The sequence below is a fragment of the Fulmarus glacialis genome, unplaced genomic scaffold, assembly GCF_000690835.1.
Source record: "Fulmarus glacialis isolate BGI_N327 unplaced genomic scaffold, ASM69083v1 scaffold8579, whole genome shotgun sequence".
Taxonomy (NCBI): domain Eukaryota; kingdom Metazoa; phylum Chordata; class Aves; order Procellariiformes; family Procellariidae; genus Fulmarus; species Fulmarus glacialis.
The window spans coordinates 1-58,624 of record NW_009235179.1 but is presented as its reverse complement, the minus strand read 5'-3'; the positions used below and the strand labels follow the sequence as shown (position 1 = coordinate 58,624).

The following is a 58,624-nucleotide window of genomic DNA, read 5'->3' as shown; positions in this document are numbered from 1 at the left end:
TGGCCAGGCCTCGCTGCAGCCGCCCTGGCCGTGGCCTCCACCGGGGACCCCTCAGAGACACCGGCTCCGAGACACACACAAGAAAACCAGTGGACAGGGCAGGCCAAAAAACCACCAGGCTTTTGGGGTTTTTTTTTTAGGCAAGAGTCTGTAGACAATGCTTACACCAAATAAATAATAGCTGCTAAAGTGCAATTACCTGTTTTGTGTGTGCTTGTAATTAGCTGCTGGTTACGAGCAGAATTAATGGGTGGACTGTTTAATACCGGAAATCACATTGTTCTACTCGGGCTGCGCGTTGTAAGAGTCAGCACAGGGCAGTTTTGCCACGAGTTATCTATAAAAACCTTCTTGAAATGCAGGGGAGTTAAACATCTGGACAGCTTCCAGAGAAGAACAATTGAGCTCAGATATACTTTCATGGGAGATAATTTGCTTTCAGGTTATGAAAACCCGCGGCGCCCAACCTGCTGCGAAGCTGCTCGCTTCGCCGTGCTTCGCCGGCGAGCTTGGCTTGCTGAGGGCTCGCCCTGCAGACAGCGGGGCACCTGCGGCAGAGCCCTGACCTCGCCCAGGAACGTGCTCTTTGGCGGAGCGGGGGGAATAAACATCTGTCCGTTGGAGGGAAGCGTTTCTTACACAAGAAGTAGCAATTTTAATCCATTCCTTGGGAGTTTTATATTTATGAGATTGCATTAGCGTCTTAAAATTCTTCAGAAATACCTATGTGAAACACACCTTAAGATCCTTGAAGCAGTCTGATCTGCTTCAGTTCCCCTTAAAAGATCCTACGCATAAAACCAGAGCTTATTTGTTGACAACAGAGTCTAAATGCAATGTATTGCTTTGGCTGCTCTTTTCCTTTGTCTTGGATTGCAGCCTCTTCCAAAGCTTTGATTTCCAAATGACTTGTTAAGCTTTACCGGCCTGAACATAAAAGCTGTACTTTTATGTTTCTTATACAGCATGTGGAATGCGGAAGCTCAACTTAACTGTGGATGCATCTCCTAAGACCTTTCTTCCTCTTGGGGCTCCATGTGTTGCTGCTTTACGAGAAGGCTGACTCGCTTCTTCAAAGCTTGTGTTGTTCCTGTTATCAGAGAGGAATCAAACAAAACGGGGAGTTTCTATGTGGGAGGCAGTGCCAACACTTAACCGTTATTTCATCTGCAATAATAGCTCTGTGGCATAAGGGGCATCCACAGCCAAGCTTACTGTTTTTCTTGCTTTTCTGCCAAGAGGATTTCCCGATTCCTGAAATTAGCCCCATTGCCAAGTGATACGGTCAAATCACATGGTCAGCAGTCCTAATTGCCTCGGGAATGCAGAATTCAATCAACGCAGGCCTGCTCCTAAAGCATGGACTAAGGAAGAGTTGTTCCCTTCCACGGAAGGCCTGATCTATCCATAATATAATATTAATATCTACACTGTCTATAATATAATAATATATAGATACAGTCTATAATATAATTAATTAGCCAGAGCATATTTTTATTTGAAAATTGCTTAAATACTATTCTAATACAGAAGCAATTACAGCAGTATGAAGTCACCAAATAGCATGATAGCTTATTCCTCTTTTCTGGTAACACTCACTATGCTGACATGTGGCACTTTCATACCAGCATGTAACCATGGTGGTTGTCTCACTGTATGTAGCTTTATATGCATTGACTTAATTAAAGCTGTATACTCTTGTAGTGTAGGCAAAGCCTAAGACTTTTTTGTGGAGCAAAGCTGGATATAACAAGCCCAATTCTTCTCTCATTCTACCATAAATAGGGATGCACAGGAGTCACCTGTCCTACACAGATGTAGAAGTAGGTCATTGTGAATCAGGTTTGAAATCTGTTAGAAGTCACTCTTGATTGATATCACTTTATATGGCATCAAAGGCCCATTGTGCTAGGGAGGAGAACAGAAGGTACTATTATAACTGAAGGACCTTTTGTCTGTGCTCTCTGTGCATACAACCACCGGCAAGTTTTGGTCATCTGCCGCAAGTCTACAGGTTTGCAGAGGCCAGTGCAAAGATACCACCTACCTACAATGGCTCGTATGGAGAAACAAGGCTCTTTTACCTCTGTCTTCTATGACTAGTTACAAATGTAATTCTGCAGATTTTACAGAATTCTCACTTGATTTCCAGTTGTAATCTTTACTCAAATAAAGAATGACAGCTATTAACTTCACAGGCAGGGTTTTTATGTGTTGATTTATGCCTTAATGTCACATCAATCACCAGAAAACAGGGATGTAAATAACAAATTTTCTCTTAAGATTAAAGCAGCAAATGATTTTTTTGAAAGGGTAAGTATTCATGTATTTAATCATAAGGAGGTCAAAATATACAGTACTGTATCATTCAGATGCTAACGTGGATTAAAACGTCAGGCCCGCGGTTCCCTGTCCAGGTTAGTCCAGGGCTGAATAAACCACAGAAATCTTAATTTTCTGTAAAATTTATTAACTACAGTTATTACAGGAATCTTGTGAAGCAGGGAGGTGCCTGGATTTTGGTTTTTATTAGGATTAATTACAAGCATGGATATAAACAAATATCTGATGAAACAACTAAGTTTTCTATCATCTGAAAAACATTAATAAGGATTGTAGGTACAGCCTTGGAGTTAAGACTACAGTGGGGACGCGGGTGCCCCCTTGTGTTCCTATTAGAACCTTAAATAGTTTTTAATTTGTTATCCCACTTCACCAAGACAAGAGAGAAGTTGTCTCAATCATATAAAGCCTTTGCATTTTAGCGTTTTAATTTACATTAATAACCAATATGAAGCATAACTTTAAAACCACTGATTCTATTATACTGCAGACTTTTTGCTAATTTCAGCTCTATTGAAAACCACAAAAGGTGACTTGGTTGTTTTTACATTTAAGTATAACATTTATCAAAGGAGATTTTTTTTTTTCCTGGCTGCTTTAAAGCTCTCTAAAGCTGAGGATTTGTTGCTCATGCCTTGCTGCACAAACTGCATTCCTTTGTCACGTGCATTTTTTCTGCCATTTATTTAATTCACTGCCACTTTCTTACCTTACGTACTCTACCTTCTATAGACTTAAAATCATCCACATGACCTTTCTTTAAATATACTACACATTGCTTGATGATCTTTAGAGTTGCTTTCTAACATCTAATGAACAAACCCTGTAAATGATATACCTTAAATGATACACCAATGTTTGCTTTAGCCTCAGGCATTTGATGACAGCCAGGTAAAGGAAAATAATGCGTCATCTCTACTGCAAGGGAGCTTACAGAGAGCTGCTGATCCTTCAGCAGCCCCGTGTATTCATTACTTGGATTTCCCAGCAGGTAGGATAGACACTGGATCTGTTTGCACCTCCGCATCAGACATCCTTTTGGAGCCCTGTGGAATAAGATATAGAAATTTATAAAAATTTTCAAATATTTCAGAACAGTTAAGATTGGGATTATGTGTTAGAGTTTTGCTAGCAGATATTTTCCACTCATTTCACCTCTCTGCTTTTCTTAATTTGCCTTTTATCTAATAAGTGCATGAGCGCCATCTGCATCATGACAACCCCCGAAAGCTACTGCCTGTGACTTTGCCTAAATGTGGTGGTTATTTTAATATAATTTTCCCACTCAGCATGGAAAGCAATTGTCTTTAGAAACTGGACTAACGTATCAGAGACGTGTTGCTGTGTACTTGTAGTATTGGAGTTTTGGCGTAACTTTCTCTAAAATTTCCCTGGCCTAAACGGTTCACTGGAACCATTCTAGAGTCCTTCAAGCATGATTAATAGTGTATTACAGCCAGCCTTGGTCTGCCCTAAGTTAAAGGAACATTAAATACTTTCATGCATGACAGGTATTTGACAATGTTAGGGTGATAAAGCTTTTTTACACTACAAATATAATTCTGGTTTTGGAACCAGTTCAAGACACTAATCCAGCTTAGATGAAGGAAATGCATAGATCTAGCTATACCAACTACCTTTTCGACCAGTAATTGATAAAAACTTGGCTTTAGTTGAAGATGCATTGACCTAATTTTACTGGCTTTGAAGCCATCAGAACTTCAGAACATGACAGCAAAATGGATCTACAAACACTGTTTCAGAGGTCACTGTTAACATTGTGTAGGATGCCAACCCTGTTTGTAGCCAGATGCCTAAACCATTAGATGCTAAATAGAAAAACAGCATGACAAAGCGAAAGGTGACTGCTATGTGCCTTCCCTACAATAGGAACTGTGCAAAATCATTGCGAATTATCCTTTCACACAGTACGTTGCACGCTGGAAACCTGACTCATCACTTCAGGTCACCATAGGACTGTTCTGTGTCAGACCAGGAGAGTGAAAGATCTCAACTTCCTCATCCCTTTCAGGGAAGTAAGAAGAGTGGGGTTTTTATACTGATCAGACTCCACCTCACTAATATACTTTTAACTTTTCACCTTTAAAAATGTAAGTATAAAAAGAGCAGCCAAAAATCACAATGGACTAAAAGAATCCCCTGTCTTAAACTAACGGTAATCTTGTGCAGCTCAGCTGGCTGCAATGGGTTTGCTTCTGCTCACACCGAGGTTGAGTTTCGAAGACCCTCTAGAACAGAATAAATTTTTTTGGCCCCTTATATGTAGCAGCAAATGGAAGACACATAAAAAAATGTAATAGATTCTAATACCCATCAAACAACACCAAATGAGCTAGTCATTCCAAATTTATCCAGCAACCCTAAAAACCCACACATTAGTTAAAAGATTTCCCACATTATAAGAGTAATGGGGTCTGTCAACTGTAGCTGTTCCACCCTGATGCATGAAGATATTAAGCCATTTCCAGACTGATCTAGGAAACAAGATGATACTATTTGCCATTCTTCCTATAAATGGGTGGAGGGAGGAGTAGAGGAGGGGGAGCTCGTTTGAGATAATCCCCATTTGGACTCATTTAGCACATTTGCAGAAGTGTCACTTTCTTACACTACAGTCTCCCTGCTGCACCCATTTTCAAGGTGATTGCTGATTAAAGCAGGAAGCTTTGAGGGAGACTGGCTGATGATTCTTGTTAAACTGGAATTTCCAAGCCCAGTCTGAAATAAAGAACTTTGTTCCTGCCCTTTTAACGGACAAATTCCAGCTCTGCCCTCAGATTCAGAAGCACAGGTACCACCGGCTCACTGTCTTGCTCTCAGTCACTTTACATACTCCCTTCCAGTGCAGTGGAAGTTGCCTGCATTTGTGACAGCTAAGCTGGCGTATATTATTTTGGGCAGAGCACTTTAAAGTGCGCACGCAGGAATGTCATGGTATTAGAGTATATTTTTTTTCCAGCTTGTGCTCGGGAGAAGTTTGTGTCAGTGTACCAGATACTCTGATCAGAATAGGTCAGAATAGGTTCCGCATGCTAAGCACTCCCAGCTTCTGACAACTTCAGTATGAGTTATTCCAGCTCAGAAACAGTGTCATTAATCTTTTGGGTTTTTTTTTTTCCCCTCTCTAATCTAATCTTTCTAAGACTCACTAAATACCTTTGCATTTTACATTGTAAATTAATCTCTTTTACCATAGGAACAGCCACTGGACCTTATCGTCTGTGCTAAAACCACGCAGCCGGGCTGTAACACTATTTGCTTGCATAAGTGGCTCCATTTCTATCAAAAGTTTCAGTGTTTGTTAGCCCAACTGGGAGCAGATGCTTGAACTGAAGTGTTCTCAATTCCTGCACTATGACATCCTCTTACTCTGTGCCCTTCCCCAGAGGAATCGATGGATTCAGGAGAGAGTGGTGTTAAAATAGCTGCTATTGAAATGGCTCACCAGAATTTAGGAGGAGCTTGGTGGGCACAGATTACATGAGCAAGTAAGGCCTGCTGGATCCCCTCTTAAATATCTCCTGCTTCCATTTTATCAGCAGAAAGCTTAATATTTCTGCTGAGTTGTTACCAGATATTTGAGCTGGTATCTTGAAAGGGAAATTCTGGCATTGGTTTGTGTGTGATCTAATACTTTTAGATTAATGATTACACCCTCCCGGGACTTAGTAAGATCACCTAGGAGATGTGTAGATTATTTTTTAGAAGCATTGCAGAACTAGGTTTCTTAGGTGCGGGTAATCTTCTTGGGGATATTCAAAAAGAAGTAGTCATTCTCTGTGAGATGTTTTCCATACCCAGACCTCATTGCTGTGGGTTTGTTTCCCCCCACCCCTGCCCAGTTCAAAAGCACAATAAACTGACCAAATCAGCTATACTGTTATCAAAAACTTCACTTTCTTTAAGTGCCGTCTTTCGTTAATGGGAGAGGGAAGCTGTAGGAATACTATTGGCCTCTATAATTGCGACAGAAGATAAGGAACTATACAGCCAAACTGTCTGGCATACTACTTCAGCAAGCAAAAATATCTCACAGAACATCTCTACTTCCTCTACCTTTACTCTGCATTTTTTTCCCCAAGTGGTCTTTTTACCTCTTCACAATCTCCTTTCCTGATCAAAAAGCTTTTTTTTGCCTTTTGAATCAGAGACATCTTTCCTGCCTCTCTGTGTCTTTCATGAACTTGCATTTGAAAGCGTGTTTCCTTGATAGCTTGCACTTCCTCATATCTCCCTTTCTGGAATAATTCTAAATTTGTATCTATTGTTAAACTCTATGAAAGATTTTTGGATACAGCTTGGATGAATGACACCATTCAAAATAAAGTGCAATTGTCAACAGACAAACCCTTTCTCCCACAGTGGCTACAGTGAGAATTTTGACAAAGGAGGGCTGTCAGTGCTTAATTTCAACAAGTCTCCAGACCAGAAAAACAAATCTCAATTATCTCCAGAAATAATAGAGGTAGTTAACATTTGCCCCATTTCTAGGTAACCTATGCCAGAAAAACGTGGGTGTCTTCCTCCCCTCCAGTTGACGTAAGAGATCTGTTACCATCATCTAAGTGGTTTAAGTAACAGAACTCCTGATTTCACTGCTGGGGGGAGGTTGCCAACACCCAGAAGCAGGATGCGACACCTACATACCATGCTTGTGAGCATGGAACAGATGTTACACACATGCACCGATGTTGGGCACAATGGAAATTTCATACAGGATTTGGAGGCAAAGGGGGTGAGGAAAGAAAAGTGCACATGGGCATACATGTATTTGGTAACTTCAATCAGCTAGTATAATTCACAGATACACATAAAACAATGCCCTGGCTTTTTCACATTGTGCTAAGCAAAAAGATTTCTCCTCTAGACTTCACTGGGAGCCAAGATGAGGGGAAGCCAATGCAAGTTGGTATTTACTCCAGGCGAGCTCCAGGACTTCCTTGCTCCATTAAAACTACAGGAAAATCCCACTGATTCATGGTTGACCAGGATTTTACCCCAGAACAATGGAGTGAAACAGAAAGCAGAAGTGGCTGAACTGTTGCTAATCAATACTGCGGAAAGTTATTTTTCTTTTTTTCTTAATTCCCCTTCTAATATGTAATGCAAATCGCCCTGTGTAGGATACATAGTAATTCTGTGAAATGTGTGCAAATTAAACACTCCTTATGATGTGGAAAAACATCTGCCTCTTAATGAGTCATACTGGTCTGCATGGCAGCCTAACATTATAACCCAGTGTCCTAACAGGGTTAATTTTCAAGTCTGTGTTACTATTTCAATCTATATTGCTTGACTTTTCTTCTTTCAGACCTGGAGATTGCCTAGCTCTTTTTCTTTCCTGACAGCCTTAGAAGTAAGGTAGGGAGGAGCAAAAAAAAAGCTGTATGTCTCTCAGGGGAGCCAGATTCACTAGGAAGCATTGCAGGTAACAGTCAAATCTGTCTAGGTTCTTTGCATCACTTGAAATTTGTGATGAAGCTCAGTTTACACACAAGGTTTCCAAAAGATGTTAAAAATGACCCCATAGCTCTGTGGATTCATTGCTGTTGTGGCAATGTGAGGAAAGAGGAGCAAACTGCATCCTTCCAATTTAGTTATAAAAAGCAATGGAAATCTGTTCTCTTGTCAAGGCTTAAGAGGCAGTCCCAGGTCTAACCTGTGCTTTTGTTTCTACATTGGCCCCTGAATACGGACAAGGGGGAAAAAAAAAGTTTCCATCTATTTAGTGCCCTGAGGAACCACTAGTTGCATCGGTAACACCAAGCATTATGGAAACTCAGAGTTTTAGTATGCTGAATTCTTTCATTTCTACATTTCACATTTCAGTGAAGGGGGCATAGCAAATTTAGGGTAAGATTTAACAAAAAATGCAGGAAGAAAAAAATACCACGTGTATTTTTGCGTGTGCTTTAACTAGTCTGTAAGTGATTGCTAACATGAGGCACTTATGACCACTATGCTGCCTGCCACCCACCCAGTGGTCTACCTTGATTTTTCCCTTGCAGGGATGTCCCAGCTGCTCTGAAGCAGCAGCTGAACCACCATCATAGCAGGCAGGTTACTCTGGAAAACCGGCACCGCCTCCACTTTTCCTTAATAAACAGACTGTAATTTGTAGGTGGTTCAGTACCTGCTACAGGAACAGTTGAGTCATCCCTGTAGCCAAGGCATGAACCTCTAAAACAGGGGTGTGGGAACAATTATAGCTCTCCCATAGTAAACCGTACCTGCCTGTGAATCAGTACCCTGAGGCCCAGGTTTTCTTGCCTTTGCCCAAAAACTTGCTGCTGTTTGGCCTTAGTCCTGCAAGCTGCTTGTGAAGTTGCAAGAGCAACAGTCTCAAAAGCAGCACAACTCTCACATGGCTAACAGCTTGCAGGCTGGGTGCTTAAATCAGCTGGAAAATGACTAAAAAGATAAGACCAAGTTAACGTACAAGGCCCTTAAAAAATCCTCCAAGTGACTGCCTCTTCTCTGTCTTCTTGAAGGAGGGTTCCTTTGAAGCGTCTCCTCCGTTCTGGATGGAGTCGGTCTCGGCCGCTGGCTGCTCCCCGGAGTCTGGCTGCTCCCTGGTTTCCTGTTTGCTGCCTTTCTGCTTGCTCAGCTCCACTGTAGACTTCTTGTCTTTTGAACTCTCTTTGCTCTTTTGGCCCACAGGTTCACTTTCAGCTGGGGCAACTGGCCTCTCTGTGGAGTTTAATGTCTAAAGCAGTTTCAAACAATGGTTATTTTTAGTGTGAAATGTAAACATTTTAGAAGGAGATCTATAAATATATTAAAAAATGAAAGGCCACCTGGCAGGGAAAAATCCTGCTGTCCAACAGGTTTTCATTTACAGAGTTGGGATGAACTCCTGCAGCCTTAAAGACTCCCAGGGAGCCGGTAGAATTACTTACACGAGCAAAGACTGCAAGATCAAACCATCCCTGCATAGACTTGCTTTATTTACATATATGTCTACGCTGAAGCTGTTTTAGGAGGCAGAGAACATGCATGGAAAGATGCAGAGAGTCACAAGCATGCACTGCCGACTGAGACTCCCCCAGCTCTTGCATCCCAGGCTGTGAAAGCACCCAAAAAGTGCAAGGGAAAGGTTTGGGAGAGAAAAGAAGTAAAAGATACCATAAAACAAAGGATAAAAAAACCTCCGCTATAAAACTGCAACACTATGAAAAAATTAACAACATAGGGTTTGGCTATGGAAGGCCACAGTATCATAGAAAATTTCACATACAAGTGCAAAAGAAGAGATAGCAAATATTCCAAAGACAAATGCAACGACAGAGCACCGATTTATAGTAAAGGAAAAGATTCTGAAACTCAGAGCTCTAAGTACGGGATATGTTTGAAGTTCACAGGAGAAAAATCAGATCTTGCAAACAAAGGATAAGACAATGAAACTGTCACTCTTTGTAGAGTAGCAAATATGTTTTTGCTAGGAGATCTGTTTGCAAATGGGATTTTCTTTTTTCTTATGAAAAAAAAAGTTGCCTTATTTATTAACATAATAATTAAAATAGCACAGACATTTGCCATGTTGAAAAGCTGGAAATCTTACATCTGCCCTCAGGGCACAGCCCAGAGCTTAATGCTGTGTAGTTTTTCCAACTTTGGGGATTTTACCATTAGTCTTGAAATATTTGGTGTTCTTCTAAAGGCTTAGGGTTATACACTTACATGACAAGCTTAGCTTTCATTAAAAACAAATACATTTTTAGACATCATGATTTCAGAGAAAAACCTGAAAGCAGAAACTCTAGAGAAACAGAATGCAAATACACCTCTCACATCTATTAAAAAAAAAAACCTCAAGCCACTCTAATTTTGGGGAAACAAGAATGAGAAGAGGTAGCAATACTACCACTGGCCTTTTTCACTTGATTCACCTTTCTTCCCCACCTAATCTTAAAAAAACCCCACATTTAAATTATAGAACCTGCAACCATTTAATACATTCAGTCTTGACCAGTTAGCTTAAGTCCTCAACAAAATATGTGCTTTAATTTAACTATTTCCTTTTCCAAAGGACAGACATATGTTGGGTATATATTTGCTTACATCTGGATTTGTCTGCTTTTAGATTTAAATACAATCACGAAGCTAGTCTTTGCTCTAGTTCTGCAGGAGATGGATGAAGACAGCACATGAAACCTAGAGATGCAGGTGATCAGCAGCCCCGTACACCACAGGCAGGCACCATCTGAGTGTCAATAGTTTATCAGAGCAAACTGAATAACCTCAGAGTACAGGAGAACTGTTGTTTGGGGCTGCACAGACACCACACGCTACCTGCACCTTGTTCATCTCACTTGAGGAGAGAGACCTGCTTGGATGCACTTCTGAGTGCCCAAGTGATGCAGGAGCTCTCCCAGCACAAGCACAAACAGAACTTCATAACCCCAAATTTAATTCTGTCTGTCTTTCTGACTCATTTTAACTACCAGACGGGAAGCTCTCCGTTGCTGAACCCATCGGTTAGTTTGATAAGATCCTTCTTACTCTTGTTTGCCTTAGCTCGCTTTTGAAATGTTTCTCTCTGGTACAGTTGCAAATGTGCACATTCAATTCAAAAATAACCACAGCACCCCAAATACAGTTATGAGACTGGATACGTCTGAGTTCAAAGGTGCTAGAACGACTTCTAACCTTTATTAACACTCTGTGAAATCTGTGGGTTTGTTCTGTGGGTGTAAAATTAGAGTCAAGTCTTCCTCACCACACGTGTTTGATTGTGTAGGTGCCTCATAGTTACAGTATTGCAGCCAAATCCAAACTGGATGCAACAGGACTATTTCTGTGAGCAGGTTTGGGCCTTTGATGTTAGTCAAACAAAACACTTTAAAAAAATATTCATAATACATTTTCCAGGCAAAATAAGAAAAAAAAATCCAATCAGATAATCTCTTTGAGGTGTTTCATATTACCCTTGAAAGGCCGGAAATTGGCATATTTTATATTGATGGGAGCAGCTCAGGAAATACAAAGTGAAGCCTATGAATAATGAAACATGTTAACGTTTCTTATTCTAAAGGGTGATCTGCACCTGACAGATTGCTTTTACTCTCTCAACAGTGCCACTGGAAAAAAAAAAAAAGATTAACAGGATAGTATTTTTCCCCATCATGTTACAGGAGACCTTAATCCAAGGCTGCTTTTTAAGCGCAAAAGGCAGACCCCCAAATTTCCGCAGATTTTGGATCAGTGTCTTAATGCATTTCTGTAGCATACAGAATGGCAGTGATGAAAAGCAAAGAAGAATCACAGCATTCCAGAGATGTGATAGCATAATTTAAGGAGATCATTTCACAGAAATTCTAAAAAAGGAAAAAGTCAACAGCAGATACAGTCTTCCTTGAGCTCTTCTGTGTAATAAAACTGTGCTAATTTACACCCGTGCAAGTGAGAGAAGAATGAAGACTACTAAGTTGATTAAAAAAAAAAACCTGGCTACTAATTAAAATAATAAAATAATAAAAATTAGATCCAGACTTTTACTCACCCAGATCATTTAATAAAACTGCCATATAGAATAAGGAATAAATGTCACAAGACAAGACCTTCTATATTTGGGATGCTTTTAGAGAAATAATTCATAAAGATTAACATTAGTATCATAGGACATCATGAAAATAGCAAGAGTGAGAAAATAATTTTAGTATTAATTAAAAAAGGAAATAAAAAAGGAAATTCTGAAAGGTCAGTTTTCAATACAACTTCAGTTTTGCTCTCAGGTTCGAGGAAACCCTACGTCTATACACAGAACCTGTGTTTTCTCTCTCATTACTGAATGTAATTATTCTGGATGTCTTGACTTGCAACAGATGATGGTTTGACTCTCAGAAAAAGTAACAGTATCTGTATTTCTAACGAAAACGTAATTTTTCTGAAACATTTTTAAAGCCATAAAGAATGTAATGTAAAAGTCACATACAAAGTTTTGGTTTAGCTTTTATGAACATAGAATGAAAGAAACAAAAACAGAACAAGAAAAAATATTTTCACAGCTTTTGTTAAATTGCAATGAACAGTTTTCATTCTCACTTTAATTTCTTTTCTATAGAGTTTCCACCTAAATGATCCTTTCCCTCAGCAGAAAAGTAAATCAACAAAGTAAAAATTATTCTAGCTGTGTGTATTTAGTTTTACTGCCTAAGCCAAGGTACATGCAGAAAGTAAAATAGCAGCAAGAGAGAGAGGAATAAAATTGAACATAAAACACTAATTATTTTAAGAAAAGGAACACACCTGGAAAAAAGCATTTTTTAAAAATCTGATAGTGACCCTTTAAAATCTTGTTTAATAGTATGAATAGGTAAAATAAATAGACAAGTAAAGAAATACGTAAATATATGAAGCCCAGTGAGCATGTAGCACTTTTCTTTCAGTGATTTTTACATTTCAACAGCTAGAGTTGTATGGAAGTAGGTGACAACAACCCATCACCAAAAGATGGAAAAATCCAGGCACTTACTTGGTGACTGGGGCTTGGGCCATTTACCTCTTCTGAACTGGTTGTCCCTCCATCACCCTTGACTGACTAAAATAACAAAGGATTATAGGACTTCTAGCTGGGTTCCTGTTTGAGGCATTAATTCAATATGAAAACACACATGAATCAAAAAATGCAAGGTTTAATTTAAGGATACTCTTTAGAACACTAAAACAAGACCAGACATTTCAGAAACTCTACCAACATTTTGAAATACCCCCACCTCCAAGGCAGATTTTTGCTAGTTCTTTTCTATGTGAAGTGATTTTCTCTTGCAAGTTAATTTTCCCATTAAGGCCTGAAAAATATGAATGAGGTCACAGCGGACCAGAGGTCGTATCGGCCAGTAAATGAGACAGTGCTATCAGCCCTGCCACTGTAGTTTTCTAGGGAAGAGCTTTTGCTTGCTTTTCAGAGACGAATCTGCCTCATAAGATTTAGTGGGACTTGCTTTCTATTTAACGATCATACTAAGTGCATATCCTGTGAATAATTAAAACCCACTCAGCTTTATATGGATATATTTTTATATTTTACCATCAGCATCCATTTTTTGCAATTTTTGCTTTCCAGTTTATGCCTTCTCTCTATATACATCTAAGTAATGGCCCTTCTTGGTGCCCACTCTTCCCAGCCAGGAATCAGAGCAGACCCTGAGGCTGTAGCACAGGCAGGTCATTCAGAGCAAACCTTGACTCTGAAATATGTTTTTAAGGTACAATCTCCTGTTTCTATCCAGATCTAAAAATGAGAAAAACGTGTTTGACAAAACTAGCTTAATGGGTAAATATTACAAGATTTGTATCAATTAGATTAAGGTTAAGTTACAATTAGTAGTATAAAAGAAACAAAAGGAATGGTATGTACATGTTTAATTAAAAAGCATGTTAGAGGGTTCAACATGGTATTCTCTTGGGTACTATATAAGCCACAGAGCTTAGCAGTAAAGCATAAAATAAACTCCAGAATTTCAATGCACCCAAATTTAAATGTCATTTTTCATTGCATAAGTTCAATGAAAACAATGAAAGGATGTGACTTTTGTTCTAAAGATAGATCAGGCGGATTTGTGGTTTTCTGCAGCTTGTAGATTTGTTACTTGAAGCACAACAGTATCAGCTTGATCCTATGTATGGTGTTATTGCAAGGACCTATTTCAGTCTCTGATTTTCCTATAAACCCACAAAAAATCAATATGTAGCAGCAGCATGATAGAAAACTAAACCACTCCGTGACAATTCATTACTTGTCACAAACTGTGGGAAAAAGTCTTTCTGGAACATGCCACGGCTCAGTCTCTTGCATGTTTATGCTCGTGACTCTTTATCTATGTAAGAGGTTGCAGAAATGGAGGGGAGGAAGCACAGTGCGGTCTGTCTTAACATTACAGGATAGAAACTCAGTCCAGAGTGTATGAAGATGTATTGTGATAAGATCTAGTTTGCATTTCTATTTCAGTAAGTCTTTAAATGCCTTCAGGAAAAAAAAGTTTATGCTATAACAGCAACCACTTCATTACCTTTTTGTCCAAAAAAAAAAAACCAAACCACGCAACAGAAAAAACCTCCAACCCTGGTTAAGCCAACCTTTAGTAATCCATCTCTTTTTTTTTTTTTTTTACCAGAACATAAATAACAGAATAAAAACCTTGAGGTCTTTGCCTAGACAAAGTTCCTTCTTGCCTTCAGTGAAACATATACGTAATGATCACAAGGGTTTCTCTCTAGAGCACTGCTGACCTCTTATCCTTGCCTTCGGTCATTTAGGATTGCTGCTGCTGCAAGCTTCCTGAAAGGGTTTTTGGCTTTCTGCGGCAATAAGGGTGGATCAGCATATCTTTAAATGGAGGAGGGTGGGGACAGGCAATAGACTTGCTACATTTTCATGAATAACGAAGGAAAGTTAAGGTGGGACAACATAAAATAGTTAGTTATTCTTGATTCCAAATGCTACTTATTATGTAAAAGTTTATTTACGTGGGGAAGTAGGCCAGCACAGACACTGCAGACAATTTGGAAAGAATCTTTTTTGTTATTCCAGAAAGATATATTCTTTTTGGGAGCATCTTCATTAATCCAGAAATAGGATGTTTTATTTGCAGAGACCATACTCAACGCTATCTCAGACCAACCGTGCTGCCAGTCAACTTCCCAGCTGTGGACAAAGGCTACAGCCTCAGTTTACAGTTGGTAATTCTGCTCATTCTGATTAAAAAATGCCATTTTACACCCTTATCTCCACAACCATTTTGAAAGGATTTATCTTACCTAGCTTTGCATCTGTTTATATTCTGTGGAGAAAAGCAGGAACTTTCAGGGCTCACATCATCTGACATGTCCTAGATCCTAAGGGGCCCTCAGACCCGCTCGCCCCTACTCAGTGCCTTTAAAGGGAACCTGGGGTGACTAGCTCAGGTGTAGCCATTTCTGTCTAGACACCTGCATTGGGTCTGCTGTATCCCACCCTGTAAATAATAAGATAGCTATTTGATTTTGATTAGTGAGGCATGAGTGACTTTCAATTGGAAGCACAAGATTTCACATTCATGTAGGTGTGGCTTATTTAGATAGAAGAGCAGTGGTATTTCTTCATCTCTCATTGAATCTAAATACTTCAAACTAATACTTTATCTTTCTCTAATTTCCCAATAGCTTTTATAGCTTTAGTTAACCCTCTCCCATTTTAACCACAGCAATGACTGTTGTGACCTTTGCAATTGCAAACAATTCATCACAAACAAGAAGGGACATCTGTACTGAGCAAGTCAGCAGGCAGTCTTCGAGACACACACCACCTTTTCCAGAACAATTACTCCTAGTTCTCGCAATGGCTATCCCTGTGTCAACAGTGGTAATTATAATGCTATGGATCTAAGTGTCTACTTGCTATCGGCCTGAGCTTGTGCTCTGTGAGCAGAATATGTCAAAACTGAGGCACATGGAGAATAACTGACTTGCATCTCTGAGACTCAAGATAGACTGAAGTAGAATTAAGCTTAATTTCTGAGTCCCAGTCTTGACTCCTAAGAAGAAGATAAGCTACCTTTTCTTAGACACCTGGGTGATTGACCTGTGTGACATAACTGTGGATGTTATCAGAATACCTTGGGATCATCAGCAGAAGAGAAACCCAGTAGACAATCATATTAATGTAAAATTGAAAGTCAATCTCTTTCAGCAGCCAGGGCAATAATCCATCTATTGCCAGCATGGAGACTAAACAATAAAGCATATCAGTAAACAGAAGCCTGGGTTTTAATCGAGGAAGTCCTGCCACATTCTTTCCCACTGACAAGCACAGTTTGTTTCAGAGACCGTAAGTACCTGCGCTTGTTAAGATCCTATCTTATGAGAACTCATGGCTCACTCCATCTGCAGCCAGGCAGGAGGAGTGCTCCAAGAGGACCTGCTGGGTGAGTCAGTGACCTGCATCACCTGGATAGCACGGTTTGTACAGGCTCTGATGCTACTTCAAGGCATTTCCCACACCTCCAGGAGCCTCCTGCCCCAGTGTCACCTGTGGGAGGTGGAACACCACAAGGTACATTTAAGCATTGGCTGAGGTTTGTCCAGATTTGCAAGTGAAAGGGGTTGAACAGATGCAGCCGCGTGAAGACATCATTTTATCCCCAGTGCTTCAGGTAAGAGGTGTTAAGGATTGAGTTCCTCACACAGGTAGAAAGCACAAGGGGATGGTCTGATGTCAGGCCCTTTGCTGTGCTCCTCAAATGTACGTTCATGCTGTGGCCAGAGCTGCAGTATAAAATCTCATATATCTGAGTTAGTTTTAAATTAACTACCATTAGTATGAACAGCAGACTAATGACATTAGCATGAGGACTGCGGAGGCTGCAAATGGCAGCCCCCCAAAATGCGCAAATTACTCTGCTCTGAGCTCCACATTGCCAGAATTACGCTGCTACCAGGACGTGAGCTAGCTATTGCAAAGCTGGCTCGGGAATTCCTCCACTTTATGGCTGTTACTGTAGGGTAGCCAGTCTTCAAGAGAAAAATACAGTAGAAATAGACCTTTTCTGAATGGAAATTATACCTTCCAGTACACAGTCTGCCAGTGTAGCTATTCTGAGCAAAAGGGCGCTATTAGATGTTTCTACAGTACTCATCTCAGCCCCACAGTACTGGAGCTTCTCCCACTTTTCCTTGTGAGAAAATCAAGCCTGTGTTGGAGTCTTAAGCATTTTATGCATTTTCAGCACTCACCACTAGTTCAAAAGCTTTACAGAAGCTAGTTGTTTAGCAGCGGCTTAAAATCCTTCTGTCAGCCTTAGGAATCAGAACTACTGACTGACCAGTTGGCACGAAGCTGTAGGGCAGCTATATAGCTCCGATTGTACGCAACAGCACGGCAGTGATCCAGTAATCCAAAAGTTATACAGAGGAAACAGCCTGTGACATACTTCAAGGACAATAAATATATTAAAATAATCCACGATCTGTTTGGAAATCGATAGCCAAAAGTAGAGCAGATGAATACTAAAAGGTTTCAAAAGCTGCAAAACCAGTTACACAGTTAATACAATTCTGTTTCCCATGGGTAGATGTTTGCCTACATACTAGTTCTGTCTTTCTAGGCCAAAATCTGGATTAAACCCCTGCTCTGACTAGAGCAGTGTTACATCTGCTGCTTTTAACACAGCTCTGTTTTCTTCCATGGTGACTAAGATGGGTGTGGAACAGCTTTATTTTTTAATCGGTGCTTTTTTTTTTGCTAGGGTAACATGATTTGAAGCCATGGTTGCCACAGACATCAGTGTTTGATATGCATTGATCCTGAGTCACCTTCTGCATGCCTAGCATGTGCAACGGTGATGAGCCTCTATGCAGGATGACCACAAGTCCCCTTGGATTTAGGAATAAGGCTGAGATTTTTCTGAACTGACTAATTTTGTAAAGTGTTGTTTGGAATTAAAGGCCCGTTGGGTGCACAATTCTTGGCTGATAGTAAGAATTTTAGCTTAGAACCTCAAATACACCAGAGTAGCTATGTAGTAAAGTAACTCTGAAGAAGAAAAAGTAAATGCAGCCATCGTGGTTTGGGCTGGGGGTAATAAACAACTGAAAATAAAAGAAACACTGTAATCTTTTGGAAATAAAAAAAAATAAATCAGTATTTGGGGTGTTGCTTGTACCTTCTAGGTTCTGCCTCATGAATTTTAACTGTTGACAACGTGACTGTTCACAGCTGTATGTACCAGGATGTAACTGAGAGCAGACAGTTCGGCCAACCTGGGCTATTTATTACATTGTGTTACAAGAAACTATGTTTATCACATTTTAATGTATAAGCTACTCTGACACCCACACCATGTAGCTGCCTGAAAATAAAACAGCATTGATTAAAAATAGAAATCTTCCATACACATTTGCAAACCTTGCCAAGATAGATCAACTGCTATATAAACCCTCAAGGCCTGCTACGATTTTAATCAGAGAAGTGTTAGTTCTAGACTTGGATTATTTTCCTGGCCACTTTTCTGGACTTTTTTGAGGAATACTGTCTGGCTGTTGTTTGTACACAAATCCATCAGGATAGCTCTTCATACCTATAACCACAAGATGATACCAGCCACATCATCACCTCTGTGGTTTCCTTCTTCCCTCCAGTCTTCTTCTGGGGAGGAGGATTAGATTCTACTTTGTGCCTTTCTTTTCCCCATCTAATGTATAACATCTGTGAAGCAGCAACTTTATCCTTTTACATGACAGTTTAGCAAACCTACAAAAGCTGCCAAAAAAAGTTTCACTGCTAAAAATATGACTCCCTGAAGCAAGCACAGGCCTTAACAATGGTGCAGTGCAGGGACGTTTGATGCTGCCGTGGCAGATAGTGGATGGTTTCCCCTAGGAGCATCTGCCCGGGTCTCACATCATCCACTGGAAGCCGTTTGTGAAGCTGAAGGCTTCCTCGGTGGCAATCACGACCGCTGGATCAAGCCCCTCGAACTGCCCCGTGCCACCTCGGCGGGGCAAAAAAAGGGCCAAGGCGTAGCCCACGGAGCCGGGAGTGCGTGGGGCTGTGGCAGCCCCGGGGCTGTTCCTGGAGGAGCCACGAGAGGGAGATGCAGAACGCGAAATGCGCGGGGGGACGCGCGGCGCGGGGCAGGAGGCCCCCAGCCGCACACCTGCGGGGGTGCGCATCCCTCCACCCCGCGCTCTTACAGACCGTTATTTTCAACAGATTTTTCAAGAATTATCACCCCAGCCTTGCAATGAACACATCACTCTCAACTCTTGAAATTCAGCATTTTGCTTACCAGCTTAAAAAACTTCCTCAGGTTTGCTTTGGGGGTTTTACTTTCCTCTCTTCTGGGTTTCACTTCTGCAGCTCCTGGGCTCTTGCCCTCATCTCTGTCGGGAGCCACAGCTTCTAAAGACGCGTCTGCTTTTTCGTTGCTTACGACCTCTGCTTCTTCCAATGCGTTCTGGGGTTATTTTTGGCAAATATTAAGAAAGTGGAAAAAACATTCAGACTTAATTAGGTTTTTTAAAAGATGTTACAAAGTGCTTCAGCAGTACAGTAAGTTGGTACATCATGAACAAACGTGGCATGAAAGCATTCTCAGCATCACTGTATCTGTACAGATTTCTTCAGGAATTTGATTAATCCCAATTCAAAAAAGTATTTAAACTGGTGGGGTTTTAAGGGTTTGTTTAAACTGAAGAAAAGTCTTTCTTAAATTGCAGTACCAGTTCCCAAACACAATAATTTATCTTTGATTATGAGTTAAAAAGAGAACTTAAACAAAATCACTTACAGTAGTACACGCCATGAGTAGATGGCACTCAGGTAAAACCAGTAAAAATGAGAAAGATCATACCCAGGAGTTTGCACACAAAAGAAAGAATAGGATTAAGTAATTAAAACACACCATGGACTTTACCAATTGTTAAAACTCTGTTTAACACCCTTCTTAGAGAGTGAAATACAGAAGTGCAATGTCCCAGCCACAGCGTTCTCAGGCTGGTCACATTTGCAGCACTAGCTCCTCCTCCCAGTTGCAAAGACATAAATGACTTCTTGAGGTACAAGGTAGTTAAGTAGCTCATCTATTACTTCACTTAATCCCATGGGTCACAATCACCCTCTTTGATAGTGATGACCCTCATTTGAATTCAAGAAAAGCTGCTGGGTACTCAGCAACATTGCCTTTATAGAAGGATTTTGGGTCCCACTGAGCTTTTGTGAATTACTGGAAAGTTCCTTTATTATAATAGTACTCCAACCAGAGGCATGTGGTTTGTAAATTCCTCTGAAATATGGATCCCCACAAGATTTATTGATTAATCTCCTGCATGTCTCATTCCACAGCCTTCTCAAGGCTATCCTGGGAATGCTCAATGTGTTTAACTGAACAACAAGACCTGTGCAGCGCAGAATACGTGAACAGGAGGCACATTTCTGCTGTAGGAGGTGGAGGCACAGCTGGCAGGAGGCTGAACATGCATTTCCTTAGCTGACTGTTCTGCCCTGGTAAATAACATTCTTCTGTGCCCTCAAGAACTACTAATTAATTCCCATCCCACTGTAATTGTATAAAGAAGTATCTTCCTTTCTGCCATAAAAAGAAGCTATTATGCTAATAACCAGGTAATTTGACCTGAAGCAAGCCCTTTATCATTCTGCAGCTTATTGCAGAAAGGTACAGAACTTATAAAAGCAGGATAAGTTGCACCCTCAGCCTCCAATACTGAATCAAATGGATGCAGGTACCCTAGGTATGGGCATTTCAACACATGCTGCTTAAAAAAACAGCATAGTTACAGCTGAAATGTATACTATGGTTACTATAGGAAAGAACTGCTGTAAGTCAGTCTCAATTACTTGTATTTCACCATTTTTACGTGTACTTACAGGAACTCAAATGTAATCCATACTCATAGTTATTTTGACCAAATTAATTTTAGCCACATGAACACGAGAACAATTTAAAGATAACGCCAAAGATTCTCTGCAGTCCCAGATCCTGATTCAGAGTGCAAAAATGGCTGTCTCCTCAAATACTTTTCCAATTGTCTTCAACTCTACGATTCCCATGTAGTATCTTTAGTTTAATAGCCCTTGATGGATTTTTTCCTACAGAAATTTAGCTAAACAATTTCTGTATTGATATACAGCAGCATTATGTGGCAAAGTATTCTACAGCTAAAGTATGCTTTTTTAAAAAAGTACTCTCTTTTTGTTTGTTACTAAATTATTTCATTTGACACTCTCTACTGCTTTTATTTTGAGCAATGACTGATCTTTCCTGTTCACCTTTTATGTTACAGTAGTCATTCTGTATGCTACTGTCATCTCCTTTTCTGCCAACTCCTTTCTGAGAAAAAAAAAATCCTAATTTATGTAGTTCTTGATACAGAAGCCATTCAATATACTTATGCATTTTTCTCTCAGTGTTTTACCTTTTAGTTCTGTCATATTATTTTTGAGGTGGGGGGACCCCACATGCAAGATGGGGACTTGCCATGGACTTCTACAGCAGCATGAGAGATTTTGCTTTGTTTTTTATTCCTCTTTTGTGGAAGAATCAAGCATTTTGGGGGTGGGGTAAGGGGGAGAAGAATGATGAGGGAATAAATATTCCTTGTCCCCTGCTGCCTGAGATGACTGCAGCACAGCCCGCTTCCCCATGGAATTGTAGATTTAATTTATATTTATGAACATTTTTGAGATAATCAATCTATAATAATTTTAATCTATATTTCTGCCTATTCACATATACATATAATCAATTCACCATCTATTTGCTTGAAGGAAATGATTCATTGCATGAGTTGAAACAGTGGCTCAATAAAGCAGCAACCTAGCTTCTGGGAGCTCATCATTCAAAGATTACAGTTTGGGATCACATTACTGCTACGCTGTTACAGCTGCAACCCAAATGAGTTTTGTCTCTCAAGCTATGTCTATGCAATGGCATTAGCGTCACTACTGATAACAAATGCATCCTGGGGCGAGACGCCAAACTCTGAAAAGCACTGTCTATTTAAATAAAGAAAAGAGCCAAGTGATAGTCAACTATTCAGAGAGATTGATTTGTTTACATCAGTGACTTTTTGTACATTTCTTGATGGATTCCATAGGAGGCTTTAGGAAAGTTTAAATCCTGTTTTAGAATACCTTATTTTTACTTTTTTTTTTTTAACTTAGATATCCAACATACGTATGCAGTTACTTTAATTTGGTACTATTAGGCATATCAAAGTTGCTGCAGAAGTGAAAGGTTATCTTGTTTGAGATCTTAGGCTTGCTATTTAAAAATTTATGATAAATTTATTGTAATTATCTCCAGGAATCATTCTTGTATACCCATCTCCCTCAGTAAGACTGAATTAACTGATGTTGAAGATTTTCTTTTACGATTTTGTGATCTCAGAGATATCTCTGGAGGCCTAGTCCAACCTCCTGCTCAAAGTTGCTGAGGAACTTGTCAAGTTGAGCTTTTAGTATCTCCAAGGCTGGAGGTTCCACAACTTCCGTGCAATCAGGTCAGGGTATTCAGATATGCTGGGACAAAAGGAAACCCCAGAGACATCACAAAATCCTCTCAAGTAAGACTGATCAAGGTGCAGATTCTTGGAGCCTGATGGTGTACTTCAGAGATGCAGAGATTGCCTGTGCATGGTCTTTCAGTAGAAGGGAAACCCCCTTTCAGCTAAAAAGGTTTCCTGACATATTTTTAAGAACAGAGTTTTTAATTTCTGTTCCTGTTTCCCCTAAGAAGCTGGAAGAAAAATTTCCATTTGTGCATTCAAGAAAACCGCCAAGGTGTTTCTGGCAGGAATTGAAAGTGTAATAGGAAGAGCTTGACAAAAATAAAAAGTCAATAAACTTTGACTGATGTTACATAAACCTAAACAGTTCTTTAGAGCAATGGGCTAAGTTACTACTTTACGTCACCTGGGAGAAAGACAAAAATTATATCAAGTTTTGTGACAAAACTGCCATTTGGATGTAATAATAATTTGCAAACAGCCCAGCTCTATCAACTTCATGAGTCTTTAATGTATAAGTGTTCCCATAAATGTAAGTTATCACCTTATACCTATAAATTGCATCAACTGAGGTTGCTAGATTCATAGGTCCAAATTCTGCCTCCAGTTTCCTTAGACACAAATTGTAATAAATTCAACCTAAGTCAGCAGCTATTGCTATGCACCACGGAGAGTATTTTACTTTTTACTAGGTACTTTCTGTCGCTATGTTTGGGAAGCATTCTTCCATCTCTTAAATGATGGTGTCCCTAGTTTTCTCCTAGTAATAAGCTTGCTTAAAACAGTTATGGTGGAAAGTTTGTGTCTACTCTGAGTCTTCTTCTGGTTCCTGTTTTGGGGCAACTATTACTACACCATTTTCTTATCTAGGTTCCTGACCATACAAACTGTTGCCTTATGAGAGTGTAACTTATTTTGTGACCTGGATAACTTTGACAGGAGTTTTCCTTTTGCCTGCTGCATCTTTCCTCAAAATTGAGGTAAACACTATACCCTGCTTTGATCTTGTGCTAGAGTCTGAACTGGCACTCTCCACTGCATTTCATTAGACTCAAGGAACAGTTCTTCTGTTTTTCCTGGGTCATACTTCATGAAGCAGCTTTTCTTTTATCTTAACAACATATATATGAGAGATGACCTTTTGCTCAAGAAATTTCCACTTAAAAGAGCAGTCATGCTCGAGATCTGTTCCTGCCGCTCGCAGACTCACAGGCAGGAAGCAGAGAGGGTCAGAGAGACTTTAACCCACCTCCCTGCCCTCCTTTGCCAATGCAAAGACGACAGAGGTTGCTGCAGAGTTAAGGTAGCTCAGCTTTAGCCATCAACGCGCTCTCGGACCTCCGCCCCGAAGCCCCCTGTGACCTACAGCTGCTGCCTGAAGGTGCCACTCAGCAGGTATGAGCTATAACAGCTCAGACTATTAACCAATTAGTATTAACCCTGTCAGCTTACAGTTAAACCACACCGGTCTGTAAACAGCCCAGGAACAGGGTTCTGACTCACAAGTCCTATTGGTTTTATTTATTATTTATTATTATGGAGGAGGTTAAGGGCCCTCCCTGCTGTAGGGATGGCACCTATGCCAGCAGTCAGGTTGTGAAATGGTCCCCAAAAGCCCATTGCTTATTGTCCTCCGCATTCCCTCAACTAGGGGGAATTCTCGTTAAGGTTTCTTCATCCATTTACCCAGCAAAAAATGGCCAGAACCTCCTTCTCTGCTGCCTGATAGGTGGTAAACTGCTCCCATCCTGGAATATATGGAAACTTGATAAGTCCTCAGTAATTTTAATTTTTATCTCGCACACTCCACCCAAATATTTATCTTTGCTTTCCTATGGCAGATTATGGTTGCAGGCTCAGCAACAAAAGGTGTTATTCTGCTTCACTTAATAGTTAACCAGTTTGCTGTTTCTATTATCAGTGCATAAATACCCCTCAGTAGAACGGGCATGGTTTTTGTGTTTGTATAGCAACAGAATTGCAACAGCTTAAAATTCTATTTTTTAAAAAAATCTGCTTTTAAAGAAAATTCACAGAGCAGTCTAAATAATACTTCCTCAATCACTTTCCTCCATCATTTACTGGCATGTTTCGATTGGACATAAACAAAGCGTCATGTTTTTCTCTGCCCTGATCAGATATCTACAAGGTCTTGAAAAAGCAGGTTTTGAACACAAATGTGTGAAATTAGTAACTGTGATTTTCTATTAATATTTCTTAGTACTTGCAAAAAAAAAAAGCTAGTACGACAAACATTTGGGTAACAGTTATGAAAACTCTTGTGCAGACTGATCAGGAAATGGGGCAAACACAGTCAAAGTGGTTTCCATCTGAGGAGTTGAATAAGGATTTTTTTTTCTTTTTCTTTTACATATTTATTCGGCTGTAGTCAGAGCAGTGGCATTAACTGCAACATGTTGACAGGCACTTCATTAGCTTTACTTTGAAGTAAAAGCTCATCAGAAGATAGATATTTGAGAGACTGCCTGGAAAGAGAGAATCTGAATCCTGGATCTATTGAGTGTTGTGGTTCCTATTTGTTAGTTCAAAAGAAAAACTACACATAACTAAATTATACATTTATTTGGAACAGTTGCTAGCTTCGATTCTCTATCCTAGCAAAAGTGCAGTACATTAAAGGTGCCAGAAAGAAAGATAAAATCACCGCAGGAAAAAAGACAGAATCCTTGAACCAAGCTGAGTTTGAGGCTAAGGACTTTTTTTTTTTCTTACAACTATCCTCCTTTTTTTTTTAGTTTCAAGCTGACTGGGTCACCAAGGTCTTTCATCAAAAGAAATATAATACTATTCTCTGTCAAGAAAATCCAGTAAAGCAACATCAGCCTTTTATAGGCGAAGATTCAATGTTCAAGCAGGCAGATTTTTTTTTTTTTTTTAAATCCTTAGGATCAAATTCAGTTCTCCACTACCGAAATTTACTCCAGGAAACTTGCAAAAACATTTGGTCTCAGGACGATTCCAGACCCAAGAAGTTCTAACTAGACAGAAATAGCCTCATTTTACAAAGTTAAAAGTCAGATTTCACATACTATTGTAGTTCAGTGCATTTGAGTAAATGATTTAACTAGCCCTTAATATTTTTGGTAGCAACCAAAACCTGCTTGGAGTGGTAGGGAGTTCTCTACACTTTCCACTCACTGATTCAAGCAGCTTTATTTTAATGATGATGTAGGATAAATTAAACCCAACATTATGAACAAACAGAAGTGAAAGACAGAATTTTGGTACAAGGTTTATACCCCTGAGATGTTTGAGATCCCAGGACTTCAGTGAAGATTGTTGTAAGGTTAGAAAGACACAGGGTGGGTACCTAGACCTGGTTTACCTTAGCTATGAGATATGGGGAGCTGGTGTTCACTGTGGGCAGAACCTACATTATAAAAAGCAGTAAAATTTCTATAACTACATAAGGTTTTGGTAAGATTTCAAAATGTCATTTTGAAAGAGTAACCCAAACTAATCAGATTTTTTTTTAAACCATCACCACTAATTGCTCCTCCACAGGACTGATTTTCAGTATTTTTCTGCAAGAAAATGCTCCCTTCTTACACGCTTTTTCTTTTTCAAACACAAAAGGCCTTGTTACTTCATTATGAAAATACTGAACTTCAGACCGGATTTATTACTCGGTTTTACACTGAAATGGCATACAATCATTTGCCAGAAGGCCTATTTTCTTATTTTGTCCTGACGCTCAGCATACATCCTGCTTCCCATCTCTGTTTTTAAATAAGCCAGGCTACTCAGAGGAGGAGGTTTCCGTAGCAATAACTATACTAAAAACCTCCTTCTCCTTCACAACTTTCCTCTCATTCCAAGTACCTGATTCGCCCAGTTCCACAGGAAATTAAGTCCCAAGTAACAAATGTTTCAAGCTTAGATTATTTTCAAGCATGTTTACTCTGTAAATATCTAAACACCTTTTTTTTTTTTAATATGAGTAACATACTCAAACTGTATCTCCAGTATCGCTGCCCAGTAGGGAAAATACAGCTAAAGAAGCTGCAGGACTAGCTGCTCAGTCAGCATCTGTGTGTTTGGAAGCATTTCATTTCTGGGATTTGAACTTGAACAGAAGCCCAGGAAAGCAGTTATTCAACATACAGTGATTCAGTAAAGTTTAATACAGCTCTTCTCTTAAATGAAATGAGAAAAGAATAAGCCTTCAGCTTATAAACCACTGAGAATCATGGAAACAGGAACCACGTTTTCAACGTTAGTCCTAATTTTAGTTAAATATTTAACCTGAGGAAAAATATGTCTTCCCAAGCAATCGACCTCAATCCCCAAAACTTAAAGACTGATCCACTCTGGTATGAAGCTTTTTCTATTGAGTAAGAATAAACCGACCAGATTCCAGGTTTTCAGACATTTAGAATTAAATCAAACAATTCTCAAAAATGAAATATGTTTTTCTAGCTATATCTCTATTAATGATATAATTTAGTAAAGAATACTATAATCTCTGTAGGATTTTTAACAAACATGTTGAATTGACAGAGTAATATTCATTCTTCCATAATATAATTCAAAAATAGTACAGACAGGTTTAAAAGACTACAGTTTTATAAGATTGTTCTGCAGGAGTCTAACTGCCATTATTAGCCGCATGTATATGTGACCACCCAAAGCTCATGTATGCATTTGTAACTGCGTATATCATTTATGCCCCTCATGCATTTAGCATGTGGGATGTGCTCAATTTTGCAGATTTGACTGCTTTACTGTATCTCTATGCTTAGCAAGAGCTCTAGACACTGTGTGAAGGTGGAGCCGTGGGATGGACCAGCTCCGAAATCCAGACATACCTTTTTCCAAAAGAGCTTGCTCAGTGGCATGGGAGCAGATGATGCTTTCTCCTTCGTCACCTCTTTGGGGGCTTCGGTGGCCGCTGCCTGCTGTTGGGCTGCAGGCTCGGGGGCTTTTGTATTCTGCTTAGTTGTCTGCGGCTCTTGAGAGGAAGGGACATTTTTGTCTGATTTTACAGAGGTAACAGGCTGCTGTTCAGTGCTCTGGAAAGAAACAGGAACACATGGGCTATTGGAAACGTGTGAAGGACAAGATACTCGCAGCACATTCAGGCACCGCCTGGTACAAGCGGTAAGCGTGCAGTGGACCACCACAGCACAGGACACGCCAAGCAACAAGGCGCAGCTCATGAGCTGCATTGCCCTGTCCTTTCAGATGAAGTAATATCTTGAACAGAGGAAGCAAATTACACAGCAACCCACCCTTCATAACAAAGATGATTAATTGATTAAGAAATTAAAACAGTATCTCTGAGAATGAAACGACAGCAAGAATAATTACCCTTTGACTGCATTATTCATACAGATAACTTGAATCATCCTACTCACTTTGGTATTAGTTGTCTGTTGGGTCTCTTTTGCAGCCTGAAGGGAAACAAAACACAAAGACAGTCTGTCTCTGGCAATGTCAGTGCTCACACAGTTCAGGAATTGTCTGTGTCACAATTTATTTTATTTTTAGTGAATCTTTGTGAGAGTCCTGGCTCCTGCAACCATGGAAACTGATCTCTGGCAGAGGCAAGGCTGCCCGAAGGGACTGCCAGCTCGCATCCTTCTACCTGCAGCAGCATTGCAGCCTCGTGTTGAATTGCTTTATGCTCATGCTACCGTGCTTGCAGCCCTCAACTTGTTCTTTAAAAATACGTGTATTTACATATGCATTCCCAGTTTCTTCAGGTAAGACATTACAGAGGGTTTTAAGGTATCAGCAGAGGTTTTTTTCTGAGCTGGGTCTGTGTGTGCAACTTTCAGCGCACACGTACAAGCCAGAGCTGGGTCTTTTCCACTGGGGGAATTGCATACCAGTCAGGGATGTGCCAACATTGCCTTCAAAGCATGAGCCTTTGCTTTCTGGGATACAAAACATAGGCAGATGACTACCTGGAGATGAAGGGCACAGAAGAGCAGTGACTTTATAACTTAGAAGCAGGAGTTGCAGCTCTACAAAGAGAAGCTCTGCAGGTGTTGGAGGTTGGTTTAGTCCATCCACTCACTTTTTTGCATTAGGTGGGATTGACTTTTTTTTGAGAGAGAAAAAAAAAATCATTCACAGTGATGGGTCTCCTGGTTTCATCAAAATACACGAAGCCAGGAGGGATCCAGTTTGTTAAACTCCTTTCTGGCCAGTAATATATATCAGTATCTTTTGACCCTAACATCCAGCATAGCTGACACTGAAGATGAGTAACTGAGCTGTACAAAAAGAGGAGCAGCAAGCCACAAACTCAAGTAAATGTGAGCCCAGCACCCCTGGGTTTAGGCAGCCTGCCACACGTTTTGCAGATTTTTGAAAGAATAGGTGAGAGTTATTTTGCAGGAGCCAAGAACTTCTTTTTGTGGTTAGCTGTAATGAACAAGATCCAGAGCAAGTGGTAAAAAGTAGTGTAATGCCACGAGCTGGCTTCAGTACTAATGCTGAAAATAAGTGATTAACCCTTCCAAGTCAGAATTCTATAAACATAGTTATACTGCAAAACTGGCATGCAATGCAAGGCAAATATACATGGATGGGAATAAAAGAACTGACAGGGACCCAGCTGCCAAATGCCGTCCAAACTCAGTCTTTGAGGGCAAATGGCCAAATCCCATTCCTTCAACTTATGTTACGGATTTACATTAGGATGCATATTGCTGTTTGAAAACAACATTCACAAGTTACTTTAAAGTTAGTATTTATGTAAACACAGGACACTGAAAGACAACGTTTGTTAACCTAACAGTAAATGTTTTCTTAAGGTACTGAGAAGTGCATTTTGGAAGACTTGCAGAGACGGAACTTCCAGAGGAGAGTGTGAAGTGCTTAAAATTAAATATGACTACATATATTAAAATGATCATTTCAAATAAAGCAATTCATTACTTGTTCATCTAGTTGACACAACATGGTAAGGCATTTCAAATGAAAAGAGATAAACAGAACTACTTTTTTTTTTTACTAGAGGTGATAACTTCAGGGCTTGCCTGTCACATAACTGCTCTGATTAGAATTTCCACTTTCAATCAGCTTTACAAGCAAATCGTTGGCGCCATTTTAATCCATCTCCTTTATTCTTAATATGTCATAAATGATACCCCACTTATTGCTTCTGTATTTTGTATGTGGAAAGAAAGCTGTGAAAATAAACTTAGAAACAAGAAAAAGCTATTTTAAAAGTAATAGCATTTTATAAGACAGATTTTATTACTGTAAAAATTTAGTGCTGTCGTATTCCTTCAAGATAACTGCTTTCATTCCAGACCATCTTTAAAATCCTATCAAATAGCCAAATGAAAACCAATCATCTCTCTCAGCAACTCACTGCAAGATTTTGAACTACGGTAGAAGAGACTTAGCACCCTAAAAAATGCTAGCCAGCTGTTTTTCCAGCCCTAATTCATTATGAACAAGTAATTCATATTTTAGTTGTACTAAATATCAAAACTATTAGCTATCAATGTAGTATATACAAGACGAGATCTTAACTTTAAGCTGTTGGCAAGACTTATAACCATTGGGAAGATCATTATTCCTCCAGTAATACGCAGTTGACGTTTTTATCTCAAAAATGAGACAGTGGAAAGAACATTTTTGTTCTGAAAATATCTTAAAGAACTCCCTTTGCCTTGTGCCCTTGATTATAAAGCCCCCTACTCACCAGAAATTCCATGTGGGTGTTTTGAGTGAGCATTAAATATTAATTACTTTCCTCCCCCAGTGGAAGGGTCTCTGCTGCTGCATTCTTTGGGCTAAAAAGCTACAATTCTCTGCTTGCCTGCCACAGAACATCATGGCAGATTATCTTCTTCAGAGAATGCAGAAATGCCCAAACATGGACCTTGAGACCAAAGCTGATGAAAAGTTTTCAGTGACTTTTTTTTTAAAGATAAAAGCTAATGTCCTCAAAAACAACCATTTGCATGAAAACTGTGCATTTTGAACAACTTTAAAGTATCCTTGAAAACCAAACTTTTTCCATCCCAACTACACTTAGAATTCAGTCAACAATTACTTTTCTTGTTTTGAGTGAAAAGTAACTATTTCTGAAGGAAATTCTGTGTTCCAACCTTCTCTGTGCCATATCAGATGTTCACCAAATCACCAATTTTAACCACATGGCAGTGCACGTTAAGGCCATGTGGATCACAAAGCCTCAATTGTAGTTGGACTGAGCTCTTAAACCTGTCCTACAATTGCAGGCACTGTTCATATTTTTTGCATAATTCACTGTTTGTCAGTACCCGTTATTTTATTTTTATTTTAAGTGGCCAGGGAAGTTTAGTCAGCATTAGTAAGTAACTGGGAAGCACGTAGCAGGGGAAGGTTAGAGGAATTGTTTCAGAATCCTGAATTCACAGATGGTACATGTTGCACATGAAGATTGTTTTCATAACACGTGGCACAGAAATGCTCACACCAGTAGTTTTCGGAGCTCTGCACAGCTGGCCAGATGCTAATTTCAGTTACCAATTAAATAACTTCAATCTGTGACAGGAGCCATCTGTTACTGCTCAGGGTTCTGCTCATGCTAGAGTTTCATACAGACCTTATGCCTAAAGAGTTTACTAAATGTACTGTGTCCTAGCTTGGGACTCTCTGCCTTCTTTTTCTTGGCTCCTTTAGTTTGGGATTCTGCCGCTGTCTTCGGAGCAGGTTGCCCACCGTGGCCTTTTTCCGCTTTCGATCCCTTTCGTACAACAGCATTTGAAGTCAGTACTTACTGCAAAGTTCTTATTTGGTTCATGAAAAAACATTCAAACACTCATACATGTGGTATTAGAAAACAAACATTTCCTTTTTGCCCTGGACAACAAATTATGTTTTCTTCTTCGTTACTCAGTTCTCCTTAGACTTTCTTTCACACGAGTAGTGAAATAAATATAAAAGCTAGGGCAATCCAGTTGATTCAAAATTAAACCACAATTTCCCCCCTAATTATTCATTAAATTGAGACCCAAATCCCACAAAGACTGAGACTTGGGTATTTAAATTCATGAGTAACCAACTGAATTTGGGATTTATAAGTTTAAAATAGGTAAATATATAAAACTTTGAAAATACCTGAATTCTTTTTATTGCAGTATTATAGGGACTTCAAAATGTTTTGCGTAATGCATTATTTAGGAAAAGGGCAGTGTGGATATTCATGACACATTATGCCACACAAAATATTTCAAGTTTACACTAATGTTCACGAAATTAGTTGGAAATGAAAGTATTGGAAAAATAGTCATGATAGACTGATACTAGAAGTGTTGAACGAGCACTGCTTCCTTTTCATTCCATTCTGTATATCTGCAGGACGCACTTGTTTTGGGAATCATCGCCCACTGATGTTAGAGACTGGATCCCCAAAAGGCAGCACATTGAAAAATCCACTACAAAAGGCTATAAAATAAAGAAACACTGATAGATGTCTATATGGGGAAAAAAGCAATATCAAGCTATTTTTAAAGAGTGGTAGCAGACTACCTGCAGCTCAGTGCAGACTAAATTACCCTGCATACGGTAAAGGTGGGCCTATTCAAATACGTGACTTTTCTACAAGTCTTGGAAAAACCTGAGTAACATTTGCTAAAATGTTCCATTTAACTTTTCACAGCATTGGAAAAAATATTTTTTTAATCATAATCCAGGTACCTCCTCAAAACTTCATTCTTCAAGTCACTGTTGTCCCCCCACACCCCCCACAATCTTCAACACAACCCTCTGGATTTACCAGTGCAGGAAAAAAGCTTAAGTTTTCATGTTATGAACGATGGGGTTTTTCCCCTTCCTTCCTCACCATTTTCACTTTTTCAGTAATTAGAAAGGGAGGGGGACACAAAACCACAAGTTTCCAAAGTTACTTAACTGAGCTTCAACATACAAACAAGTTAATGCAGGAGTCTGTTCTATGGTAACTGCGCTGTACGTGTGCCCATAACGTATGACTAATCACAAAGGACACGGGGCAGCGTTCTTCACTCTTCAGTGTCTCACAGCGTCAGGTTTTAAAGCAGTAGGATGCCTTTGATTACCTAGTACAAAGGAGGGTGTGGTATTTTTTGTTTACTACTCACTAGTATCCTAGACTTCATTCTGATCTCCCTGAGGTAATTTATTTCCTGCTTTAATTAAGAATCAGGCCAATATATAGTAAAGAAATACAAATTTTAAAAATTGTATTTGAATGACAAATGACTCAAGTGTTCACCCTGCAGGTAATTAGCTTGTCTCCTTGCAAGCTTCATTCTGTTTTCTTTTACACTTGAACAAGGCAAAAAGAAAAGCTTCCAACCAGTAAAAAGCTTTAAAATCAGTTGACAAAAATTTCCAGGAACTGTGGAAGCACAAAGAGACCCAAACTCCAAAGAAACAATCAGCCTACACTATTTACAGCGTGAAGTATCAAGCTCTAGACCACAACTAGTAGGGTAGGAGGAAAGGTCCGGAGTACCGAACGTAACACGTATGAGCATGTGAAATTGAGACCTGGGTCTCAAGGTTGGTCCATTCAGTGCAATTACTACAAAGCGCTTTGGACTACGGAGAGGCTGTGGCCAGTCGCATCAAAATTGTCCATTTTTCCCTGCATTTCTCCCATCCTCAGTATTCCCAAACATACAGTGATGCGAGAACAAGTCAGGATCTGCTACAGCAGGGTCAAATAGATGGTCTGGGGCAGATCTGGTCTGAATGCCATGTTGGTTAGTATAAACTTGCAAAGGATCAATTAATCCAAGGAAGTATGACTCAACTCACATTAAACTCCTGTGTTTACACGGATGAAATGACAATCATTAAGGGTGTGCCCAGGCTGCTGAAAGCATTCATGTCTTTAGCCAGCTGATTAAAGCCAGAGGCATCGCTGATGACAGCATGTTGCTACAAAAACCACCGCGTTCAGCTTCGCTGATGCCGCACACCTCTGCATTTCAGCGGGGAGGATGCTGAAGCAGGCTGTGGCTGTTTCTCAGATTTAGGAGAAAGCTCGTCTGTCCTCTTAGCCATGGGAGAGCACTGCTGAGAGACACTGGGAACGTACCAGCCCTTGTGCGATAAAACCCAGCTCCTCCCTGCAAAGCGGGTGCGTGAGCAGCCAAAATGAACGTGTGAGTGGACTCAAAGGCCCCAGCGGTCCCTGTGCCAGCCAAACCACGCGAAAGCCCCACGGCACCCAGGAGAGGCTTGGATTGCACGAAGGGGAAAGCCTCACTTAAGAACACATCTTCACCATTAAGACAGAAGTTATTCCTCAGGGGAAAAGTGACATTATTTCATTATACATATCAGCTGAAAAATCTGCAGCTTTTCTATATGACAGTCGATAAATTAACCTTTTTAATGTTTTTCCTTTAATATAGTGAAAATGTCATTCTTTGTATCAGGAAGATAGTGAAGATGAAGGAATTCTTCATAAAAAACAACTCCCATTTAACCTCTATACAATGATTTTGCATATCCTGCTAGTCATCTAGATTTGTTTACCCCCACAGGTGTGATAGCAAACCAAAGCCAACAGCATATTTGTTTCCAAATTACAGTACGCCCACACCAACAGTCACCTGTTATAGAAGCACATGGGTGTGCTTGATAAAGTCAGGTATGCAAACGGGACTGAACTGGATTCTTCAGAAATTGTTGAAACAAGAGCTACAAGTCTTACTGAAACAGTGCAATTTGGTAACTACCTTTTCTGGATATCTTGGAACATCTTAGCCCTGGTTGACGATTTCCAGAATTATTGAGCTATAATCAGGGAGTTATGTGTATCTCCATGTACTCACCAAGTACTTTCTGGAAAGACTAACTTGACCATTTTAGTACCAGGCTATATAAAAAATAGAATGGGAAAAAGGATAAAAAATAAGATAGAAAACAAAAATGTTGATCCCTATAGTGACTTTGGCTACCTAACTGTTGCATGGAAAGACTATTTCCTTTTTTAGGGTTTTATTCTTTATGTGTTAATTAAATTTTATCACAGCCATTACAAGAAAAACTTTAGTCATTATAGTCATAACAACGTATAAGGACATTTAATCTGAAAGTTGCCAGTTATGCTGTCAGTGATATGCCTGTAAGCCACTGAAACACTAGAAGATAGAAGGCAGCTTAATACAAATTGTCTCACTTCTGCTTCTGTTGAAACTATTGTAAGTTTTGGCAGTAACAGAACAGGAAAAAAGGGGAAAGAAGAAGTCTTTAAACACCTACATTTTTCCATTTTAGAAGATTATGTTTTCAACTTAAAAATTTTAGTTTAGATTTTTCCACATTTTTTTTCTTTACAAGTTTGTTAAATACAATGGATCAATCTGATATTTTCAATATCTCTTGTAGCAAATGAAAGCTATAATAACGGAGCTTTCCTGAATTCACACATAAAGGACCATCCTGCTCATGGATGCTAAAAACAAGTTTCCTCTTGCCAGTGGAGTCCAAGAGCAAACGGTTTGTAAAGAGGAAAGCAAGAGGCCACAACTGCCTGTTGCATGGAGGAGCTGGTTCTGTACCTGTCCAGCCAATACGGATTTCAGTTCCCAGTGGGAACATCACACACACTTACAGGCAGCCTGATGCATTGTATTAGAACAGCTTGAGCATTCAGTTCACCCCGCTTAAAACCCCTGATCCTCATCTCTGCATGTGAAGGGGAGAATCGTGAGCGGTCAGGGAAGGACAGCTCTCCCTGCAAGTCCCAGTCCTGCTCAGAGCTCCTCAGGTTTCGGCTGCTGCACAGGAACAGCCCATCAGCCCTGACTGTAGCACAGCCCGTGCAGGGGTGCTTCAGCCGGATGAGACCCGGAGAGGAAATGTTGGGATCTCCTTCTGCTTTTTATTGATTTCAGTGGGAGGCTGATCCTTGCCCACCCTCCTGCGCCCCAAGGGGGGACCCGGCAGTAGCTGGGGGTGCACTGCAGGGAGGAGGGTGGGAGCAGGCTCCTGCCCACCTGGCCACCGAGCTGCCGCAGGCAGGGGGACCTCACGTGTCCTCCCCACCAAGACGTGGCAGCTCCAGCAGGTGTGAAGAGAGATAAAGGAGATGTGCATACACACAACTGGAAATGAAAAACCAGAAACTCTATGAGCAAATGGAGTTTTCTGTGGAGTCAGGAGGATTTCACTGCAGGAACCTGTGGTTTTAGATCAAGGACACGTCAGAGTAACAACCAAAAGCGTTACCAAGTCATCATCAACCTTGCAGAAAATGCTACAGTTCAGATCTTGATTGTAACATATGATATGAAGAATTGCACTGTATATGCTCATCTTCCTTTCAAATTTATTCGGGGAAAAATATTTTAAATTATTTCAAATGATAACGTCAATTGGGGATAAAGCAACACAATGAAGAGGAAATACTTGTGTCAAAAATGTCTAGTGACCAGTGACAGAATGAGGAATCTGCCTACCTTGTCTTCAGAATCACTTTTGGCTTCAGCTTTGCCTGGGGAGACCTTAAAAGTATTTGAGAAAAAACAAACAGTCACAACCCAACTCAGTCTTTCAAACAATCTGAAAGATCATGTTTGAAACTAGCAGCTTTTTCTAGCACAAAGGTGAAAAAAGTACAAATATTGCTTTCCCCTCCACGTGGGAAAATTTATAATATAAATCTTTCTCAAGAACAACTTAAAGTCAATGGCTAAAATGAAAAATACCTGGACCAAAGATACATTATTCAAGCTTATACATTCAATTAATCCATAAAAATGAACTTTTAGAGATACTACAAAATAAAGTTTCATCATGCAGAAAATCCTTAAGACAGCTAAATACCTCCAGGTCTACAAGTATCTATGCTGAAGAGGAAGTTTCCAGAGTAGGTCATCATCGTTTGATCATAACTGCACTGTACCTACACATCTCTCCATCACTGTCAAGTCATTCTCTAAGGCATCTGTTTAGCTTCATGACTTCTCAGTGCCCATGACAGCAAACATGTTACATTCAGCTCAACATGTCCACATGGATTTTTATAAGCAATTTAAAGCATAGCCTAGAGATGAAAAGGAAAGGCAAAAGCTTACCAGTGTCTTAAGGAAACTCATGACGGGGTTGTCTACTGCAGCAGCTGGTTGGGAGTTGTCTTGTTTTACCTCTGCCTTTTCAGGTTGCTCAGCAGTGAAACCGTTGGCACCTGCCGACTCCTGCTGTAGGTCTTTTCGGTTGCAGTCATCTATCTCCTAAAAAAAGGGGCAGAATTTCCTCAGTCCTAGCTTGCTTAATTTCCAGTGGAATGCAAAAGTAACATTTGTGACTTGCATTATGTTGCTCTGAGAGTCACGACCCTAATTCCAACCATACTTCTCCAGCCTACGTATTCAGAACAATCGAGCATTTATACATCTCTTTTCCCTCTTTTCTAATATATTCAGCATTTGCCGTTGGTTGGAAGAACATTGTTCTCAGCTACCAAATATAACAAACACAAGTAAAGTTGCACACAGCATCCCAAACAACACCGCTTTTCTCTTTTTAAGGCTGAACTTGTGAATAGGAACAAACGCTGAGATTTTGGCCTTTGACGGCTCAGTGTCTGATTGTACCATAAAAAGATTGCTTCCGATACTCTGTATTCTGTAATTCCAGAAATAATTTTTATCTAGCAAACACAAACATGGTACAGATTAACAGAAGGAAAAAAGCAACAGCCCAAAGTAATTCTTCTGAGCCAGATGGAGCTGCCTCCTCTCTTCCTGAATTACAGTTCCCAGAGCCCAAAAATAGTTTTCCAGTGCTCAAGCACTCACAAGTATGTAATATTAAGTTACTCAGTTTCTGTTTAGACACCTAAACAAGGGTCTGGTTTTTAAAACAACCTCTTCTTGGACCAGTTTTGGAGAGCTTGGCACCCTTTGATGCTGAAGTTGCCTGCCATTCTGGCCACTTTTACCGTGAGCCTGCACAGGTAAAGCCAACACAAATGTGCAGGAGAGAGCAGAACACAAATGTGCAGGAGAGAGCAGAACACAAATGTGCAGGAGAGAGCAGCTTGAGACAAGTCCTCGTGTCCCATTCAGCATTTCATTTTTTAATATTTGAGAGTACTACATCTGGCTAGTAATGTCTGAATCTGTTACCAATAGTCCTTCTCCCTTTTGTCTATCTACATTGCAAGTGCAGGGCTGGATCTGTCAATCACTATTAAAGTAAATTGTGCCTAGCAGGATGGTGGCCTCGACACTGGTGAGGGATTTGAGACATTATTGAACAGACAATCATAGCAGTGCCGTAATTTTTCAGCAGCAGTTATCATCCCCCACTATTTAGACAGCAGTACACATCTGGTCACTTAGGAAACAGTGACTAGAGAAGGAATTGTTAGGATACTAGATGCCCAGATTACTCCAGAGGAAAAATCAGGACAAGAAATAAAACTGATGAGCCTGTCCAGGTGTCTCTGGTAAACAGTAACTTTGAATCACTGCTCTCAAAGACTGTCTCAAGGTCTAAGTGACACCAAGGGTTTTTTCCTAACCTGCCAATTAGACATAGTTGTTCAGTGCCATTTTTACTAGGAAAAACTAAAATAAAGTTGTACTCTTAAAAACCTTTCCCTGTACTGGGCAATTAAAAAAACCCCATAATATTTGTATAGGATTTGCAGAGGACATACATTTCTGTAGGTCACTAAAGGAAGGAGTAGACTAAAGATGCATAAATGTTTTAAAACTTCAGAGGGCTAATTTGGCATCAGGAAAGATGAGCATGGAGTGGCCAGTCTCCATGCAGCACCTAAGGAGTTAAAATACGTGAGGTTTTACTTGCAAGAACAGACTTCTGTCTAATTCTCCACCCACCGTTTTCCAAGTTTACCCAGGAAGAAACACAGCACAGTAGTTCAGAGTGCTTCAACAGGCTATTTAGAAGTTTCTTACAAGGGTCTAACACACCACTTTGTCCAGCTGCCAGTTACGGGCCAGAGTGGCTCCAAGAACAATATGTCCCATGCAGAACATGTGTGGCCACGCCAGCTTCGGCAGCCCTGCTTCCAGGGATGCCATCTAAAGAGCTCTGGTCATAAAAAATGCTGGCTCTGTTTCAGATATTAAAGGGGCAACAAAGGCGTGAGGCAAGAAACCAAAGAAGCAGGAGGCAGAAGATACGCTGCTAAACAAAACTAGCTTCATAACTGAAGTACTTGATGCTAGCAAACAAAAATAAGCAAACTATTTTTTTTTTTACACACACAAGCCCAAGCTCTGGTGTTTAGGAGGAAGGGTTTTTTTCTAAGCACTGCAGCAAACAGCTGTTATCAGCAGCAGATACCACCTGGGACAACTGCAGAGGTGACAGGTACCACCGCTGCAGCACTAGCTGTTGCAGGGTATCTCCCCGCTAAAGCCACACTTTGCCCTGCAGAAGCAAAAGCTATTGCAGACTGTGCAGGGCTTGAGGCATGACAAAAATCCCTTGAGCACAAATGGGCCCTGTAATGACCCACTACTGCACAAGGAACCCTACTCCAGGATTCCCAAGCCAAGGCTGCCATTAGCTACCAGGATACAACTCAAATCTGGACTTCGATAGATGCTGTGATCCATCTTGCACTTTCGTGGGAAGAAGCACAGGCTCAGGCCATCAGCATTAAATCAGGGAGAGATCATGTCCTACAATATCACATTTTCAGACCCATAGTCAAAAACCACAAAAACCTCTGTAGCAGCTGACTGCAAAGCCCCGGAGGCAAATAATGAAAGAAAACTCTAAAAATAATAGGAGAAAGTCAGTATTAGAAGTCAACAGATACTATGTAAATGTTCAGTTCATTTCTCTGAGGAGCCAAATTTGGGGGTAATAAACACCTTAAATACTTATATATAGTTTCAGTTCAGTCATTAAAAAAAACATATCAAAAGAATGTATTCCTGCCAGCACTTTTGTTTGTATGAATCATGGCTCAGTGAAACATTTCAGGCATATAATTTATCTTTTCTTTGGCTTACATAGTAAATGCTTCATGAATTCATGAATTCTGTCCTTGTTTTAATTATGCTGTGTTCTGAATGTAGTTTTGTAGACCACAAAAATAAAGAGTGGTTCACCAAACACAGAATGTTTGTGCAGCTCTTAAGCTACAACTGTAGAGCCTCTCTCTTACTTACCAGCAACCCTGTTTGTTTTGTGTTGGCACTCAATCCAGGGAAACCGCTTTGCTTTTAGCTTTTACAGATACTACAAGTCATAATCCACCAAAAAAAAAACTGTTGGCAGCAATATCTGGATTTTTAGTATGATTATTTGGTAACAGTAGTTACTACAGTAACAGCAAATTAAATTAGACTTGGTCATTCTCCCATCCTACATGAGAACTAGCAACTTCAGAGGGAACAGAAGGCAACTGTGCTGCAAGGCAGAGCCAGAGCCTTTGTTTCAGAAATGGAGTTAAAGTAAGTTTGGCAACATATCAGAAGTGTTTAGCTGATGTATTTTTCCCAGACAAGGTCCTTAACTCCTCTCTGCCCCCAACATATCTCCTTTTCATATCCGAAGAATGAAAGACAAAAGTTATAGTCCAGAAATTCAAGGATAAGGTTCAAATTTCACTCTCCCTTGTGATACAGTTCTGCCACTCATTTACACTGAGCCACTTAAACCCCGATTTTGTGAGTCCTCAAAGATTTTCAGTGGTACAACTTTAAGCGCACGTGTAAAAGATGTACACTTTTGTTAGACAGGAGACCTGTCCTCAAGCAGGTCCCCAGGCACCAAAAAGCAGTTGTGCGGGCTAGGATCCTGCAAACACTCACACACATACCGAACATAACCTACAGCTGATGAGTGCCTGGGATTTCCAGATTATTCCCATCAGTAAGGTTCAGGATGTGGATAGGTATAAGCTGAAGATTGGAACAGAATTCAAAATTAATAAGAAAGCTAGGCATTATAGATATAAAAAAGCTTGATCTGGATGAACAGTGCTTCTAGCATCTGTTTGAACTGACAGAATAAGATTTAGATTGTCTTGTCCTGTCCCCTGATGATTGCTCGTTACAAACACTTGCTTACTTGAGCTTTCCCAATATGACTATTTGCTACCAGCAAATGTTTAACTCTGACTTCTGGTTAAAGCTACTTCAGATTGTTATTTCTTTACGGAGTGTTTCACACTGTACTACTTTAACAGCACAAACTGTGACCTTTCACACTCCGTGGTTCGCAGTCACAGCAAAATAGGAAATTATGAATTTTGCATTTGATAGTAAAAGTAACAATTCTTGCGAGCCACAGGCAAAACTTACTCTTTGTGTGTATTAGTCAAAAACATCTGCAGGATTTTACAGTGTTGAAAAGCTTCAGTCTTACAAGCTACAAACAGAAGTGCCAGTATGCATTGAATAGTTTATTCATTCTGAATTATTCACCGTGTTCTGTTTATGTAGTGAATAACTTGATATTCTGCTAGGTTGAGACCATGGATTCTTTAAATGTGCATATATAGCTGTCTGAAATACTAGTGATGGGTGCCACTTTTGAAGGGCAATGGTCAAAAATGCAACTGTTATTCTTACAGATGAATCTTCAGAAATATACTACAATTTATAAGTTTATACAAGAGATGGGATCTTTGAATTTGAGGAGGCATAAGACAGAGAAGACAAGGTAGAAGAATAGAAACTGAAGATACTTTTGGGGACAACCTGCAATGTCGTAAGTGCAAGCAGTGAGCATCTTGTGAACTATGTTCAACGCTATTCAAAGCATTAGCGATCACACAGCAGTCTGAACTAGGCCAATAAAAGCAGTTACTGTTAAAATGGCATTTACACATAGATTCTGAAAATGGGCCATGCAGCTAGTTTCTCCCTCCTGTTCTTGACATGGGACAGGATTTGAGCTAGATCACCAATTAGTGTATACTGGCACCTCTCCAGCAGAGCTAATAAGAGTTATGCCACTTATCCCCATCCAGGGGATGGACTTTTTCAGTAGTCAATTACCTGAAAATTAATCCTATAGTATATTTGCTGATATCAAACTTTGCAGGAAGCGCAGAATCTAAATTCATGTCTGTTTTCAGCTCCTTTCTTTGATTAGCATGCTCTCTCAGATAAGTTACTTAATTTTTTTATATCGCATTCTCATCCTGTAAAATCAATTCTAAGGGACCATGTTTCCTTGACTAAAAAAAAAATCACAATAGCTAAGAGTGCAAAAATTGCTAAATTGCTACTGCATAACATTCCTTACTCTGGTATGTAGGTATGCAACAAGCAGCTATTGCTCAAGAGTGACTATTTTAAGAATGGCACAAAACATGCTAAAGAACTTCTTTAAAACCATCCAGTGTCAAACTCCAAGCTCCTAAAGCTAAGAAACAATTTTACTTTCGGGTATTTTTGCTTTCATTTGTAGCTGGCTGCTGTTCATCCTGGCAATTGGAGCATGAACACAGCTATCTTGCCCAAACCTTTCATAGAAATACAAATGAATTTAAACTCTAGGTCAGATGCCAGCATTCCGTCGTGAGGCAGACAACAGAGCTATTATCACTCCACCATAGGTTCTTCTCCCATACCTCTATTCAGCCACCCCTATGGGGCGTTACCTGCAATGATTTTAAGAGCAACACCGATTCATTCACACAGCCATCATGACATCAAGTCGTCCTGCGCTATTAGTATTCCTAAGAGGTTTCATTAAGAGAGAAATGGATATTCCTACTCAAGCACTTGCCTTCCCCTGTGGGACACTGTCTGGTGTGCTCTGGAATCCAGCAGCCTCCTTCGCTGTAATGCGCCCGTCAGGAAGGTCTGAAGTCTGCCTTTCCCCCTGGGTACCAATTTGCGTTTTACTCCTTTCTTTTCCCTTCTCCAGTTTGAAGACCCTGTCAAAGAAGGTTACTTGTTTTGGCTTTGAGGTGGCTGCATCCTCTCCCTCAGGTGTCACTGAAGCCGAGAGATCGATGTCACTAAGCGATGCTGCCGGCGGGGCCCGAGTCAGGTTTTTATCTGCGCCTTCCTCCCGCGCAGCTGCCGCGGGAACCTCCAGGCTGTCACTCGGTGCTTTGTTCACTCCGGGCGCCTCCGAGCTGACATCAAGTTTCGCCGATCCAACTGATGAATCTGTAGCTGGATCTTCAGTACGCCCTGGTACAGACCATGAAAACGCGAAGACAGAGCGGGATTTAGCAGATGGCAGGGCTCTGCTGGCAGCGCTCCCAAGGCTCTGCCCGCCCGCGTCGGGAACGGGGCTCTGCTCCATTGTCTCCGGGGAAGAAACGGCCACATTATCCCGTGCAACACTTGCCTTTGCATCCACTACAAACAGAAGCATAAACCAGTAATTATCCAGCACAGCAAAGAAGTTATACTGGTTGTATAATTAATCACGGTGACCTCGCTCTTTAATAAACTAGTTCTGAAACATGGAGCCTCGGGGAGGACCACACAGAGTGCAGCTTGTTTGGAGACCCTGTTGTCTCCCTGTGCTGAATACGAGCTGCCGCTCATCAATCAGACCTGCCCATCTGATTTTCGTTCCTGTCATTCCTCATTAAAGTTGGTGCAAATTTTATGTTCTCCACAGCCCCCTCTCAGCTGCCAAAGTCAGATAACGGCCCAGGTTTTTGCCTACTTAGCCCAGTGGACATGCTGAGGATATTTTACTTTCCAATCAAAATTAAAGAAGTGATATGCAAAAAAAAAAATCAATAAACTTGAGGCAAAGTTATGTATTAATATATTACGCTTTCCTCTGTCAAACGGGAAAAAAGAATGGAAACTGCGAGGACTGATTTCGTTTCCCGGCTTGCCAAACTCCCCACAGGGCTTTGCAGTCACAACTTATTTCATTCATTTTTCCAGCACTGTTCCTTGCCTTGCTGCGTACTCTCCATGGTGCAGTTTCTACTTGCGCTTCTCCTCTATTGTCTGTAGGTTAGTTTAAGCCTGATTTGAATACTTATAAATCACATCTGAGCCAGGCTTTTTATCCTTGCATTTCTGACTTTTTACCCACAAACAATATGGCCCTTAATCACATTGCCCCCCCCAAATTCTCACAAATAATTCCCCCTTGTGTACACACATGGCAATCACACCTTAGATGTGAAAATCTTTCATCTTAAAAGTATGTTTTATGATTTTGTATTACAATGGCACTTTGATAATACAGCTGAGGTGAAAATCCCCAATACTGTACATGCAGACAGGAGAAGGCTCCTGCTTTACAGAAGATGAAAGAAACAAAAAAATCTTTCTTGTATCTGTTTTGTGGATGGGAGACTGAATCACAGATTATGTAGTGTGAAACCCCAGTAAACAAGAGGCAGCTTGTCGAGAGGTAAACCTTACAGCTCCCCCCCAGCCTAAGCTTTTCTTCCCTACTTTGACTGGAATATATATCTGATTTCCCTGTCAATCACCACCACAGATTTCAAGGATGAATTTAGATCTGCTTAATTATAACTATGAAAACCTGACAGTCTCAAACTGACTTGCTAAATTAGAATTTTTAAATTGTCAGTTTCAGTGTAAAATTGAAATTATTTCAAATGATAATTGTAATATTCTAGTCAATATTATGCCCTTCACATTTTACTTTAACAGAAATAAAACCCCAGATACTAACAAAACCTGACTAAAACGTCTGTCTTCCACAGTACAGATCTTCAGTGTTCAGTTTCATCTTTTAAATTCCTTTTCAAGATAAGGAAAGCAGAACATTTTTAGATCACAGCTTTCAAAACTACCCCTTAGCTTTTCACAGCAAAATTACCCCAACTTCCCACCCCCCCGCCAAGGATTTTGCATACCACCACGCAAGCATCAGCAGGCACTGTATAGCATGTGCCTGCATCCCTCTGATACGGTCCTCCTGCAGCAGTGCCCAGGGACCCTGGGCACGTCCCTGGGCAAATGCAGGAGGAGAAGAGAGCCCCAGCATCCAGCCGTGACGTCCCCTTCCTCGCGGCCTTAACTCGGTGACCGAGAGTCCCCACTGGACCCTTGTTTCACAGTTCAGGGTTGGTCCTGACTAGCAGGAGGGGGGAGCTTCCATAAACCCGAGAGAGGAGAAGTGCCAGAGCTTGCCGGCATGCCAGCGTGAATCTCAAGTGACTTTACTGTAATACTTGCCAGCAGCGGAGGCAACAGCTGACAAAGTAAGGGCTGTGGCGGCAGGATTCATGACTGCGGCCAACATTTTACCAGCTGCCAGGGAGCTGGCACCTAACTTCTCTACTTCTAACATTTTTAATCTGACATTTGCTTTCTTATTGTGTTTTGGGCATTTGCAAGCATGCGGAGGGGCCAGAACACCTCAGTACAACCTGTTCTGTCCAGGTAAATAGAATTTCACTTCTTTGTGTGCACTCTAATAGAGAAAATTTCTTTCCCTGGATTCTCTCTGTTACTATTCATGTAAGAAAATAACTCACGCTGGCAAGAATCTGTCGCCAGTAATATTCTTCTGCAATATTTCACAAGCACCCATTCCAACATACTGACATGCAAAGAAAAGGTACAAATAACTAGCTACTCAACCACCTATTCAGTCAGGGCCACTACGTATCAGTTATAGTTTCCTAAGCCTCCCGTAGTACTACATGAAACAGAACTGAAGCACTAACTTCTAATTATAGTTGGAAACTTGGGAAGGAAGCAAAAAGCAAATCCTTCCCCAGCTAAAGAAAGCAGAAACAATATCCATTGGAAAATAATTGTAATAGAAGCTGAACTTCTGCTTTATGTAACAGATAAAAAATGAAACACAGGAAAACTGTCTTTAGTATAAAAATAGGAATATAAGCTCATCATTAAGAAAACCAACCAAACAAAAAGTAGCTCATGAACCTATCAGACTCCTTTTATCTCTAATTATCATGGAAGGAATGAAAGACCTGGAAAATATCACCGGCATGAGCTCTGCGGCATGTCTCTTGTGTCAAAACAGTTCAAACTGCTTCAGGGAAAGTCTGCTCAGACACCAGGCAAAGCAGATCCCACCACCAGAGAGGAGACACTCTGTGGTGGGCTGAACAGAAGAGTTTGACTCATGCCATATTCACAGCAAACTGAAGGAGAAAGGCTTTGAAATTGCAGTATTTGGATGAAAAGTGCATGATATTTTTATTTTTAAAGAGGCACAGAAGTGCCATTCTTTCCAAGATTATTCCACAATCCAGAGGCAGAATTAGGAACAGAAGCAAAACCTCCCAACTTCTAGGCCAGGTCTGCAAGTAGATCAAAGCTGGTCACTCTGAATGAGATTAATAACTGCTCTGAAACTAAAATCAATATACAATTTACAGCACTGCTGTGAGATTGCATTTCATACTACTAGTACACAGGCATTTTCCTTTCAAGTATTTAACAAAGGAGTCACACTACAGAAGATTTGTCCTTCCTGTCCCTTCACTTCATCAGGATATGTTAAAAAGGCAATACTTCAGCTGCACAAAGCCCCTCTTCTGTAAGAACACACTCAAAATAAGGATTTTTCTTCTGAAATTTGCTAGATTAGACCAACATTTTTTCCTTGATTTATAAGAAAAACTGTGCAGAGAAGAGTAATGGTTAGTGCAATGTTATGTCAATACCATTCCCCTGCTCAGAAGTAATTGCTGACAGACTTTCTCCCCCTTCCTTTCGTATCCTTGACTTCCATTAAGCACTTCCATAGGTGAGGATGAAGAACAGCACTATGTTTGTTGACACAGAATGGGACCAAGTCTGCAGAATTAGCACTGAATTTTAAAAAGAAGTGCTTAGGTTTTAATAAACAGAGCCAGCAAATAAAATATTATAATGGACAAAGCCTTAAGGCGAGCACAGGCTTCAAGTTGACCATGTGAGCTGCAAAACTGCCCATACAGGTATGGAATTATTTCTGTTCGTTATGGGACCCCAGGGGCAGGCAGCAGAGCTCAGAAAACATCGGTGTAGAGTGCCTGCAGCGAAGCACCTATTTCACATGTGTTTGGGACCAAGATGCAGCACTCGACCAGAGGGAATGGCAGATGTGGGCAGGAATCCTGAGGATGTGACTGACATGAAAGGAAGTTCAGAGCCGCCAGTCCGACATAAATGAAAAGGCTGCCCAAGCTTTTATCAGCCGATTTGCCTTTGCTAGTCAGTGGGAATATAACCAGACTTCAGCCTGGTGCACATAACAGATGGCAGCCAAATTCCCTCAAATGGGACCAAAAGCAATTCTGTCCAGCACTTCCAGATTGCCTTCCCCCCTCCTCCACTAGAACCCGATTTTCTCTGAAGCTTAGTTTGCTCTTTTTACTCCTGGCAGCAGCCGAAGCCACGTACTAGGTAGGCATCTATTTTTGATGCTCAGTTTGAGCAAGTTAAATCCTTCAGATGCTTTCTTAAAACATGCTCCTTTTCCTTAGCCTTTGATTGCTAGTCTGGTTTCAGCAGCGATATGCACCCTCATGGCTAATACTTACACGTACGGAACATATAAAATAAGGTCCTGCGATGTCTTACATTGGCAGGTTCTCACCTCCTGCCATTTATCCTACTGACTCTTTCATAGTGCAAGTAGTTTTTAGCTGTTGAATGAGGAACAACTTGAATTGGCAAGGTCTTCAGCACAGACATCTCCTCCTGTAGGCGACTAGCATGTGAACATGCCATAAAATAAATGCGAGAAAATGTTTTCTGATGTTGTTGCTTTTGACAATAGAAAAAACCCCAGTTTTTTTCAAAACTTAACTGAGCAAGCCATTAGCTACAAACACGGTTTTAGTATCTGACTATTTTGAATGCAAGCCAGTTACAAACAGATATTTTGCTTAGCAATGTAATTATAGTACCACAGTATTTTCTTGTTCCCTGGAGTTCAGATAATCATGGAGACAATAGATTTTAATGGCCATGAAGGAACCATTGAGGGCTACAAGGCAACATTTGGCACTAAGGAGTCTATCAGTGTAGGCCAGCACAATGGATTATAATAGCCCTGAAGGAATTACTGCAGCAAATACGAGGTTTAAAATCTAAATACCTAGCAACAAAGAGTGAATTTTCTAATATACATTTCTGATATATTTTTATAGATATTGTGTAGGTTAATTTTTCCTTCCATTATTTGGAACTGAGTTGGTATCATAATGCTACAGTAGATGTAGAATTTGCAGATCTCCAAGTATACCTCATGTTTGTGTGGGAGACCCCCAAAAACTGTTGTGACAAGACTAAATGACTGAGTTTTCAGAAGCATTAGAGAATTCCAAAATAGGACATTCTCCCCCTTTCTTAAAAAAGAAAAAACATACCAATACTCTTGCAATCTTGCTCAACTATTCCACACAAATAAAGTTGACAGTACATTTATGCTTTAAGAATAACTTTGTTTCACTAAGTTAACTAACATTGTTATTTACCTAACAGTTTTACTGAAATTAATGGAAACAGGGGAAGAGAAGCTCACAGCAAGAGTAGTAATGATCATCCTTTAAAAAAAACAAAACCAAAACTAAAATGCATTGTTTCATACCTTACAGGCACACAGAGTTACTGCAATACACCCATTTCTGTTAGATACTGGCTAGTAGCAGAATTTGCTGAATCAGATTTATCCTCTGGAACAAGGAGTTGCATCTTAACCGAACTTTTCTTCCTTGTGTAATCTTTTTTACGAGCAAGTCATTGCTTTAATCTGCATGTAATTGCCACCCAAATAAAAACAAAATTTTTCCCATTTTGTCCTCCTGATACATTTCTGCTCTATGTAATGCAAATCTCAGAGATACACGGCTTTTAGTTCTGGCCGCCTTCCCTTTACCTGTTGTCCACCAAGTACTTATATTACTTGAAGTTCAAAAAGGCCAACGCAAAACATTAGGAAAAGTCACGATCAAATTTGCTATCCTTTTGCTTGCAAAGCAAAATGTCATGAAATAGCAGTGAGGGCACCACTACTATTTAAATGGCATTACAGGAGGAGAAGGTGGATGCTAGCACTCTGCGCAATGTCTGCAGCCCTGATAATCAATAGGAGCAGGAAAGGCAAGTCATGGAAAGAATCCTTAAGTCCACACATCTGTCGGCCTGTTTGAGCAGAAGCAGCAAATGCAGGGAACCAGTCACCAGTCTGCTCACCCAGATGTGAAGCAGATGGTGACGGGGCTCTTCCAAATAACATTACTTCCTCTGTTCATATTAGGTTAACTCTCTGGATTCTTTTTGCATTGTATTAGCAGATATAGATTTCATACACTCATTTATCAACTGTACCATTTAATGCACAGCACATGGTCAGATCACTGGCAATCACAGAAACGCAAACTAACAAGACAAAGACCACAAACATACATCTAACACTATTAATAAAATCCTCTTGCTTCACTTGCCTTTTTGCAGCTCTTTTGTCTTCTCCAGAAGTGCTCACTTTATGACTATAAAATTGATTACAGTACTATTTCTTGCATTATTTAATTTTAGAAATACTATCAACTACATTTTCTATAGGACTAACTTCTATCTCCAAACAGCACTTGCACTTTTATTTCACTTTTATTTTGATTACATTACACAAACCAGCAAGATTTCAGTGGTATCTAAATAGTTAATGATTTTCACTGCTTTTTAACATTAATAAAGTTAAAATACAAGTAATATCAACACAGGACAATCCAATTTTTCAACTTGCTACTTAAACTGATTTAGTAATTACATTAATTAGGTAATCCATTTTAAGTAAAACAATGCCAGAGGCTTCATTCTATATACTAAGAGTAAAATGTACACTTATTTTCTAGGTCTTCAGACAGTGTAAATCATCTGGCTTTTATTTTCTTCCCAGAACTCTGCTGGTTTACACCAGCAGAAACACACAGCTACAGGCTTTTATTTTCTAGTAGGCAACTGTTTAAACTGACTTATTATAACTAGATGGCATTAGGAAATTAGCCATGGAACAGAGATTCTAAACTGTAATCAGTACCATCTGCATATTGACATACCAGTCTTTGATTATTTTTGTCTAGGCTTAGATATTTCAACTGGATGTAACAGGCTGAGAGGGTTCTCTTAACAATGAATAATAAAATAATATTTTCTTTCCTTAGAGACATTGGAGAGAATTGTTGGTTTTTATTGTATTCTGAAAACAGAAAGAAATCCAATGCAAGGAAAACACTGGTAAAATTAATGTGGCTGAATCTGCAGAGATGTAAACTGAAGCAATGCTGCTCCAAACGAGTGCTGCCTGAGTGCTGCTCAAAAAGGCTCCAAAACCAACAAGAGGTGGAAGGAGAAATTAATGAGGTGCTGAAAGGTGAGGAGAGAGACACATAACTGTGGATGAGAGCAACTGCCCATGAATATGTGGAGACAACTTTTCAAAACTACTTGGAGCCAAATTTTTAATGCTCAGGCCATGTAGTTCACACCAGATTTTCAAGGTATCAACACTGGAAGCGGGGCTCAGCTGCTGACAGGCACCTTTCCATGGGGAGCCCAGGGTCCAGCCTGCCACTGGTGTCATTGCTCGAAAACCCGGCTGCTGTCCTGCTACGCACACCACCCAAAGAGGTCTGAAATGGGATGCACTTGCTGAGCAGTGATTTACCCACATCCCCACCAGCTATTCAACTTCTACACTGACACCCACTGTTTATACGTAATAGGGGCGTATCGATTTTATTTCACTAGTGTACAGAGAAAGAGAAACAAGTCATCATCCCCCGCTGCCATGCTCTTGTTGCCCTACCAGCAGTTGAGTAATATCTAATACATCCTCTAACAGTAACAGCAGAGAGGTGGTCAGGGTTACAACATCAGTCTTGCAATGCAGTTTGAATAGATTCTGGTAAATAGGACTGACCTCTTGGCAGTAATGCTGTCAGCCATGCTGCATTCCCAGCTGTCACTTATCTAGCTCTATAAATTACTGTGCTATACCCTAAATTCTCTAGAATTCAAACACAAGCAGTTGACACAGGTAAATTAAAATTTAAAAGATCTCACTGCAGATCTAATCTGCTCTCTTCAAGAAGGTCTACTATCTCTAAAATGAGAGCAAGGTAGGTTTCTATCTATCAAAGGTAGCACTAAGGCCCAGCTCAGGATCAGAAGTGGCATTTCACTGCAAAACCTCAGGTCCAGAGACAATTCTGTTATAACAACATCACTGCAGGTATAATGCCTACCACCTTACGGTACTTTTTCCAGCCAATCCCTTTTTCTAAATGACAAACAGGACAGGAAAAAAAATATCCCTACACATATTTTATTGTTGACAAATAATTGTTTGGCATCTTTGAAGTCAAAGCAATGCACCTACTCAAGAACACAGGACCAGAAATCAGAGAACAAGATGGAAATACTTAGATGAACAGAAAGGTGCTTACGCTTCTATTATATTATTCGTTGAAATTGCTACTGAAAGGATCAGAAATACGGTTTCACAAGAAAAATGCAGAGGTGGATTCCAAGACTTTACAATCTTGTGGATGAGAACATGTACCTAGGACCTGGATTTTATTTTTAATTTTATTTCTTTTTTTGTAACCAGCTTGCAAAGAATTTTGCAAAATTTTATTTTATTAATGTTAAACTGCTCAAAAACATACCCAGAAGGCTGATTACATCCAGAAAGTTTCAAAAGAATGTCTTTTATTGCAGCCACTAAAAGAAGTCTCCCCAAAACAGTTTCGTACTCCCTTCTTTTTCCCTTTGTCACCTTAATACAATATTACTCTGTGCTTTAAATAATTTACAGAAATACATTTCTTTTGGGCTTGCATGATTCCATCACCCTTTACTACACTCGATATCGTAACAACCTGGGGCACTTGGTAAGCACCCCTCATAGAGTCATGGAGCTAAAATGCCAGATCAGCAGGCTGAACTCCTGTTGTGCCAACCTCAGGTATCCCTTGAAACATCTTCCTCAAGCTTCTTACAAAACCTAAACCAAGTGAGACGCATTGAGCTCATTGGTAAGCAGGTCAGTGTTACCTGGAGCAATACAATAGCCATTTTTCTGGCCCACTGCTGTCTTACCTCCTCTATCCATCCCAAGATACTCCATTTCTGCAAAGCTTTGTACTGTTCTTGCCTGCTTATCTTTAGGCATCATTATTAGGCAATTTGGGGATAGATGCTTAAGTCTAGGGCACATTGTTGATTTCTTCTATAAACAGAAAATTCTAGTGGCTCTCCATATGACAGCCCAGTTTCTGTATAGTCCTGAAGTCGTGCCCACTGTGAGAGAGAATGGGTTTGGCAACGCAAAACAGCCTGAGCCACAGCACAAACATTTGCCTCACAAAGGTTACTCCTCCACAGTAGTTGGGGAATATTTTAAAGCTCAACAAATGTAGTTTCTAGCCTGCATAAGTTTATATTTTCAATGCATTCAGTCCCCTTGTTTGTGGGTTTGATGCATTTTGTTTGGGTTTTGTTTGTTTGTTTGTTTTCCTTTAGTAGTCTCCTACCTCCCTTCCAGACTATCAGTTTCCACACCAGTGGATATTTCAAAATGGCATCTGAGCACAAGGACATCACCTGGTAACTCCCTGCTAGCAGGGGGTTATTTAAAGACATTATTACAGACAACTTGCTCTCCCTTCCAACACATGAACTGGTCTCTCATTCCAGTCTGCAAAACCACATTTCGTTGTCCCCCCCACAAACACAAAACCTCACTAACAGGCCACTGATCCTTGCACTGGTGCCATTACTGCATTGAGCCCCTCTCAAGAGCCCCAATTTGTGCTCCTTGCAGCAATGATTCCTTGTCCAAGGCTTGTTAGAGGCACCATTTCCACCAGAGCCCAAGCAGAGGTAGTTTATCACAGGACACCCTGAGGTTTGTGCAGCAGCCTGAAAGGCACCAGTGCCAAACCACTCCTGCCCTATAATACTTCACACTAACCAAAATCTTCAGTCTATCAAACCACTTTTTGTGGACCAGATGGAGAGCCAAATTCTTAGAACAATTAAACAAACAGTTTCCAGAAGACTTTCCAGAAGACCAAAAATATTTGCCTATTTTACTCTTTGTTATCTTTAAACTTTCAAGCTTCTGAAAAACCACATGTACTGATTCACAAGTAAGAGCTGAAACATGGGCTCATCTTTTAATTTGAGACCATGCACCAATATTTATTGTTGCTCCAGTATAAACCTTTCTCTGCTTGTCTGGTGGCAAAAGAAGAGCAAATATGCCACCCCTTCCCAGTACATACCTTCACCATTCATTGCAGGAGAATGAGTCTGAACAAATGCAACAGATCCATTTTTAATATTGTCAGGAGATTCAGATAGAGCCTGAAATAGCAAATAATAGAGTTCTTAGGACTGGGTACATCGTGGGATTTGAAAATTGCAATATGCAATAGCCAGGGTAGATGAGAGTGGGCAGTTCTTGCTTACCTGATAGCTCTTTACTGTGCATGTATTGTCTTCTTCAGCTTCCTCTGGGACACTGATTGTATTCCCCATAGCTCCTGTAAGGTGGAGGAAAGAAAGAAACAAAACTCAAACCACCTTTCTTTCTCATTTATATGAATTTACTGCCTAATTCAAATTAAGAGACAGCCAATGGTGACAGACTTTAACAGACTGTTTAAATTAAATAAATTTAAATTAAAGCCCCACCTGCTTTTCCAAAGGTACCTGCCCTAGTCATCAGCCTGCACCAACCAGTCTTACTCAAACCCAATTATTATAGGGGCTCACAGCTGCTCACTAAAAAAGGTACAAACTAACAAACTTCTCTTGTTTGTTGAGGAAAAACTGGATGCAATCACACCTGCATCATTCATTAGGACTCAGTAGATAGTAACATGGAGTTAGCAGCAGAATAAAGTGAAAAAGACCGAAATATATGAATAAATTACAGCAGCTTGGCGGGGTTTTATATTCCTTTTTGGTTTTCATTTAAAAAAAAATAAGAGAGAAAAGAGGCAGCGTGTAAAGACATCATGCATGTAAACTCTGAAAATTGGGCCCTGTACGTCCTGCAGTTACGTATAACAAATTCTTTGGGGAGAATTCTCGCCTGTGGCTGTGGAAGTGCTTGGCCTGCTCTAGCCAGCTTCACCAGTCGACTGCGGCTCACAGAAGTAACTGAGCTGCGTTTCCTTGGCTAGTTCGAGCACTGCCAAGACCGTAGCTGCAGCAGGGCAGAGACAACACGAGCCAGCAGCATTCAGCTGTGGCCCTGGATGTGTTTTCCAAGCACCTTGTGTTGCCACAGGCGCAGCACTACTGATACTCAAGCTAAAATGGCTTTCTTATGTTCATACCTACTGGAGTCACAGCTCTGATTACTATCCAGGCATAATCTTAGCTAATTAATTATTATTAGTCCATTAGATAATTCAACACTTAGTGAAACTGTTCTGATTTCTGTACACTTTGTTTCAGGAGCAATGTATTTGATTCAATTTTAGCCTCTTTCCTATGTACAAGTACACATAAACCTGTTGAGGTCTTTTCTTTTCTTTTCTTTTCTTTTCTTTTCTTTTCTTTTCTTTTCTTTTCTTTTCTTTTCTTTTTTCTTTTCTTTTCTTTTCTTTTCTTTTCCCCTTAATTTAAAATACATTTATGTACCCTCTGAGCTCGCTGTGCTTTAGGACTGTAAATTCTTTGGGCCCAAACACACAGCCTGCAACACGGTTGAACGGTGAACCAGACTGAAGTTAAGAGGAAGGTTCCTATTGACTTTGGCTCAGGATATATATATGTATATATACTGTTAAAGCTACACAAATAAACAATAAAAGAGACAAACAGAGGAAGGCAGAGGGCTGGAGCCAGCTCCAGCCTCAGTGCTCATCCTGTTGGATGTCCTGCACAGCCACCATGGGTCCCAAGTGCTCTTCTCTTTTAGTATTGCTCATATTGCTGTATGAATCCGTGAAGCTGCAGACGTATGGATGACAGCAACTTCTTTTGTGTTTTAATTAAACAACCCTTGGCTATTGGAGAAAAGAAGGAAAAGAGTAGTTTTGCTAAATCATGTTCACTAGAATTTGAATGCGAGAACCGGGGGCAGCTCTCCTTTCAGCCCACAGCCCCAAGTGTCTTCTTCCAGTCGCTGTTTACAGAGCTCAGGCTGGTTGTGGTTTTTTGCTAACCCCAATCTACAAACCTTTGCTTTATGGGAATGGTCCAGATCTGGTTTCTATTTTATGCTGCATCCTAGCTGATGTGAAATCCAAGCTGGGCCTCTCTCCAGAGATGGTTATTGTTCTCTGCTAAGTGCCTAGTGCCGCGCTGGACGCGGAACGGCCCCCACTGATGCTGAAACATGAACTGCGGTCGTGCGCTGCTGAGAATCGCTGCATGAATAGTGGCTGTAGGACTGAGCCTTGATTTCAGAGTGCAGAGTTATTTTACAGGGACTTTATCTTCTCAGCTGATATTTCCACTATAAATCAGAACTTCTGATTTATGGTGGAAAACAGCCAACGTTTCCCCACGGAGGTACCATAGCCTCTTGTCCTTGCTATGTAATTCTGTTTCCTCGGAAGAGAAGAAAACAAGATTCAAATCCTACTGCTTAGTCTCGATGGTAAATTTAGTATCTGTTTGAATCTGGAGGATTTACTTTTGTTTTCCATTCACAAGGCCGCCTGGTTTATGCCAGGAGACAACTTAAGCAGAGGAAGGAATATTTGCAGGTTACGTGCTTCCTTTTTCACATGCGCTGTAAAATCAGTACGTATGGAAGAGAAGAAAACAAGATTCAAATCCTACTGCTTAGTCTCGATGGTAAATTTAGTATCTGTTTGAATCTGGAGGATTTACTTTTGTTTTCCATTCACAAGGCCGCCTGGTTTATGCCAGGAGACAACTTAAGCAGAGGAAGGAATATTTGCAGGTTACGTGCTTCCTTTTTCACATGCGCTGTAAAATCAGTACGTATCTGAGGGGAGCGAGAGAAGCAAATTCCCTTTTTTTTTTAATTTCAACAATGATTTGTGGCTTGATTCTCAATTACTCCAGTTTCCTGTTGATGCAGTTCTACTCATGTCAAGTAAGTTATCTTTAACTGATACAGAGCAGAGATCACAGGCTCTGATCTCTGGCATATTTTACTCTAGGAGAGATTACCCATTTTCTACAATCAAGTTTATAAATCTCACTGAAATGAAACACATACAGTGGTCATGTGGAATTTTTAAAGATTTTCACTCACCAGAACCCTCTCTCTCATAGAAAGCTGGACAAGACTTGGAGGCTATTTTTGCTAAAAATGGGACAAACTTACTACATAACCCTCTCGGGACTATGATCCCAAAACACCCAATGCAGTTCTCCACCATGCACATATACAATATGTCTTTGGACTTCTTCCCTCCTTGCAACAGTAATAGATTATTGTATTGCACTGCTTTTTGCATTGTATGAGCAGTATTACAGCTACACCTTTGGCATGCCCTGGGGCAAAGTGGCTACTGAAGAAAAGTGACAAGTCTGTGGCCATTCCTCTGGGTACAGAGCTCAGTCAGCAGCACAGCCTCACAGTCCTGGCCCAGATCCTTTAATAAAATTAGGAAGATATATGTGTATGTATGCTTCTTCCCTATTTTAAAGAAAAAATGAAAGGTCACTGCCACCTATAGACAAAACTGAGTATCAGCAGAAGTGATAATATACACATACAAAATGGTATCAAATTGGCAGAGTTTCAAGTTGCCAAGCAAATAACATCACAGCTATTCGCTTCTGCCATCACATCTAGAAATTGCTGCTGCAGAGACCACTGCATGTTATTGCGCCCGTATGTGGCTCTAGATTTACATAAACAAGCTCTGCTCCAGCTCCGTCATTAACATGAAATGGTTACATTTTTCCCAAAGTGTTCAGGACTCTAGTTTACACTAACAAATCCATTTTTCTCTCAATTGAAACAACTTCTCTTGAAGCTAAAGTTATTAAATGGGGAGCCAAGAAAGTTTTAGGAAAAATAAGGAGCTCCCACAAGGCTCTCATTTGGTGTCTTTTTTCAACAGTGCCTTTATGAAGACCACCATTTTGAACGTGGACTGCCAAAATCTAAGCACCAAGCCCCATTTTGGCACCCAGCTAAATTCCTCACACCAGCAAATGGACAATCAAAAGATGCTGAGGACTCCCAGTGTGCAGTGACCTGCCTGAGAACCGGAGCTCTCAGGATCTGGCCACGCGCTTGTTCCTAGTGGGCGGAATCAGACATTGTCAACCACTGAAGACTTCTGTCCAGCTGTGATCCCTACACTATCTCTTGGGATGCTGACTTGGTCTCTCCATTGGGTGTTTTTGCTATCTCGGTTATTAATCATGGTTATTTATTAGTGGTACAACCACCAGGCAGGACCTATTTGTGCCCTTTGTTCTACGTCTGAAAAGCACAAAGCTGGTCTCTGTGGGAAGCTGTGAGTACGGAGCAAACCTCCACCAGACCTGGGAGGTGTTGTTGGCAAGATGTCTATGTTACGAGGGAAGGTTTGACAACATTCACAGGGACAAGACAATTTTTGGGGGTTAAGAGGGGAAAAGAGACGATGCTGATGCAAGAACACTTTTTTCAAAATGAGAAGAAAACTCTTAGAAGTCGAGAGAAACTGTAGTAAGCTCATTCTCATCCTTAGGCTTCCTTTCTAGATACAGATTCTTCGATTAAGTTTCAAGGATATTATCCTTGTGGGGGGCTCATTCAGGGCAGCTGGAATGCAGCCCGACTGGTTTAAAAAGGAACATGTACTACCAGCCTCCAGGTCAGACACAGCTCTGAAACAGTTCCTTTCCCAAATTATGCTTCACTGCTTCTATTTTAATGCAGAAAATAATCCAAAAGAAAAATTGTATTTTTGAGATTTTTTTTTTTAATATTATGTGAACCGTAGTGTGCCCCAAGCATGAGCTCAAGGCTTGGTAAAATTCTCTTTTTCTCTCACTCTCAAAAATCATTGTTTTGGCCCTGGCAGAGCAGTGAAAGCTTTGAAAACTATGAGAGAAAATTACCACAAAATCCGTGATCTACTGTGTACTCTGGCTAAAGCCAGATAAGCCTGACCTTTCCAATGTATTGACCAACCTAGAATATTACAATTGCCTGTGTTACAGCGTCTGTTAATATAAAAAGTACACAATTAATTCCTCACTAAAACTTGCCATAAGTTGTACTTAAATGTCGGAAAAAAATAATCAACTTTACTTAGTTCTTTTTGCATCTCGTTTCATTACAGATACGTCTCTGCAAGTGTTGGGGAAAGACTTAAGCAAACTCGCCTATATTCCAGGGGCAGAGGAAGGACCTAGCACACATTGATTCTGCAGAAAGCAGCCTGCCTTGTGGCTGCAGGGCAAGGGCTGGATCCTCTTTAGTACATCCCTGTCCCTTATCCTGCCTCTTGGAAAAGAGGTAAACGTGGGGACATGTCAGTCGGTGTCCAGCTAGAAAGGCAGAAGCTCCTGCTCCGATTCATGTGGAGCCAAGGAAGGTCTCATAATAGGATAGGGGTTTAGAAAGTCTCCTTACCTTCCTTCAGTGCAGCTCTCAATTGCTTTCCTGCAGAAAAAGATAACTCAGACACGTGTGTGGTATGATGAAACCAGGGGACAAATGCATCTGAGCATTGTCAGTGGCTAAGGAGGAGAAATGGGCACACAATAGACCGTAGTGAAGGGACGGGAGAAGGAAGGATTGAGATGACTCACCTAGAGCAAACAAGAAACACCCAAGAACAATTTGAATAGCAACCTGGTAGCTGGCCGTGCATCCAGGACATGCAGAATTACAGTCCTTGAGGCTCTAGGGGCAGTTTTAAATACAATTCTTTCAGCCACTCTGCATTGTAGCCAAATGTGAAAAGCAAAATAGTTCAAACATTCACAGCCTGGGCTTTCAGGGAGGGAACAGTTCAACAATGCCACGAAGGTGAACAATCCCAGCCTGGCTGGTAGAATGCTCTGTCAGAAAGCTGATCTTTTTATTCTTGTGTCCTTTTGCAGAAAAAGCCAGTGCACCAAAAGGGAAAATTTATACCGGGCACTTTAAATCCCAAACAAAAAAAGCCAAGCACTTGCAGGAGCTCCCAAGATCATTCAGCACGAGAGCACATGCAGGACTAAACTCAAGCGTGGGACAGAAGTGGCAGCAGAGAAAGAGCAAAAGCAAAACCCAAGAAAAGCCAAACCAACAGCAGCAGCATCAGTTACCTGGGGGAGGGCGGCCGGGGCACCCAGAGCCCCTGGGAGCTGGAGCTGGAGCTGGTCAGGGTGAGGTGCTGCTTGCCCAGCCCCGGCGGCTCTGCCCCTGTCCCTGTCCCTGTCCCTGCCCC

At 40.5% G+C, this 58,624-nt stretch overlaps 1 protein-coding gene across 1 annotated transcript; it reads right to left on the bottom strand.

The window, feature by feature from the left end:
- Positions 1-3,314: 3,314 nt before the first annotated feature.
- Positions 3,315-52,793, bottom strand: BCAS1 (breast carcinoma amplified sequence 1). Its single transcript, XM_009585919.1, has 12 exons — positions 52,725-52,793; positions 52,538-52,619; positions 42,061-42,473; positions 36,411-36,566; positions 35,793-35,837; positions 30,941-31,081; positions 27,747-27,782; positions 27,198-27,401; positions 19,131-19,298; positions 12,839-12,904; positions 8,804-9,070; positions 3,315-3,389 (listed from the first exon to the last, which is right to left on the bottom strand). The coding sequence occupies exons 1-12, from the start codon at positions 52,791-52,793 to the stop codon at positions 3,315-3,317; spliced, it is 1,722 nt and encodes a 573-aa protein (XP_009584214.1).
- Positions 52,794-58,624: the final 5,831 nt, after the last annotated feature.

Bases quoted from the DNA above. Each gene is read 5' to 3' on its own strand.
- BCAS1 (XM_009585919.1), bottom strand. From the start codon at position 52,793: ATGGGGAATACAATCAGTGTCCCAGAGGAAGCTGAAGAAGACAATACA. The intron at 31,082-35,792 runs GTAGGCAGATTC...GTTGTACGAAAG, and splicing joins AAAGTGATTCTGAAGACAAG to GGATCGAAAGCGGAAAAAGG. The intron at 27,783-30,940 runs GTCTGTATGAAA...GTTTCCCTTCAG, and splicing joins GTAAACTCTTTAGGCATAAG to GCTGCAAAAGAGACCCAACA.